This window comes from Mustela nigripes, chromosome 14 (assembly GCF_022355385.1).
Source record: "Mustela nigripes isolate SB6536 chromosome 14, MUSNIG.SB6536, whole genome shotgun sequence".
NCBI classification, from domain to species: Eukaryota; Metazoa; Chordata; class Mammalia; order Carnivora; family Mustelidae; genus Mustela; species Mustela nigripes.
Window position 1 is genome coordinate 59,972,773 of NC_081570.1, and position 72,089 is coordinate 60,044,861.

Here is a 72,089-nt window from a genome sequence, read left to right on the forward strand (position 1 = left end):
TTGGTGGGATTCTTCCCTATGCAGTATAGGGAGTTGAAGCCTTTGAGTTGAAAGGGAGTTTAAGGGATGCTGAGATAACTGAGATTTGCAGGCAGGGTACTAAAAAGCAAAGAGCTTGTGAGAAATGGACTAAGAAGTCAGGAAAATAAAAAGATCCATTATGTACTGGGGCACAACTATAAGAATGATGGCTGAATTCTCACCAGCAATGGTTGAAGCCAGGAGACAAAGAAACTTCATTGTGAAAGTACAGAAGAAAGAGGAGGTGAGAGAGAAAGATAGAGTGATAACCTAGATTTCTGTATCCAATGAAGATACCCTTCATGAATGAGACCCAATTAAGGATATTTTCAAATAAACCCAACAACTAAAAAATATACACTGCTGACAAGTACATATGGGGAATTGAAACCAAGATAGATTATACATTTGGCCTCAGTGTTATATAAGACACACCAAGTCTCAATATATAGCAAAATAAAATTTTATAGAATGTGTTTTGAACATAATTCAATTAGTTAGAAATGAAAGTAATAAGGTATCTTTTAAAAATCCCCAAATATTTTGAAATTAAATGACATATTTCAAAATAACTCATGGGTCAAAGAATAATTTGCAAGAAAAATTAGAAAATAGTCCTAAATTTGGTAACACAATGTATCTCAATTTATGTGATGTAGCTAAAGCAGGGTAGGAAGAGAAATTCATAAATTTAAATACATATACTCAGGAAGTAAAGGTGATCTGGAGCCAAAAAATGAAGAGCAAATTAAAACCACATTAATAGAAGAAAAGGTATAGCAAGGGTAAGATTAGAAATAAATGAAATAGAATATTTAAAAAAATAGAGAAAAATAACAAAGCCCAAAGTTGATTATACAAAAAGATGAATAATGTTGATAGTACTTATCACCAGCAAGATTAGTCAAGACAAAAATAGAGGGAAAAAAAACAAACAAATCTTCCCTTCTGAAATAAGCTTGCAGAAAACAATTCAAATTAAGTGGTACTAACCATGTCCCAGGAATATATGACAATCATATTATACATGCTATGTCTTTGCTCTTCCCAAGAATTCTGTGAGGTATCAATTTTCCATTTTCTGATTGAGAAAAATAAGGTATGGGAAAAAAAAAGAAACTTGCATAAAGTTAACTTTATAAAATGAGAAGTATTCGCTTCTCCATTGCCTGAAAGTTTGTACATCATTGACATTTCTTTAAACATTGGGTGGAATTCACCAATGAAACTAACAGGGAAACAGTACACATATTATATATTCTATTTCAAAATTCTGATGTAGGCATTTGATAACAATTGAACATAATCTTCTGTACATTCAAGATAGCTCCGTTCCCTCATTTAGAGACATTAAGAAGAAAATGTTTTATGAAAATTCTGCTATCTATCATCTCTATTCTGTGATGATGAAGAGGCATCTTTTTCTAAACTCTCTTTGTTTGCTTCTTTCAACAATATGTTTAAGTATATTTATTCTTCCTTGAGATATTGAGGTGCTTGGTTTATGGTAATTCAGGACTCTACTGATTTTGCTTCTGGTAAGGTTTTTTCATTCATGTTTTTATTCCTGTTATGATTAATATAAATGGTCTAGGGTTTTTAGCATATGTGGTTCATGGATTTTCTTACTGTTTTTTCTTCTACTCATCTCTGAGTAGAAGAAGGAACAGTTCTTTCTTAAGTAAATCACAATGCACTTTTACTTTTTTGTTTTTTTCCCTTAATTGTCATCAATCTATTTTGAGCGGAGACAAATACACTACACAGGGAAATAAACTTTTAAGTCCCAGCAATTTTGTATTGATGTATGGGAAACATTAGGATTCCAACTTGTAAAATATCTACTACTGATGAAATTCTTTGGAGTATGTGTATAGTGAACTGATTCCAGAAAAAGTAGAGTCTATAGCTGGCTTCTCATCTCTACACTAATAAGGAAAAGTTGATATATATACATACATACACTTTACTAGATAGATAGATAAATAGATAGATATTCAATTTGTCAGTGTTTTACTTAAACTAGATTGTTACAGACACAATGGCTTTCTTGGTAATTTTCTCTAAGATTCTTAAAATCTCAAAAGCATTAAAAGAAGATTTTAACATTTGTTTCTTCTATGGGGTGGAAAAACCCAAACCTCTATAACTTACATTAGACATAAGTTGTGCCTGTCTAAGACTGCTATTATTGTCTTGATTACTAATAATTTTTTTCCATGAGTTTATGTGGAAGGCATGGTGAACCCGAAATTTCATCAAGGGTGAGAGTATGTAGCCTGTAAGTGCCTTTTCATATTTGATTTCATCTTCAAAATACAACTTAGAGACAAATGTTATTGTTGGAAATTCTATAGCAAAAGAAAGTGTACAGAGAAGTCAGTCCTCTTACTTAAAATCACACAGTTTTCAGGGCAGGTTTGGGGTTCAAAGTCAGGCCTTTTGACTTTGGAGTTTATAATTCTTTCCTTTAAATCACTACTTGTTTGAAGGACTCTGAACAAATGATACTGTATTGTAGTAGACCCAGCAATAACACTTTGTTTCATGCTGTGTCAAATGACTATATTTGTGATATATAAAACAACATGACATACTGTCATATAGTCATTTTAAAATATTTTTAAAGCCACCACAAAATTGCTTTTCATAATTTCCATTGTGAATAATGGCAACAGAGTTAACTCTTGAAGTGTTAAATTATATGTGTACCCATGCTGTGTGTATATTCATGTAAAATCTATTTTATGTAAAATAGATAATACATACATCTAGTACTTTTCAAATGCCATTGTTTTTACTAGATTGAACTGTCATCTGCAAAAACTCTTATTCTACTGCAGTATCACAAACAGCTACACTGTGTTTTCCTGACAAGCTGTATTTTTATTTTATGCTTCATTCTTGAAGCTTCAAAAATTGATACCAATTCTTTTCAAGACAATATGTTCAACACAGTGGGGCAAACATTATTTTTTCTTGTAACATAGAGTAGAAGAATTCCAAGTGATAGAGTTCTAATATAAACTTTATCTCCACTCATAACTCAGAAGCTTGTAGAATAGCTTGATAGTTGTGCATGCTTATTAGATTTCAGTAATAAATTATTATACTGTATATCCAATAATGCACTCATATTTGGGAAGTAAATTCTTTTGTTTATAATTCAAATTGTTATATATTCCATTCCTACTTCAAGTCTCTTGAAGAAATCTTTTTAAATTTTATATACATACATACAGGTATATATAACAAATAAATATAATCTTGGGTAAAGCATGGTTTTATGGAGAATTTACCGACTTTTTTCAACTGTCTACTTTTCACTATCTACCTAGATTAAAAATCATCTATGACTTTATTTTGTTGCTCAGTCTAATCTTATGTAATGCTAATAATCCAAATGCAAACTGAAAAGAAATCTCTGAATAATGAACTTTAAAGGGAAACTACCTGAAATTAGAAATGGGTATTTTTAAAACGTACATTGTTTTTTCATTAACATCTCTATGTACATTAAACAAATGTAGAGTCATTTATATATTTGTAATTATATAAATATATGATATATATATATATATATTTAAGCTATGAGTACTAATATTTATCAAGCAGTTACAATGTGACTGGTGTAAATTCAGATTATGTTGAGCCAGAAACTTACGTAATTTGGAAAACTTTTAATAAAAGAAAAAATAAAACAACAAATACAGACTAAAGTATGAAAGTGAATATCAGACTATGAAAGTAAATCACTACCAGTTAACACAATTTAAAAAACTGAACTATACAAAAGTTGCCTAATTCAGAAAAAAATACATTTAATAAATTATCTCTAAAATTCTATTTTTATGGTTATGTTGAGCATCTCTTCACATAGAATGATTTTATCATGGGATGCCTGCGTGGCTCAGTTGGTCAAGCAACCAACCCTTGATTTTGACCCAAGTCATGGTTTCCAGTGGTGGAATTGAACTTCTGGGTTGGGACTCTCCCCTCAACTCAGCAGGGGTCTGAGTCTCTACTTCTCTCTCTCCCCATGCCTGCACTGCACGTGTGTGTACACACATGATTTCTCTCTGTCTCTCAAATGAATAAATAAATCTTTGGAAAAAACAATGATTTTATCATTTGTTTTTTAAATAGAAAGATAAGCTAGTCACTCTACTATATTGGCGATTTTCATTTTCTTTTTTGACTGATAGTTTGGAAAAGATTTAACCTTATATTTTTTCTGCAGTAATGCCAGGTAATTTTTGGATTGTCAAGTTTGGGAAAACTTTTTTCAAGTTTCTTTCATTTATTATTATAAGATTTTAGAGTATTTTAGGTATTCTTTTGCAGTGACTCATCTTCAATACTTTGAATTGACAGGACTCATTAAACACTTTGTCATCCATGTCTCCTCATTCCAGGCACTTATAATGAATATGTTATCCTTGTCATTGTCAGTATTTTGTGTCAAATCAGTAAAAAAATTAAATCTTCTCCAATGTGAAAAATCTTCATTAATTAGACTACCAATTCAAGACTACATTACTTTATTCAAATGTATCTTCCACTTAATAAATTGCTACTTTCAGAATGATCTAAAAAAAATATTGCTATTCATTTCTCATTGCTTGAATCATTTCTACTGGTTTTATATAACACATGCAGAAATTGTTTTATGGTACAGTCCATTTATAATTTCATATCCTGCTTTATCGAACGTATTTTGAACAGGAGGAAAAAAACCATTTTGACTTAGAATCTAAAAATTGAGTTCTTTGCTTACTATTGTACATGTTCGGTCATTGGAAGAATTATTCACTGATTTGCTTCTGGCTTGTACGTTTCAATTCTCGTTTTTCCTCCATTCACCACATGCTTCTGTTGCAGATGCCAGAGGATATTTTCCATATTGGGACTCAATCTCTGGCCCTCCTTCTTTAGGTCAAAATGCTGGGTTAGATTTCAGAGTGAGCAGTGCCAAGTATTTTCCTGGATACTGCATTTCCACGACTGACATATCTACCATGACTTCTGTAACTAGTAATATCATACTACTACAAGTGCATATCCCATGGAAACCAGACATATTAATTAATAATCTTGACTCTCTTCTATCAAAGTCTCCCAATAGTAGTTGTCACTGTAACACTTACCATAAAAAGAGGGAGTATAACAAATGAGAAGACTGAGTGTGAAATACCATTGATCTTCTTTAACTATAGGGAAATTTTATTTAAAGATTTTTTTCCTCCAAATCATAACCATTAGAATACATTGTAGGGACTCTTTAAGGGACTCGATGTATACTTATTTTCATGATAATATTACCACTGGTGCTAAATATTTCACATAAATTATTCCGTCCAAGAATAATAGTGTTTAAAAGGTATAAACCATTTTACAGAGAACAAAACAAAACAAGAAAGAGTTTATAGCTAGAACCCAGGCAATCTCAGTAAGAGATTTGACCTATTAGCTCTCTCAGGTATTTTTATTTAGAGAGGGGAAAGTGACTTCAGAACATGCCAGTTCTATGATGGGTCTTGCATCTGATCAACTTGCCTAGTGATTGCATTAAGCTTTATTTAGATGTTTATTCTCTCCATTCATACAAAATTGAATGGTATATAAAGCCTAACTTGGCTTTATCCTAGACAATCCTTTTATCACCAACAGGGATAAAAACTAGAAAAGTGACAGACACAAAGCTAATTTAGTGGAAAACAGAATAAATGTCAAGATGCAATTTGGTATATATAGCAATGAAAATAAAGGAATTACAGCTACATGCATGACTATAGATAAAACTGATGAAGGTAATATTAATCATTAAAAACAGGTTGCTGAAGTTTGTACATCATATGATTCCGTTTATACAAAGTTTAAAATATACACTCTGTATTTGTGTGTGTGTGTGCATGTGAAGAAACCTTGAGACAATGAAAATGATAATCACAAAATTCAAGGTCGTGATTACCATAGGTGGTGTGTTTGGGTCAGGGTAGGAAAATCACAGAGATTGCATAAAGGAATCTCCAGGAGGTATTGGTGACATCTGTCTTATTATTCTTTGCAATGCTTTAGAAATATATTTAAAATCTCTTAGCTAGTAAGTATTTAATTGAAACAACCAACACATTTCAATTGGATTTGAAATAAATAGGTAGGTAATGGAATAGTTTCAAGCTGGGAATGAACAAGCCAAAGAACTATAGACAGGAGTAAAAGAATTGGGTGCAATGAGAAGCTTGGAAAAAAAAAAAAAAAGTGTTCAGCCTGGAAATTGTTATTTAGAGGATATCTTCATGTACAAGCACATCTAAATGTAGGTCAGAATCTGAGAATGGACTCATGGAAAAGGCCAAGTGAGGGAAAAACATCAATGGCCAGTGTCCAAGTTGAGTCAAATATCCTCAGTACAGAATGAAATAAGAATGGCTCTAAGATTAGTATGGTTTGAGTGGCAAGTGTTTGAGAGCCATCAGAAGCTCGAGGACTGGTACTGCAATGTTTGGCAGCATTTTAGTCATTTCAGCAGATATGCGTCAAACCATTTACAATAGGCCAGAAATTGTGCTGAGTCCTGTAATAAGATACTGAAAAAACCACTTCTCGGATCATGTGATTTTCAAGCACATGAATTCTCTCACCTCTCTCTTTCTGCCTGCCTCTCCACCTACTTGTGATCTCTGTCTGTCAGGTAAATAAATAAAATCTTTAATAAAACAAAACAAACCAATGAGATCAGATCCACAGTATCAGTGGTCACATCCACTTCTGTGATTCCATAAACTTTTTCCTTTATGACTGTTAAAATAAGAACCCCTTTTATGTTTGTTGATATATCAACTTTTCATCTTTTTCAGTGGTCTGTGAGGTTAATATAGTAATCTAGCGTATTTCCTGGTACATAATGTGCTGATATTTTATTTATACTTTCTTGGTCTACTTTCCATCTTTCTTATTTTTTAAGTTTTTCTTTCAATTCCATTTAGTTATCATACAGTGTAATGTAAGTTTCAGGTGATTCAACACTTCCATACAAGACCTGGTGCTTTCCATCATTGTTGGTCTTGGTCTGTGTCCAGCAAGGCTGACCTCTATGGCCTGTATCAGCAAGCATTCTGCTTCTGGCTTCTGGTTGTATTTGACTAATAAGTGGTTCAGAAGGCAGGAAGATAGCATGAGGAGGGCATTTAATTTCTTAACTTCTTCCAGCTGAGCTACATTGGTCTCTACCAAAGGCTACAGTTCCTGCCAAGCAGTCCTTTCCTATACCTGTGTCCATTGGGTGACAGGAATCACTCCCTCCCCTTCCCGCCACAGGGCTAATGGAGGTAAGAGGTCTTCCCTTTTGCAAGCCCCAAGTTCTTTGCCTATTCTTCTTGGTTATCCATAACTTTGCCCACACTTTGAAACAGTTCCTTAAATAAACTCTCCTCAATTACCTGCTTGAGAATGTTCTCTATTTCTTTTCAGAACCAGGATAAATCCAGAATAAAGTTATTATTTGAATAAAGTTTGCCTTTCAGATTGAATGGGATAGCAGTCCTTATTAATTTGCATTGGTTAACCCACACCTAGGAGAATTATTTCATTCTGGAGATTAATTTCAATAGGAAAGGCATGTAACATAGTGAATAAAAGCATAAACTGTAGAGCTCCTAACTGATACACTGAAAGTATAGACAGAATTTTACTTATTTTTATTTTTATTTCCCTGTATAAAAGGAAAAATATTTTTAGTGACTCTAATTATCCAGTGATAAAATAGCAACCTTCGATATAATGAATGCACACCCTTTCTCTGGAAATATGCAACCAGAGGCCTGATCACCATTGTTAGGGCTGTCTGAGGAATATTCCCACATAGATACAAGGTGAACTTCATGAGTTTTCAAGTCTTTTATTACTTTAGGTTTTTTTTTCTTTTTCTTTTTTAGGGGACCATTTGTATATGTTTATAGAATATATTACTGAAATGTAGGAAAATATTCTTAACCCTAGTGATGGCATAATGTAAATTGAGCCTTTTGAGCATAAAAATCCAATTGCCAGGTTTCAAATTTGCAAGGTTAGGGATACTACAATATCTCATTCTGTGAAAGAATAGAAAATACTGTTTTTATTCTTTCAAAAAAAGAAGTAGACAATCACATTTTACTAAAAGAATATAAAGACCAAGGTACTTAGAACTCTATAGTTAGAGAAGTAATAAAAGAAACCTGATGTTTTTATGTATTTATCCTATTAATAGTGATTTTACAAAATTTGATTTTAATTACATACAGTTTTTTTCCTTTAAAATATGGACTTGTATCCAATTCTTTTAAACTCCATATGCCAAATTCAAGACACATAGCATGCAACATATGTTTTGAACAAGTATATTTCTAACTTAATGATTTAGGAAGGAAACCTGCTTCCCCATGCTGTCAAAAGCAGCATTTTTTTTTTTTTTCTGGCTTTCTGAAGTAAACTTATGCAAGAATCCAGTATCACCTAAGTCACTGAGGCATGCTACCATCAATTTGAAAATCATATTTTACCCAATGGTGCTTTTTCTAAAAAAATGAGAAAATAATGAACTTGCCTAATCTTATGGGGAGAGTCTTAAGAAATGCTATCAGTGAAAGAGATCAGGGTCTGTCTAGTTGGAGTTATGAAACCTATCGCCTCTTAACCATCCCAAGTGTCAAAAACCAAGAGAAAGTAGACAGTTTTACCTCTAGAGATAGGGTGAATTTTCTCTCTGGGTGGTTCTCTTCGCCTTTGTGAAACCCATGTCTGAGATATCTGGAATTGCAACCTTTTTAAACTAAAGCATCTCCTTTCATTATTTAACTCAGAGGCCCTGAAAAGACAGTCTGGTGTGATATGTTCTCTGTGAGTGCTAATTTATGATGGGTGTTCTGATGGAAAGCTGTCAGGTGGCCTTCTTTCTTCCTACTTTGTCTACATTGATTTATTGGGAGGAGGAAGATGCAATTGCAGTGGCACCTTTTTCCATTTAGGCTCCACAGATACAGTGCACACAATTTCCAATGATTAAACAGAATGTAGCTGACAGACTGCTGGCCGGCAGGCTTTCATTACTGAATCATGGAGAGGAGATGACACAATTTTTAATGGCATTGGCTTTTTCTTTCTTGGATATTTAGGTCACCAAGTGAGTACAGTTTTGGCAGCTCCGACCTTATCCCCATTTGAACATATGAAAATCTTCTAATTTGACATCCCAAATGTCACGCCTTGATTGGCAGCATTAGTTTCAGAGTGATGGATGATCAACATGAGAGGTCCATTACAAGGCAAGTGTACTCGAAGAGATGCAGGAAAAGCTTCAAGGACTTGCCCAGCCCTACCTGACGTTTGCTGGGGATACATATTGTGTTTAATTATTTTTCACAGAAGAAAATGGGTCAGACAGATTTTAGCACATAGACAACTAGGGTGGGCTTAACAATAGACCTTTTGTCCACCCTTATCACTCAATCCATTTGTGTTTCTGCCTAAGTGCTTTTAGTTACTGGCAGAGCCAACAAGGGTCTTGGCCTAAGATGAAGAGAGATGGAATTTAGGGGCACGTGTCTATGGCTATTCAATTTGATTTGACTCAAGTTTAGTCAATGCAATATGAACCAAGATCACAGGAACCGAAATCAAGGAAAGTAATCTCTGAGTTCCTGTCGTTGCCTTGACCTCCAATGCTCAGTAAGCCTATACTATGAAACTTTAGATATGTAACTTTAGGGGACTTAGCTTGAAAACTAGAGTGAATATCTTTGACTATTTGTAGCTACTCAAGGATTTTCTCAGGCAACTAGTTACTCACAAAGAGTTTTTAGGCAAGTAGGCTTTATTCTTCTTTACATCAGGGTAGAATATTGAAAGGCAATGGAGAGACATATTAAAATGCATACATTTTAGCAGTTGTAATTCAACAATATGATTCAATTCAGACTTTCAAGGCATCTGCTATGTGTAGATTCTCTGCTAGAATGGAAATAAAGATAATTTAAACTAGATAAAGAGTTGCTTTTTTTTTCTCCCCCAAGGGAGCATTAATAATTGTAGTACAAAAAGAGAATGGTATTAATCCTATACTAAGTATACACCCAACATGCTATGTTATTTCACAGGATAAGAAATTGTTTCCACATATCCACACACCATTCTTTTCTATGAGTATTGCAGAAAATTTCACAGAGGAAATAGAATTTAGCTGAGCCTAGAAAATATAAAATCATGTAGGGACACTAAGGTGATTTTAATCTATGGAAAAGTAGCCAGGTCACAATGACTAACTGAAATGCTCCAACACTAATCGGCACAATGTGCACATACATGCATACAATGCAAATATGGGCTTAGATGAGAAAAGTTTCCTCTCATCAATCCATCTGGAGAGGTCTATAGTTAAGCACCATGGACATTTTCTACAAATGTCTTAGTCATCTAAGAATAAATATATTCTGTAGAAGTAATGTAATTTCAACTCTAGTTTTCAGAAAGGTAAGTAGACATCTGGACAAAATAAATGGACTAATCAGTGCAAAAATAAGATCTGGCTTCATGTTTCTAAGTTATATATAATCAGAACAGGAGAATTAACAGGATTTATGACTTTCAAAATCAACCTCTTTGCTTCTTACATTGAATTAATAAAGAATTTCTTGAAATATGTTAGAATTATATCTGGGAGGAAACAAAACCATATTCAACTGAAGGCATGGTTATAGACCCGTCTCTAATTAAGTAGGAGGACAGAAATTCCAGAGGTGAAGAAGTTGGACTTAGAATCAAACTGATATTTAGGAAAGAGTCCATTACACAATACTGCTGTACCTATTTTCGTTTAGACTGAGCGCTTTTATAGCACAGAGAATAGAATCAAACAGCAGTGCTCAAGGCCCAAACCCTACTCCAAAATGAGGGTGAAGGACTGAGATGAGAATATTAAGGCACAGAACAATGTTACCTGGTATAAGCTCTTAATTAAAAAAAATAAATAAAAAAAGAAAGAAAACCTGTGCTTAAATTTTAGTTAAATGTGTAATAATTTGTGTGGAAGAATAGTAGTTTAGATAGCATTTGTTTTAAACTTGTTACTAAGACTTCCCATACTGAGTAAAACTCTTCAACAATAGATGCATTCACAAGTTTTGGAGAACAAATTTTAGACCCAAATATGGGAAGAATAAGTTGGAAGCAACCTTCTTGAGTTACACACAGAATTTCATTAAGAGAAAGACAGAGACAGAGAAAGGGAGAGAGAGCATGACAAAGAAAAAGACAGAAGGTCAAGGGACATGCAGGGTCCTTGTTAGACTCATACCATAGAGAAGGCTCAGAACATCACACAGACAAGGCCAGGCAGTAATCCACCGACCAGTGTAAGGTAACCATTCTCTAGGACCAGATGAAATTGTCTCCCTTACCATGAGCTTCCTTTGAACCAAATGCCTCATGGAAGGGAAATATATGGGCAGGAGAAAAGTCTCAAATAGGAAAATGGGACTTTTTTTTTTTTAAACTGATATGACTAATAAATGACATATGACTGAGTTTTCCCAGAAGCTGTCAGTTAATATAAAAATTGGGTTCTAGGGTGCATAGGTGGCTCAGTGGCTTAAGTCTCTGCCTTCTGCTCAGGTCATGATCCCAGGGTCTTGGGATCAAGGCCTGCATCAGGCTCTCTGCTCAGCAGGGAGCCTGCTTCCTCCTCTCTCTGCCTGCTTCTCTGCCTACTTGTGATCTCTCTCTCTGTGTCAAATAAATAAATAAAATCTTTAAAAAAATTGAGTTCTATAAAAATAAAGTTTTTTTTTTCCCCTACATGAATTTGTGCAGATTTTCTATAATTTTGATCCCTTTCCTGAGATTTCCTGACCTACATGGGCTGAGGAAGTAAATGCCATTACCCATTAGCACTTCTCCCAGTTGGGGAAACCCAGGTTACCATGCTTTGATTAATGATGACTAAGCCTGGGAGCCTGGGTGGCTCAGTTGGCTAAGCATCTGACACTTGATCTTAGCTCATGTCTTAATCTCAGGGTTGTGAGCTCAAGCCCTGTTTTGGGCTCCACACTGGGTAGGGAGTCTACTTAAAAAAAAAAAAAAAAAAAGGGGGAAAGAAAAAGATGAATGAATCTATAAACATTCACAGGAGCAATTAAACATTTATTCATATCCACTTATATTGCTACCAAATGTTAGATACTGTGTACCTAACATAAGCATTGTTTTTGTATAATGGGTTGATTCTGATTTTTGTTTGTTTTAGCAATTATTTTAGGGTACATTGACTCTTGAACAACTGGGTTTTGAAATGTGTGGGTCCACTTATATGTGGACTTTGTCCAATAAATACAGTACAGTATTGTGAATGTATTTTCTTTTCTTATGATATTATTAACATTCTCTTTGCTCTATCATATTTTATTGTAAGAATACAGTTTATAATATATGCATATAACACAAAAATATGTTCTGAACAACTGTTTTTGTTATTGATAAGGCTTCTGGTCAACAGTAGGCTATTAGTAGTTAAGTTTGGGGAGAGTTAAGTTATATGTAGATTTAAAATTTTTTTAAATTAATTATTTTTATTAACATATACTGTATTATTTGCTCCAGGGGTACAGATCTGTGAATCTTCAGGCTTACACATTTCACAGCACTCACGATATCACATACCCTCCCCAATGTCCACAACCCAACTACCCTCTCCCTAATTCCCTACCCCCAGCAACCCTCAATTTGTTTTGTGAGATTCAGAGTCTCTTATGATTTGTTTCCTTCCTGATCCCATCTTATTTCATTTTTTTTTCCTTCCTTAACCCCCAAATTCCCCGCCCTACCTCTCAAATTCCTCATATCAGAGAGATCATATGATAATTGTCCTTCTCTGATTGACTTATTTCGTTCAGCATAATACCCTCTACTTCCACCCACATCGTTACAAATGGCAAAATTACATTTCTTTGATGGCTGTATAGTATTCCGTTGTGTGTGTGTGGGTATCTCACTCTTAACTACACGGGTCAATACCCAACTCCCACAGTGTTCAAGGGTCAACTGTATTTGTTTTCCACCGATACTGTTTCATTCCTAATTGATTCAACAATATACTTCAACTCAGTCTTTCTAAGCATCTACTATATGCTAGTTCTCTGATAGCATTTAATATGTGCTAGAAATTATGCCAGGTATAAAGGATATATGGGTAAACTCTTCCTTCCTTAAATAAGCTTCCATTCCAAAACAGGTTTCTTTTATAATGGAGATGGCATGAATTATAAGATAGTAGCTATAGAGAGAGGTGGAAAAAGAAAGATTGGGCCTTCCTAAGTCAGGGCAGTGGGCAAAGGTCTTGCCTTTTATTCTCTGCTGCTACTAATCAGATCCTTGGTATTCTTCTCTCAGTTTATGGCTTTTTGCATATATTCCTTGCTCTCAAAACAATTCATCTTGAGCTTGGTTTTATTTTTTTTTTTTAACATTTTATTTATTTATTTGACAGAGAGACACAGAGAGAGAGGCTGAGCAGGGAGCCTGATGTGGGGCTTGATCCCAGGACCCTGGAATCATGACCTGAGCCAGAGGCAGACGCCTAATGACTAAGCCACCAAGTACCTGTAAGTTTGGTCTTCTTGAGCCACATTAACTTCAAAATGTTGGGAGAGTAAAGTACCTATAAGATAATTGAAGATTAGTTACAGATTAACTAATTTAGTATAAATAACAAATTAATTTTAACCAGTATGGTTTTGTTTTTTAATCAGTATCCTGAATTCTAATTTTGGTTCTACTCTCTGCAAGCCAAGTGCAATAGGCAGGTTTCTAAAGATGGCACCTGCTAGATTCCTATCTTTTGGTTATTCAAACAGAAATCTAAGTACTACTATGAAAAGATTTCACAGAGGCAATTATAATCTCAATTCAGTTTACCTTAAAGAAAGGATTACCTTTCTAGGTCTGACCCCACTGGGTTCACCCTTTAAAAGCAGAGCATTTTTCTTGCTGGTGGCAAAAGAGAAAGTCAAAGAGATTTAGGCATGAAAAGAATCCATCGTGCCCTCGTTGGTTTTGAAAATGGTGAGGGCCACATGCCAATGAATGTAGCAATGCTAGCGGCTGAGAGCAGCCCCGAGCTCACAGATAGCAAGGGAACACGCATCTTATTCTACAAAAATGAGGAACTGAATTCTGTCAAACATTTCAATAAACTTGGAAGGGAGTTCTCCAACAAAGTCTTCCGATGAGAGCCAAAGGCCAGCTGATATTTTGAGACCAGAAGGAATTCAACCATAGCCTTCCAGGTTTATGACCTACAGATGTTTGGGCTAATAAACAGATGTTGTTTTAAGACACTAAATTTGTGGTGGTTTGCTATACATCAGTAGAAAATGAATATAACAGGAAACCTTGTTGAAATCAGTTAGAAGTTCTGGGAGTCAGCTTCCTCGTCTACACAATGGAGGCATTTCTAGTATAAAAAAGTAAACCTGGTGATTCACAGACCTGTACCCCTGGGGATAAAAATATATGTTTATAAAAAATAAAAAATTATATTTAAAAAAAAAAGTTTATTGTGAGGGGCACCTGGTTGGTTCAGTGGGTTTAAGCTTCTGCCTTCGGCTCAGGTCGTGATCCCAGGGTCCTGGGACCGAGCCACACATGGGGCTCTCTGCTCGGCAGGGAGCCTGCTTCCCTTCCTCTCTCTCTGCCTGCCTCTCCACCTACTTGTGATCTCTGTCTGTCAGAGATGAATGAATACAATCTTTAAAAAAAAAAAGTTTATTGTGATAGTTGAATATATATGGGAAATGCTTAACAGAGAGTAAAATCCAATGCAGGGGAACCATCATTATTAAAAAACATTAACAGGTCATGAACAGTTGTATTCACACTCTAGTTTTGGATGTAGCTGTTGCTAATTTTTACACTGCATAGTTCTGTATTCCATTCTGTTCCTATTCTGGGGTCCTTTTGTGCAGTCCTTTAAGTTCTCCTGTCTCCCTTAGCCTGTCAGTTTAGAGTTGCTATTACTTTAAGTGCCTAACAAGTATTTACATTAATTACCTTTACACTTTCTTATTTAAAAAATTAATAATGTTTTTGTCCATTGCCATTTGTATTTGTGTAGTTACAGACACAGTCTTGTTATCTTCTTCTTCAACAGACAGGTTAGGCTTATGCAACCGTGGATAAATGAGCTTGCTCGGGAGAACTCCCACATTTATGGAATGGAATGGGCTATTATCTCCTCTTACATATTTACATAGAAATCCACCATGCTCACAAATGACTCCATGGGAACTGACTTTTCTTTACAAGGAGGCATTAGACCCTTTAGGGGCTTCTGGGGTAGGGACAAACACAAACAAAAACAAAAAAAAAGCACTATGTAAGAGGGATGATGATTACCTATTATAGGAAGGAATATATATTCAAATTGGTATCTTGAAAAGATATCTGTGAAAAGCACATTTGGCAACCTTGGGAACATTATTTCTGATAATTATTTCATAAATATTATATTCTACTTATGCCTCACAAAATAGCATACATTCCTTATTGTAAATGTTGAATCAATCTGTTTTAGTATAAAATTGGAAAGTTGTAATACTATGGATAAGGCTGGTTGGATTCAGCCCAAAGTGTTGATCCTGCTCCTTGAAATGAAATGAAATGATTCCCAACATGCATCCCATTCAGGATAGCTAAGTGACTTTATTCTTGTTCAGCAAGTGATTTTATTCATATCTATTATTTCTAGCAATATGAGACTAATTTCACTAATCCAAAAGTATTTTGAAATTGTGTGTGCTGAACATCTATACCACATATGAATAAAATTCTATTTCCAAATCATGCCCTGGAAATCACCCTCTAGGGAATGAAGAGCAAATGTTGGACCATTTGTATTTTCTCTGCTTAAATTAATCTTTTGTCTATAACTTTAAACTGTCTCCAAATGAAAACAAAATATCTGATTGTTTTGGGAATGTTAAATCTTAGCCAAAATATTCATGTGCATTCCCAAATGTCTCTCTATATTTTCAGAAGTTTTGTCTGAGGAGACAGGGACACCCCTTCAAAAACTCTGTGACCTATAGGATGGCTAGACCTTTCAGAGATTGTAAAGTTATACCACAAAGCAGCAGAAACATATCAAGAATTCATAGACAGCTGGTCTGTACTATTTGCCAATTACCGTGTCTGAGATTGCAGTCTGGCCTTCATGTACAGCTTTGCTGTGCCTGATATTATCTTTGATAGTGTGACAGTTTTGAAAAAGTTGGCCTAATAGTCAATTAAATTTCCAACTGTGAGAACTCATTGATTTGAGAAACTTATATCATCAGGTTTTATCTCTGATTTATTTCAGTTTCTCACTGATTGACAATCATTACTTCCATATATTATTAAATTCCCTCTGGGGGGAAAAAATAATTCCCTCTTGTTGCAGACTCAGTTTTCCAATTTGGAGAAGAGTAACTAACCCACAAAACCTGGGACTCAGGATTCTCTTGGTTGGCATTAAAGGAGAATACATGATTATGATGTGAAAAATATGAAGATAAACTAGAATAGAAATATTCCTCTTTGAACACTTAATGCAGCTCAGTGGAAAAAGGATTTAGGACTCATTTTCTCAACACCATGCCACAACATTTCTCTGTGTGGCTGAAACTATGTGGTGATTATTATTTTTTAACCATTGTTTTGTTAGTTTGATTCTATCTGTGTTTTTCTGCTGATGTTTATACAGAAGAAGAAAAGCATATGCAAATATATTCAAAATATCAATTGCTGATGACCCTGAATTTGTGAAAGGCAATACTACATTCAATTATTGCAGCATTTCAGCTGCATTGACTGCTGTGGACCAATGCAGAAGAAATATCAGTGCTAGAGTTCTCCAATTACTGTCCATGTTTCCTACTATGGAGAATGTAAATGGTGGATTAATTATCTCTTTGAGAGAAGAATGCCTTTTATCTCTTTGTGTTGTCTCTTCCTAGCTGAGTGCCTGCTTATATTTTAATTTGAATGAAGGGAGCATCTTTCACAACAGGAAAAATTTCTCATTATATGGGAAAATCAGATATAATAAAAAACCAAAGAGACTCTTGGACAATCAGTGATCCATGTTGAACATATCGGGTGTGTGTGGTTTCATAAATTGCATGCCCACATCATTTCTTTGCTGAATGTTTATCGTCTAGAGTAAAATATTAATTTATTTAAATGACAATAAAACTCTTTTCATAGGCTAGTACTATGTACTATGTACTATAGTACTATGGTAGTATTACTGCTATGTACATAATACATATGCTAGTACTTCTTTTTCCAGGATCATATCAGCCACTTGCTTCTTTCTCTGATTCATTTGTAATATGCTATATCCCAAATGCCTCATTTATTGTGGACTGTCTTCCCCATGCCTTTGTTAATGGTGGTCCTTTGATCTATAGTATCCCTTCTGCCTATCTTTTGCTTATTTCTTCATATGATGATCTTAAACTACTATTTGAAGATCAATCTTAAGTAGTGTAACTCATCTGAAGCCTTCTCTAATCTCTCAAGGCAGGACTTTCAGGGTGACCATATCTTTTCTGCAGACATGCATCATTATGATGATTCTGTATAACATACAATCGTCCATTTTTCTGGTGCATTCATTAGACTAGAGAGTTCCTTCAGGTGAAGAACTATGTTTCATTCATCTCTTGTACTTATCTTTATTAATGTACAAACAAACCCATTCTAACAACAAGACATGAAATCCAAAGGTATAATTGCTTGAATAATACAGGGATTTATTTCTCTTGCATGATATAGTCCAGTTGGCTTTAAGAGCTTTAAATCATTAATAGAGGCAAGATTTTTTTCTCCACTGCTTTATTCTACCCATTCATTGGCTGTGGTTTTCATCTGCCTGGTTGAGGGTGGCTCCTGTCTTCTTTACATTCTGCAGAAAGGGAAAAGAGGCTTTGGTTTTAGAGATGACCTGAAATTGCACACAATATACATATAATAATGCATGCTCACATTTATTGGCTTAAATCCTGTCTCAAGGCCATCCTGTCTCAGCTGCCAAATAGGGTAGAAAATTGTGGTCAGATTGTTAAGTGCCAAAAAAAATCCTGATGTGTGGGTTGGATTTTATTGCTAAAAGGAATATCCAAGATAATGGATACAGGGGAATAATTAACAGTCCCTCCCAATGTACCTTAATAAAGTATGTGGCATATAATAGGAGGTCAATGACTGTTGTTGAGTAGGTAAATGAATGAGTGAGTAAATGGAATTACATATAGAAATTAGCATAAAGGAAACTAATTTTTCTAGATATTTAAGAAATATTAGGAAATGAGATTCCTAGTAAATATACTAGGAAATGAGTTTTGGCACTGTAGTGAATATTTCATCTTACTGTAGGTGTTTAGTGTTTAGCGTTTTGAATACCATCTTAATTAACTTCAGTGAAAACTGGAAGTTTCTCCATAGACAAAGTAAAAATAAGAGATAAAGCAAAGATATAGGGATTTCTAAAATGTAACTGATAACTAATAAATAGTTGCTTCCTCCTTCTGAGAATAAAAATCATTTTAATACCTTAATTATGCATTAACTATGTATATTAGTTATAATTACCTAAGTAGGTACAAATCCATTCTATTATATTACAACAGGAAAATCAAGGTTTTGTCATTCTAGGTAGTCTTTTAAAATATCTCACCTTTCTGTCTTGTGTGGAAGTAAATGCAGGTAATTGAAGACATTTACTCATGAAGTGATTGATTATTAAATAAGAATCAAAACAAATCTACCTGTGATTTACAATATCTGTAAACGCTAGATGGAGCTCTATTACTAATGCCAATACTAATACTAATATATATGTATATGAGTGTGTGTGTTTGAAAACACACACTTAGGAAGGAATCTATTCTACAGATATTTTGAAAATGAAAATGTAAATATGGGACCTGTGTATGATGGCATTGTCAATTAACCACTGTTTCTTGTTAAAGATTATATGAACAGTAGTCCTCTTTTTCCATGCTACTCTCACCCTTTTCAAATTCATGATTGCATATATGTGAACCACAAAATTATACAAGTAAGAAAGATCAACTTTTCTTTAAATCCCTGGATCATTTTGTTCTTCAAAATGATTTGTGTACTTTCAAGACACTGTAGGTGCACTTAAGATGTTTGTAAAACAGAGTAGTACGTAGTAGAAAAGACTTTTCATTCATATGCAAAGAAGCTGATTAAATAGGCAAAATGCCTATATTTGTTACCCAAGACACAATTTAGAACCAGCCACAGAACTCCAGAAAATTCCAGAATAGAAATTTAATGACTCAAGTTGTTTTGTTTTGTTTGTTTTCAAGGAAGAGTAGTTAGCATTTTTTTCTTCTAAAAAATGATGTGAAATGGTTCTGAATAGTCATCTCTCTGGTTTTCTTTTTTGAGTTTTTCTATGGTGATGTTTCACCCACCTAATCAAATAGAAGAATACAGAGGTAATTTTGGTTGTAGACTGAACTGTGGATTAGTTATCCCAAACAGAAAACATTTGCTTGGGTTGTCACCCAGTATCTTGTCTTCCTTTATCATGTTGTAAAATACTCTTGTGAAGTACCTGAGTGTCCAGGTACAGATTACATTTTCCAACCTTTCGTTAGCCTGGAAAACTAAATTGTTTCTGCGGTATATGTATGATGTGTGCAATGTCCGTGCTGTGACCTTAAAGGAAAGTAGTGTGCCCTCACCGTTTCCAGTAATCCTGCCCAATGGCTTTGATGCAGATATCCCAGCTTGAGCAGAGTCCCCAAGTGGCAGAAAGTGATATAATAAGATAGAAGAACTATAGTTCTGACACCATGAATGCACTATACTTAGTTTAGATTGCTTTTGACCAGATGATAACCTGAGGGGAAAATAAAATACTGCTTCCGTTAAGCCACTGTTATTTTGAGTTTCTTTGTTGTAACACTGATCAATGATTATTGTATCAATATTCTAACTACTATATGTTCCTTTGTTTTAGAAAGGATTCCTAGGTGATTTTGTTCTATTTTGGACTAACACTTATTTCAAAATAAAATGGAATCCATTTAGTGCTGATTATTTACTTTTCTAAGCCCATAGAACAAATGAAGAAGGAAAGGACCTCAGAGAACATCTAATTTGATGCCATTTAGAGAGGAAGAAAGTTAATTTAAAAAAATGGACTTTGGCATTTTTTAGTATTTTTTTTTTCTTAACAAGTGAATTAGAGAACAGAATTGGATAACAGAGAGAATGTGGTTCTTTCTCTTCCGTAAGTGGATCTCGAAAACCTTAGTTTTCCTATCTGCACATTGGAAATAGGAACTTTTCCACAAATTATTTGTGGAGATTAAGTGAAATAAGTAAAAAATGTGTTTTAGAGTTTGACAGATCAGAGGCACTGCAAAATGCAAAACATCACAGAGTCATTATGTTCCTCAAAAATTTAAACTATTTCAAAAAAAAAAAAATTCTGCCATTACTATTTCTTGGAACCTGTCTCTGATCATACACAAAAGAAATATCTTTCCAACAGCAGGTTCTGTACCAATTGTAGGCTCAGATCTCTTGAACTGTTTGCTCTTAGGAATAATAACAAAAGTTTTATTGCCTTGGCTTATGCATTAAAATTTTGATTAAGGTTATCCTCAAGAACTGGCTAGTTTAAGAGACCCTGTTCTTTTCAAGTGTAGAATCTTAACACAGTTCTAATAATCCTGTGTTGGAATTCATGGAAACATCTATGTTCTGTTATCTCTTAGTAACCCTGAGTAGATATATCTTCATAAACATGGGTAAACAGAAAAAAGTAAATCAGCTTGAAGCCTGTGTGGGAAAAAAAGTGCTGAGGCACAAGAGTAAAAGATAAAGATTTAGAGACAAATATTTTCATTTGAAATCGATATTTTGCAAGTAACATAACCTTCATATTTTATTAAAAACTCAAGTAAAGAAAAATGGACTCTGTGTGTGTGAAGCAAGATTAACCCACATTCAGGAAACAGGAGGAGAGAAGAATAAACTGCATGGAGAGAAGTTCTAAATAACGACTGAGTCACTAGTTGTGCTGAACAACAAAAACAAACAAAAACCACCTATGGAATCAAGGACAATGAGGATTACTATGTTAATATGAGAAAATAGTACAAACATTTTATAAATAGTAGAAAATAATATCAAATAGTTTACCCTTAAGTAAGGAAGAAGCAAAATTACTTAACTTGTAACCCCCCAAAAGAAAAGGAAAACCCAAAACCCAGTTGACCTAAAGAAAGCCAAGTTGATAGAATAATGAATGCGAGGGTAGTGATAAATTTGTAATCATAAAAATAAAACTGAGATATTAAGCCCAGTTCTGTATTCTAAAGGTGTCTCTCCTTCTAGTTCTTTAAAATGAACAAAGCCCTACAAATCAGATCAAAGGAAAAAATATAAAAACAAAGAAAACAAATGAGTAGAGGCTGTATTAAAGTTAGTGATGGTGACAGTAGTATGAACAATATGTATTTAGAGCAAAATCTTAAGTTATCATGGCTCTCAGCTGATTTAACTGTCCCTCTCTGACCTTCTGGCACCTTCTCAATCCTTTTCCCTCACCCTTGTCCATCCATGTAGATGTTCTAGCTGTTCCTTAAACAAGTCAATCATTTTCAGCCTCAGGGCCTTTGCATTTTGTTTGCTCTGTCTGGATCTTTCTGCCCATACATGTCAAGCAGACGAACTTTCTTTGTCGTGGTGTCTGTTCATGTTTTATCGTCTCATAAGGCCTCCTTTAACAGCTTAATATAAAACAAGCTACCTATATTCCTGTAGCTGTTTTCTTTAAAAAAAACTTTTTCTTCATAATACTTTTTGCATACCATGTTACAAATTTGCCTGTTTTTGCTGCCCCCTCCTTAAAATGTAAGAAACTGTCAGTCGTTTACTGTTTTAGTAAATGTTTCTTATTATTGACTATATTAATAAATGGGATAATTGTATACTTAGCTAACATGGTTGTTTCACCAAAATAGTTATCTCAAAAATATAAATTATTATAATAGAGTCTATAAGAAATAGCACACCCAAATGTATTAAATTTAAAGAAGCAGAACAGAAAATTCAAGACAGAACTTATAAGGATTAAATGAGCTAAGTAAAGTGTTTGCTGTAGAGTTCGACAAGTCATTGGCACTGAACAAATGCTGAGCATCATGGAATCATCATGATTTTCATCCTTGGGTATTGGGGGCTCCTCATACCCACCTTGCTCCATCCAGGAAGGAATTCACTTATCACCTAGCTTTACAGGATAACTTCTATAAATACCTAGCATTTTAATCCTAACTACCTGACACCCGAATAGTTTGCTTGTCTCCCCAGCAATAGCCTTTATCTCATGCTATCTTAGTAAAATGGAAAAAAACTGATGAGGAGGTCTTTATTATATCGAGCATTGCCTGGCCCCATCGTCCCTCTCTGTGGGAGGAAAAGATTGGGAGGCTTTGGCTTCTGTTGCTGAAATATGAATTGTATATTTTCCCTTTAAAAATTTACTCCTTAACTCACAACTACAAAATTGTGGACACAGGCCATGTTCCATGACACATGGTAGCCTTAATGTCATGTGGTACTTGTCTTCCCCTACCTTAAATGACAATATGCTTTTTACCATAAAAATTGTATGGATTTAAAGTTATGTTACTTCATAATCAATTTTAGAAAATTGGCCATGTAGAAAATGAATATACAGAAATTAATGCTATTTCATACTAGAAAAAGTCAGAATAAAAATGCTTACTAGATTGCCTCTTTAAAAACTAATGACATCTGAGTGTATGGCAGAATAAAAGGAATGCAAATCTTGCTTATTTTTAAATTCTATTAGATTTAATTATTTTTTAAAAATCATTCTCACAACAGACATTTTATTCTTGACAGTGCTTGAGGCATTTTCCTATAGTCCAGAAATCAATAAAGAGAGCAACTTCTCTACTTCTGTTTGTTTTGTTTACATGTGTGAGTGTGTGTGTGAGAGTGTGTGTGTGTGTGTGTGTGTGTGTGTGTGTGTTTGTGTGTGTGTGTGGTGTGTTTTAACTTAAAGAAGCAGAGATAAATCTTGCTGCCTAGTAAGCTGTAGAAAAAAGTGTGGTCTAACCAAAGGAATGTGTTATTTAAATCTCTCTTGCAAGTTTCCTTAGACCAGTTTTAGCTGTAACATGTCTGTTGGCAGAAACCTTAGCACTATATGATTTTGAGTTTCAGATGATGAATTCTCAAGATTCACTGAACAAATTATTTGCGACTTTTTATATACTAGATGCTTTACTAAGCTTCATTACATATGTTTTCCTGTTTAATGATATGTGCAATGGACCTTGAGAACTTTGAGGGGAGTCCAAGGAGGGAATGCAAATAACAGGATGTCCTATGGCTAATTAACAGTATTTCTCCCTGGTTCTTTCCTCAGCACATACTTATTTAGTGCTTACTATGTTGCAGACGTGTAGAATACAGGGAGCAACTCTGGGAATGGAGAATGTATGCAGACTGATCCTCAGCCTGGTTTACTGATACCATTGATTTGCATAGCATTCTTTCTAATTAACGGGTTATTAAATGTTTTTCCATATTATCCTTACCATTGAGATCATTTAAATTAACTTTGAAGTTCAGTAAGGTGACAAATACAGCAGAAGTTTGACTTCATGTATTCCATATTTAAAGTTTTCAGCTTTAACATATTTAATATATCTTGGTGTAGTAAGTCAATTAACCATTGAAGAAACATTTGGTAATGGGTTATTTTCTATAAACAATACTTGCAGCATTCCAAGAATACTGGTGCTACTAATTTCTTGAAACTGGTACACTACAATTGATATTATCCCTACATTGTTTACTAGCAATAAATTAATCCTCAGATGACTTCCCAATATATACCTAAAACAAAACCCAAACTCCTAGCCACGGCCTCTCAGACTCAGTATAACCCAATCTCTGCTTACTGCTTCTGACTCATCCATCTTTATACTTCCTGCTGTTCTATTACTCTCAAGCTATAGTCTGCCCATCTCAGAATTTTTGTACATGCTGTTACAATACTTTGGAATGCTGTTCTTCCAACTCTTTACATCATTAAGTTTTAAATTAGGTGTCAGCTCCTCAGGGAGACTTCTTTCCAATATCCTAAATATGATAGTATCTCCCCTTCCCCAAAGTCAGCACTTATTTTATCTTTTTCACTGAACCCAGAAGTTGCCTCTCTTTGGGTATATTTATTAATTTGTTTATAAGATTATTGTCTATCTCTTTATCATGGAGCTTATATTTCTCTAGGCAAGTGATTTTACCTGTCCCATTCACTGAGAGTAGTTAGCATATATTACACTTATGTGTAAATGGACTTGCTAATATTTATTGAACATTTATTATTTGATAGGCAGGTACTGAGATACATACTTCACATGAACTCTGTCATGTAATTTTCTTAACCGCCTCATTATTGTGTTAACATTACTAATACCAACCTCGTTTTTCCAATGGAAAAAAACTGAGGCTTAGAAATGTTAATAAATGCCCAAGGTCACAAATCTAGTACAGCCTGGAGCCAAGATGGTCTGACTGCTACATTTAGCCTTTCTCTAATATTCTATTTGCATGAAACTGCATTCATAAAAGTTTCAGCCTGGTTGGGCATGAAAGAGATAAAGAGAGAATATCTACTAGTATATATTTGTAGGGATTTAAGGGGGTTTTTGCTATAAATTTTATAATATGACAATTTCATTCAATTTAATTCTCTAATATTAAATGAATGTCAATCATATCTCCTTTCTGCAAAATCAGTTATTAATTTGCAGAAATATTTCAAGAGAGTTGAAGGTAAAGAAAGGTATGAGGTATTGTTATTTTTCTAATATTTATTATTTAGAACATTCTTCATATTTTGAAGATGAATTCCAGTCATTAATTATTCCCTGTCATGTTGCCTTGGTTACAATTACTCATAGTAACTGAAGCTGTCAGATAATACAGGCAGAGCATGAAGAGTACTGGGTCAGATTAACACTGAGTTACACAGAATGAAAGTCTCGTCATCTTCCAATTTAAAGCTCTCTAAATTATCCTACAATGGCCTTATTAGAAACATATGGCATAAATAAAATACATGTTTGGGTAATTTCCTTATTAAAAGACATTCACTTCCAGTTGGTGCCCCTTATTCTAAACTAGAACATCTTACCTTTCATAAATAATCTCATACAGCCACACATTCAGAAATTTTGTACTTTACATTCATTTACAATAGACTTCAATTAGTGTGTTCCTGCTTAGTAAGTAAATATTTGGATCATAAAGTGTAAGTGACAAAGATGCTACCTAATTTCACCATAAGTAACCTGGATATGCAGTGCCAGCAAATTTCTCCTAACTTGGAGAATAATTGCCCAAAGATGTGGATTGAAAGCATTTTAAAATCCCCGAAGTCTATCAAAAAATTATGCTTGTACACCCGGAAGGAAATGAAATTAAAGGAAAACCCATGATAATACTGTTCATTTTTATGTACGCTGAGAAGCTTTAACTTTTATTATTTTCCCCCTCAAGTCCTATTATACCAAATAAATATAAGATAGCTGGTTTGCAAGTGTTGGGTCAGTCTCCAATCACCAGCAATATAAAGGAACAACATTCCATCTCCATTATTTTCTGTTGGAATTATTGTTACTTTATAGCTAGGATGTGTTTCTTTTTGTGCCACTGATTATCTCCCATTTAGTAATAGTAGTGCTGGCACCACTGACCTCATAGGGTTGTTGTAAAAATGACAACTCGGGCTTGAGGACTAGATTATACATCAGTGGGAATTGATAGTACATACACAATGTGAGAATATTATCTGAAAACATGCTTCAGAAAAAATATGCTTAGATGACAGGATAGACAGATTTTAAGACCATAGAACTCAATCATGGTTCCTGATCAAAAATGATAGAGAAGATATTTGATATGGCTATGCAACCATACAGCATGGGAAAATAAGGGAGACAAGATGATAACCTCTTATTTCAAAGGCAAAATCCAGGTGTCTGGATAAGAAACAGCCTGGAGATAGAATGTTGATCTGGCTGTGTTTCATTCTGATAGTGTGCTTTGGTTGTTAGCATGAGCAGTCTTATTCAAAGTTCATGCAACCTGTTTCATGTAAATGTTTTACTGAAAATATGAAGTCATTGATGAAAAATATACATTTCCTTAAAATCAAGAGTCGTGACAAAAATATTTAAAATGCCAGCAAAATGAGAAGAAGGAGATTATGGAACAAAGTGTTCTAGTGCATCCTTAAACTGAATAAAAGAGTTATTGTCTGTCGATAATTCATGTAGAAACTTTGAGGATGAAGACTGGAAATAGAATAAAATTTTGCCAGGGGAAGGTCAACTATCAGCTCTTTGGGTCTAGACATGCAGTTATAGCAGCTGCATCAATCATAGGCACCATATGCTGGAAGTTGTAGTCTTTTTGTGTCTATCTCCTCTCATATTCTAAACTGAAAGCAACTCTAGAATCAGGACCATAAGAGGCTCAACTGCTTATTAGATAGAGCTTATCCTTCATGCATTCTGGAATCTATATATCCTTCTTCTGTTTCTCCAACTTTCACCTTCTCATGCCCTCAGAATACCTTTCCCCCCATTTTCTGGAAGCTCAGCCCCAAATACTTCAGAGTATAATTACTTTAGGGGTGCTCATGGGGGCTCCTTTCTATGCCTTAAAGAAATTTTAGGTCCCAGGGCAATGGTTCTCCTTTGTTCCTCATCTAATTTTTTTTTTAAGGTGCTTTTTTTTCCCTCCCACATTTGCTTTGTATTCTGTACCAAATTATCTCATTTTTTTTTTATGTCATATGAGATAGATACTTCTTATTCCTCATCTCACATAAGTAAAATAAAACTCAGAAAAATGTAATTCTTAGCCCTAAATCCCAAACCTGGACTAGACTACGGATCCTATAATGTCAAATCAATGAGAATTTCTATGGTACATGAGCATTTTTTATTTTGAGAATGATAATTCTATTTTTAAATCATTCTGAAAGGCAAATCATTCCCAAGGACGATAGAGAGGATACTTAATTTATTGCACGTTCTTAAATTATTCCAAATTTTGTTTTAACTGTATTTAACACTCATACTGAATATTTTAGATTTGACAAATTACCTTATACTATTTCATTATTTATTTTTCATACTATTTCCTTTGGGTGAAACTGTTATAGTATTGTTCCCTTTCCAACAGTATACATGATTTAACGAATTCTTTTTTATGTCCATTCTTAGGATATGGTATAAAACAGTTTGTCTCCTTCTTTTCACACCCAACAACATTTAAAGAAGATTAATTTGCATTAAATTACTTTGGAGAACAATGTTTCTTTATGCTAAGATCTTATTAATTTTCATGAAATATCTAGCTATGTCTAAGTGGGTAGCCAGAGACAAGGATAAAATAAGATATAAAACAAAGAATTCCTAAAAATTCTATCTAGTAGGGAGCATATTCTCTGTATTTTTTTTTCTTTTTCTTTCTTTTTTTTTTTTCAAATTCTGAAAATGAATTTGTATAACAATTGTAAATCAAGAGCATTTTTTTTTTAAGATTTTATTTATTTATTTGACAGAGAGACAGCAAGAGACAAAACATAAGCAAAAGGATTGGGAGAGGGAGAAGCAGGCTTCCCACTGACCAGGGAGCCCAATTCAGTGCTTGAACTCAGGACCTGGGATCATGACCTGAGCTAAAGGCAGACTCTTAACAACTAAGTCACCCAGGAGCCCTGAGAGCATTTCATTTCAATATTAATAAGTACATAAAAAAAGATGACTAAATGTTCCTTAAAATGCCATTATAAAGGGTCTGCTTTGATCAATTCAAGAAAGAAGGAAAGTGGAAAGAAAAGTTTTTATCTGACAAATAAGAATATTCAATCATTTTGGCCTTAGCTAACTTAAATGACTTTTTTTTTCAAATAAAACAGATTATTTTAGAGATGTTAAAAAGAAGAAACAGGCAGGACTTCTGGCCATGGCCAAATGAGGAGGTTGGCAAATCTTTCAAAAAAGCAACTACAGTACTGGGTATAAGTGAGAAAAAACAGATATTCCCATCCTCTGTAAGCTGATCGTAGGCAATTTATGAGAAGCATTTATTTTTGAAAAACTGCCTAATTGGGGGTTTTAATAGTGAAAGTCTGTGGTGTTTTTACCTGTGGTTCTTCCTCACAGCTGAGTCTATGTATTTTTTATTATAATTTTTTTATTTTTTATAAACATATATTTTTATCCCCAGGGGTACAGGTCTGTGAATCACCAGGTTTACACACTTCACAGCACTCACCAAAGCACATACCCTCCCCAATGTCCATAATCCCACCCCCTTCTCCCAAACCCCCTCCCCCCAGCAACCCTCAGTTTGTTTTGTGAGATCAAGAGTCACTTATGGTTTGTCTCCCTCCCAATCCCATCTTGTTTCATTTATTCTTCTCCTACCCACTTAAGCCCCCATGTTGCATCACCACTTCCTCATATCAGGGAGATCATATGATAGTTGTCTTTCCCTGAGTCTATGTATTTTAAAATCAATTATTTTACCAAGACAGGACAAGCTGAGAGGACAGACTGTTTGTTACGGTTGTTAGGAAGGTCTCAATCTACTGGGAGAGAAGAACAATGGCTATAACCAGTGACCCTGTGACGAAATAGATAATCTTTGTGGTGTGTGAGTAGTGATGGCTAATGGTTTTGTTTGCTTGAGGTTGTGGTCATGCTTGGTTGAGGCTGCATGCATCCACAGTGGAGACCACAGAGAACCCAAGATGTCTACATGCTCCTGGTCAACCCCAAGTCTGTGTTCATGCACAGAGGATACTAGAAAATGATCAATAGAAAGGAAAAGGTGATATGTTAACTAACTAGAACTTAAATAAAACCTTGAACAAACAAAACAAAAACAATAACAACAAAAGAAAATGTGGCATCAGATTGAAAAAACAAAACAAAACAAAACAAAAAAAACAACAACACCAAAAACCAAAACTGCCAAGTTTGGATGTGCATCCTAAACCACAAACAGATATATTGAAAGCTTGTTAGCTCGATGTTGTTGAGCACAATTTTTCTCTATTTATTAGTAACCACTGTATTATTCAGAAATAGAGGTGACTCCTAGGAATCCTGCTTTAAACACAAAGCAAAACTTAAGAACTAAACGAAGCTTAGTTCTTAGAGACTATAAATTGTTCAGCACACTAATTTCACAGATTCAGTACCAGCAAGTTCCTAATCCATACCCCCCCACCATTGAAACAAGAAAACAAAAAATTACACAGTTTTTAAAAGTAAAAACAGTAACACATGGATGGAGGTAGAGAGTATAATGTTAATTGAAATAAATGAGTCAAAGAAAGACAAATACTGTATGATTTCACTCATATGTGGAATTTAAGAAACAAAAGAGCAAGAGGGAAAAAACAGAGATAGAGCTAGAAAGACACAAGCCAAAAAAGAGACTTAAATGTAGAGAACAAACTGAGTGTTAGCAAAGGGGAGCTCAGCTGGGTGGTGAAATAGGTGATAGGAATTAAGGAGGGCACTTGTCATGACGAGCACTGGGTGATGGAAGGAAATGTTGAATCACTATAATGTATACCTGAAACTAATACAACATTGTATATTAATTATGCTGGAATAAAATAAAATACTATTGAAAAAATAGTAAATACATAAATTTACTGGGGTAAAAAAGAATCCAGATATGCTTCCATTTATTATTTATAAAAAAAAAATAAGAGACATGTAAAAAAAACCAGGAAGAATAACTGGGAGAAACGTTCATTAGATGTTGAGTTTAGCAGTTACATATGTCGGAATAGCTACTGAAATAAGGTCAAAGAACTAAAAGAAATCATGTCTAAAGAGTTAAAGGAAATTATAATGAAAGTGAACCAAGAAATAGGCTCAAAATAGGGACATAAAAATTATTAAAAAGAACCAAATGAAAATATGGTGTTAAAGAAATACAATTGAGGGGCACCTGGGCAGCTCAGTCAGTTAAGTGTCTGCCTTCGGCTCAGGTCATGATTGCAGGGTCCTGGGATTGAGTCCCATGTAGGTTTCCCTACTCAGCAGGGAGTCTGCTTCTCTCTCTTCCTCTCCCTCTACCCTCTGGAATAAAGGAAGAAAACCACATGATCATCTCAATAGACAGAAGAAGCACTTATCAAAATCAAATATACTGCTGTGATAAAAACTGGCAATGAGTTAGGAATAGGAGACTTTGTCAACTTGATAAAAGTCCTTCATGAAAAAACCACAGTTAACATCCTGCTAAATGATAAAAGACTGAATACCTTCCCCTTAAAATCAAGAGCAAGGTAATAATACCCAATCTTACCACTTACTCAACAAAGCACTGGTAGTTCTAGCCAATAAAGTAATCTCTCCCTCCCCTTTTCAAAAACAAAGTGATTGATATTGAGAAATAGAACTATTTTTATTCACTTACATCATATTTGCTTATGGAGAAAACACCAAATAACTATTTTTAAAGGCATTTAGCAAAGTCACAGGATAGAAAAATTAAAATCACCTAAATCACAAAAAGAAGAAATAGGACTAGAAATAGGTACCCACAGAGTACTAGGTTCTTGATCACTCTCTTCCATGTCAATTAAAAAAGCAGTGACTTCTGACAACGAGGTACAAACACCAGAGCTCAGTTAGAAAGCAGTATGGTTATAGCTGCTGAGACAAGGTGATTTCAAAGCTGAAATAAATGGTATTAGTAATGGGTACCTATCCAGTCAAGCTATGGGTATTTTGAAAACATCAGAAGTTGATTTGGTTGAACATCCAGCTAGTAGTCAAAATTGAAAGTCAATGCAAAATCTTGGTTATTGGTGTGAAATAGTCTCTTTCTCTGTGTCCCTAATTCCTTTCTTCCCTCTAATCCAACCTTAGCTGCTTTAAGAAAAAGATAATTAAGGGTGAAGCCAAAAATCCTTCTTTTCCCAAAAGGGAACACAGGGACCATAGCCATACATGTTCATCTGAGTAAACTGAGGAATTTGGGGGAGGCCAGGGACTCTGTTGGATGTAGGCAAACAGGCCATCATCCTATGTGGCAAGAATGGTTGAATTCAATGATAAAGTTTGGACAAATCACCTGTAGGGGAAAAGAAACAAATATGATTTTGTGGGCAGAGTCTTTTGGGCCAACTTAATGTACTGTTGTTATGGTTTCCAGTGCTGAACATTTTTAATTTAATTTTTTCAGTGTTCCAAGATTCGTTGTTTATACACCACAACCAGTACTCTATGCAATCTGTGCCCTCCTTAATACCCACCACCAGGCTCACCTAACCCCCATCCCCTCCAAAACCCTCAGTTTGTCTCTCAGAATCCATAGTCTCTCATGGTTCATCTCCGCATCCGATTTCTCCCAACTCCCTTCTCCTTTCCTTTCCCATTGCTGAAAATTCATATTGTTTTAGTTTATACCCTTTTAATGTGAATGTTTACAAAGTGCCAGAGGGCATAACCCTGGTATGGGCAGGCAGTGGCATATAGAACAGTATCAGCACCATTGGGACATCACAAGTGTAATGACCCTTTGAGCTTTAGGTCTCTGTGTCAGATGATTTTGCTTATTGGAGCCTATAACAAAGGGAAGCTGACCCAGAGACACCATTTAACAGATCAGCTTTTTGACATGGCTACCAGTTCTATATCTTTTGAATTAGCTTTCTATTCAAAAGATATAGCTTTCCTCCTGGGTTCTGTTCAAAACAGAATGCTTAACCTATGGAGGTCTTGTGATTCTCTGCTCTGATATTTCCAACTGGAGCTGGGTCAGTTCAGACTCAATGACTAACGAGACAGAAAGTACCAAAAAAGACTCTCAGCCAAATGGAAATCCAAGAATACAATTGACCTCTGGTAGCACCTCAGCTTTACATGACAAAGTAGTAGTTAGGTATTGGTGGGAATTTTCCAGGCATCCTGCTGTTTGAAACTGAACTGCCACTCAATGAGACTGGTCCTGTTTCACTAATGATTTGGCTAAACTGAAAACAAATTGTGTCTGTTAAATTGCTGTTGATGGGGCACCTGGGCGGCTCAGTGGGTTAAGCGTCTGCCTTGGACTCAGGTCATGATCTCAGGGTCCTGGGATTGAGCCCTGCATTGGGCTCTCTGCTTGGCAGGGAGCCTGCTTCCCCCCCCCTCTTTTTTTTAAATATATTATTTATTTATTTGACAGAGATCACAAGTAGGCAGAGAAGCAGGCAGAGAGAGAAGGGAGATCATGACCTGAGCTGAAGGCAGAGGCTCAACCACCGAGCCACCCAGGCGCCCCCCCCCCCCCACTCTCTTTTCCTGTCTCTCTGCCTATTTGTGATCTCTCTCTCTCTGTCAAATAAATTTTAAAAATCTTAAAAAAATAAATTGCTGTTGATGTTCAATTTCAGTACCAGCTATTCAGAATCAAAAAATGCAAGTGACCACCTCACTTAGTATGCAGAACTCGTTAGTTTTCATAACTTTGGGCAATACTTCCCTTAATGAAGGTTATTATATTTTCTTGGCTCATGGACTGTTGCTTGCATCCTGCTTTGTTTTCAACTTGGACAGCTATAGACAGGAGGATTAAAGACAGATCAAAATGTCTGGGTCACTAATACAGTTGTGCCTAGGAAGTATCCATTTCCTGATGATACTAAGCAGAGTCAAACTGCTGATAGAGTTTATGCCACCCATAAAGTCACCATTGTTATCCAGAGCCATTATCCTACAGAAAAGTGGAAATATATGAACCATTATAGACTGGGCACAAAATAAAGGGCTCTGTTTCTGATATAAGGGCTACCATTGCATGCTGGATTTGTGAGCCTCTGCAAAATTGGACTGATTCCACCTGACATACGTTTCCAGGACTCCCAGGAAAAACTGTGGACACCAAGGCTTGGTTTAACTTTCTTGGTTGGCAACACTTTACACATGTTGTTAGACAACTTTGCTAGGAGAATTAAGTGTATGTTCATGAAAGACCATAAGAAAGGGACATTTGAAAGCTTGTGCTTGGTTTCATTAAATGGGCTTTTTCCCTTTTCTGAGTTTAAATTCCCTTTTCTGATTTAATATCTTTTCATTGTAATAAGCCATAACTTTGAATATAACAGTTTTTCTGAACCCTGTGAGTCATTCTAGTAAATCATTGAGCATAAGAGTAGTTTGGGGGTCCCCTCATATAGTCTTTCATCTTCTGATTTCTCTAACCATGACTTGATTGAAATTCCTCTTAACTTTACTGAGAAGGTTGGGGGATGGCCACAGGTCTTGTACCTCCTTATAAAATACCTTTAGATGTCTTCTACACCCACTCCTATATCCATCACTCAGTCATTTCATGGAGCAAAGGAATGCCCTTTGACTTGTGGTATGGGTGAAACGGGGCAGATTGAACAACTGCACTTAGTCCCTTCAAACAAGAATTTAACTCGATTATTTCAACTGTCAACTGTAAGGACTAACATATAGCCAAGAGTATACATTGGAAGTAATGTCAACCTGTGCCCACAGACTGATGAAGTTCACACAAGGAGGGCTTCAACAACTGTAAACAACACTTTTTTGGGAGAGACATGTGTGCCCCTTGAACTCTACTTTTTGCGTAGATGTCAGGCATCAATTTGCACTCCTCCCCAAAACACAGTAACTTTTACCTTAGAGGTGGTCCTAAGTTCCCTTCAATTATTTAAGGAAACAATATCAGTAGATCATGCAATCTTTAGATAATTGTAAAGATCTCCCCAGAGGCAAAACAGACTGACTGACTATGCAGACCTTGTGGTCATGTACTTCTACAAAGAGACCCATTCAATTAGGAAAAGTTATCTAAATTGGTTTCTGACTTCAGTTTATGAGAATAGTAATACCACCTCAGCTCTAGAAAGCATTCAGATTTGACTCAGCCCACTGAATAGGACTCTTATGAATGATAAAATTGCTTTCCATTTCCTCCCTTCAAGATAAAGCAGACTCTGCACATTGACTACTAATTCCTGTTTACCTGGATTAATTTTTGGATCAAGGGTAGTATCAATGTAAAATCTTAAGGAAAAGTCACCTGGCTTTTGAAGGTAGGCTATGATGAGTTAAGAAAGCTGTTAAGCTGGCTTATTTTGGGTCCCTAGGCCAAGGATGAGGTCAATACTGCTGGTTAACCTCATCTTGCTGATCATTGTCCTGTTGATTATAAAATTAATTAATTGCTATACAAGAAAAATTGAACAGATAGAGTCCCAAGCCTCTGTTGCCCAGATTAATCAGAGTGGCCAGCAGAATGGAATAATTGTGGAAAATTTCATCAGAAGCCAAGAGAGTGTAGAAACAAAGGATGGATATTATTAAGAGACAATTCTCTATGGTTTCCTATTTTCTGTGCATCTTGAAAGTCAGGTCCTAACTGCTCTTTGTTCTGAATGTCTTTTCAATGATGTTTATAAAGTTAAGACAGAGATAGTGTTTCCCACTGAGACAGGGCTGGGAGTGCGAAGAAGACATGATTGCTGACCATTTTCAAAGAACTGGTTCCCAAAGCAAATGCAGACATCCTTCTGTGTCCATCTATGTCATTCCTCTAGAGCAAGGGGAAATGGAACAAATAAGCTGTTTATGCTGCCTTTTATATCATGAGTACTAAAGACTTTTATCTTGGACCCAAGATTCTTGTGTCATCTACCAGCAGCTATGAATATGTGACTGGCTAATTTGTTAGCTTATAAACAGGATAAAATATCACAGTGACAACTTTCAGAATAAGAATAATTTTGCTTGGGCTTCTCCAAAATATACCTTCCTCAGCTATCATCAACAAACAAACAAACAAACAAAAAACAGCAACCCAAAAGCATGCTTTCATACCTTCTGGGAAGCTATTTTGTTAAATATGAAAGAACATAGAGTGTAGAATCAGAACCACCTAAAAAGAAAAGCCAGGTTTGCTGCTTGTAAAAGCACAATAACATCCATAACAAGGGGTATTGTGATGATGAAATGTTATGGTGTTAATAATCAAGCTCTTATTCAGCACCTGGTCTGCTGAAATCAATCGATGCTTTTTTTTTTTTTTTTTTTTTTTCCGTCCTCTAAGAGTTCTTAAAGATTTGGACACTAAATTGAAAGCATATAAAGAAAAGAGTGCAAATAAAAATATTTTATAGTATCCATATAAAAATCATATACTTTAATAAAGAAACTGAAAATACCCAGGATAAAAAAGTAGAGGAAAATCAACTATAATTCCTTAGATAGAACAAATACTTATTGTTGATAAATTAATATATCTTTTATTTAGTTCCAAAGAGCATATTTTAGAAGATAAAATATATACAATTTTGTATTCTAAAAAAGGCACATTTTAACAGTGGTTTTGATGAGTTTATTTTTAAGAAAGAAAATATATTAATATCACAAATTAGAAAGCTTGGCTGTCTAATTTTTGTTAAATCCACAAGTTAGGAACACAAATGAGACTTTCATAGGCTTTTCTTTAGCCCAACCATCTGGACATTTGCTGTATTTTGATTAAAAGCAAAAAACCCATTTGACAAAAACCTATATAGTACAGTTAAAATTCAGGCCTCTAAAGAGAGAACACCATAGTAAAATAATATTTAAAAAGTCTAGAAAAAAATCATTCTTGCATCAAAAAATTCTATTAATTATAGTAATTATCTATGATTGAAACTTTTAAAACATCTGCAGTGAAACGAATGGCTATGCTTAAACATGCTCATTTCATTTTTCAATCACTTAAATGTAACTATTGTTAAGGAATTAGTTGGAAGTCATTAAGAAAGTAACTTTTAAAAAACCAATTCTGGCATATGACAGAGACAAAATTTAAGGAAAATGTGCTCAAACATTATGATCTCACTCATTACATATGAATTAGTATAAAAATGAAGAAAATCCAACTGACAATTGACTTCAATGATATGTCTTTACTTAGGTATTAAGATCATTAATTCTACTAACTAATTAAAATATGTAATAATGCAATTGCAATGAATGCTGATTCAATAAAGAGAGAGACCTTTTATTGATTTAACAAGCATTTTGGCAAGTATCTACCATATGCATGGTATGTGGTTGTCATCACAGGTACAGAGAAAATGTGGCAGTGCTTCCCATTCTAATGACCTATTTGAATCCTGATGTGTCTAGAATTAGAAATCCTGGGGTGCCTGGGTGGCTCAATCAGTTCAGTGCCCAGTTTTTGATGTTGGCCCAGGTCATGATCTCAGGGTTGTGATACTGACTTCTGCCTCTGGCTCCACACTGAGAGCAGAGCCTGCTTAAGACTCACTCTCTCGCTCACCCTCTGCCTCTCCCCCACTTCCCTCTCTTTCTCTCTTCCATTCTCTGAGAAGAAAAGAAGAAAAAAAAAGGAAATGAAATCCCTTCAAAACTGCAAGTATATATTTTTGAAAACACTTTTTTAATTGAAAACATCTTTAAAAATAGATTATCACATAAAATGTACTTTTTGTGAAAATATAATTGAAAGCTTGAAAAATTTCCAATATAGTAATATAGTAATAAATTAAAAGAATGAACAAAACAGTATATATAATCTCAATTTGTAAAATAAAGAGTATTAAATTATATATTTAGATGGAAAAGGTGCAGATAATCTTTGTGCTTTTTGGATTTTCCAAAATTTCAGCAATGGACAAGTGTTTATTTTATCATCTAAAGCAGTTATATCTAACAGAAAAGTTGGGGCCCCTGGCTGACTCAGTTGGAAGAGTGTATGACTGTTGATCTTAGGGTCATAAGTTTGAGCCCCAAGAGAGATTACTTAAATAAATAAAACTGTAAAAATTAATAAATAAAAGGAAAAAGTCATGTATGTCTTATATCCCATTCTCTGGATACTTATCATGTTGAATACAAAATTAATGCTAATATATGATTACAATTAAGGCAGTAAGATTCAAATTAGAGGACCTGTGTTTTGGTCTAAGTCCATTCATCAGCTCTTTGATCTTGAGCATAAGGTTTGGGGCCTATGTTCCTTTACTTATCTTTGATGGATTTGGACTGGGTGAGCGCTATAACCTTCTTCATGTCTGAAAGATAATTATTTTTCTTAAAGTAGCTAGAAGTTGTATAGTGCCAGATTCTTTTTAAAATATATATGTAGGGGTGCCTGGGTGGCTCAGTGGGTTAAAGCCTCTGCCCTCGGCTCAGGTCATGATCCCAGGGTCCTGGGATCGAGCCCCGGATTGGGCTCTCTGCTTGGTGGTGAGCCTGCTTCCCCCCTCTCTCTCTGCCTGCCTCTCTGCCTACTTATGACCTCTCTCTGTCAAATAAATAAATAAAATCTTTAGAAAAAAAGTATATATGCATACTTTCTACACATTTACTTAATCTTAATGATTCTTATATGTCAGAGTCACCACTATTTTCCCCATTCTAGAGATAATCGAAATTCAAGCTTAAACATAAAGAAGATAAATTTTAGAATCGATAGTCTGGCTTTAGGATCTATAATCTTAACTCCTATCTCATAATGCTTGAACTTTTAATATCTCTTCTTCATTAGTATATTGATTAAAATACTTATATTTCCAATAATAATTGGTTAGGGTTCTTCAGAGAAACAGAATATACATGTCTGTCTATCTACCTATCTATCTATCTAGAGATAGTTGATAGATTTTAAGGAATTGATTCACTGTTAGGGAGGCTTGAAAATCCAAAATCTGTAGTACAAGTCTGAAGGATGTCACACTAGAGATCCAGGAAAGACAATGTAGCAATTGAAGTCTGTAGGTTGTTTGCTGATACAATTTCCTCTTGCTCAGGGGAAGTCAGTCTTTTGTTTTCTTCAGACCTTCAACTGATTCTGTGAGGCCCAACTGCACTATGGAGGGCAGTCTGTTTTGCTGAAAATTCCACTGATTTAAATATTACTTTCATCCAAAAACACCCTCACAGAATCACTCAGAATAATATTTTACCACATATCTGGGGTCTGTGGCCCAGCCAAAGTGAGATATGAAATTAATCATCACAATGAGTAAGCACTAGTTACTTACGATCACCATGGTCCCTGATATTTAGATATCGCAGTAGAGATATACTGGTCCCCTTAAACAGGTGTTACATATCACTTTTTCAACCTCTAGGACTTACACTTACTACAATAGCTTCATACGCTCTCTTGCTTATATAAACTTACAAAATGGGTTTAGGTCAAGGTATACTCAGTTTGCTAATAAATTTATTCCTAAAGATCTGTGCATACATTAAATGCTATCACATAATTCCCCATGTAAAGTTGGACAATATTTCTCTGTATTTCACACTGATTTCCAGTTGGATGTGGCTCTCAGACTTTCAATCTTAAGTTTTGTGTATTTCCATTTATTTTCATTTATGTATCCTAAATAGTGAATAAATCTGGGCATCTGGGTTGCTCAGTGGGTTAAAGATGCAACTCTTGGTTTGGGCTCAGGTCATGATCTCAGGGTTGTGAGATTGAACACTGTGTCAGGCTCCATAATTGTTGTGGAGTCTGCTTGAGATTCTCTCTCTCTCTTTGCCTCTCTCTCTGCTCCCACTCACAAGTTCTCTCTCTCTCAAAAAAAAAAAAAAAAAAAAAAAAAAAAGAATACTAAAGCCCCTCACCAATTTCACTGAGATCTGTAACAGTGATTTGCTTTGGTAAATGGAAAGATATGAGTAAAATATCCAACCTAGTAGTTATTTGTTTAATGGCTGACATGAAATGTTTCATAGATGAAACAAAAGTGAGAATTTTTGTTTTTTTAGCCTAAGCTTTCATAAGATACTTAGTATTTTAAATTATTAGTGTTCTGATATATATTTGTCTTGATCTAGTGATTCCTTCACTCATTGAGAAAACTACCTATTGAGAGGGTACCCTGTGTCAAGAACTGTTCTGGCTGCTGAGATTACCAATAGTAGCAAAAAAGAGATTTCCCTCCTCCCATAAAAATCAGTGCCTTGATAAAGCTTATATATAAGTTAGTCATGAAGAATAAATACCTATGTAAACGGTATAGAATATTTTTAACAATTGCTATAGAAAAATAAAGCAGAAAAGAGACAAGAAAAACATGGAGTAAAGGTACAGGTGTAAGTAGAATGGGCTCAAAGAAGGACTCATGGAGAAAGTGGTGAAAGGTGCAAACAAAAGGGTCCTAATGCAGAAGTGTCCCTTGCAGTTTCTTAGGAAATTCCGGTTGGCCTATGAGGCTGTTGAGCTGTATAAGTAAAGATGGAGAATAGTAGGAAATGAGGTCAGAAGGGCACTAGAGCATTGGGTTTGAGTTTGAGGAGCAAATTGCTCCTTGTTGAAGACATTGGTTTTTACTATGAGCAATAGGAGATAGTACTGGCAAATTTTGAACAGAGGATTGATGTTAAGTGACTATAATTTTACTAATCTCACTTGGCCCAGAAGGAAATGTGTTAGGAGAATAAGGAAATAAACTCAGGACCAGGCAAAGCATGATGGTGGCTCAGACAAGGGTGGGTGAAGTGGGTGAAGAGAATAAACTCATTTGGGACTAGACTGAGATGGAGACTTATCGTGTTCGCTAAGAGAGAGGGAGAAATCAAGAATTGCGATAACCCATACAAGTGGAAGCAAAGCAAGAGTGTGAACAGAATAAATTTCAGATTTTTTTTCTTTTAACCAACACTTTTAAACACAATGGTAAAGTGAATAAAAATATGTAACTTCTCCTTCCATGCTTCACGCAGCTTGTAGGGACAAGCAGTCAAAGTTCCTGAATCAATAATTGTTTTGATTATACCGTTCCAGAGAAACAACGTATAAAAACATATTCCAGTGCAATTTCTCTGTAATCTGTTCCTCCTGTCCCATCAAGTGTGACAGTGTATTATATATCGACAGAAAACATCAATATGGATGATGTTAGACAGTGGGAGGAAAGCATTTTGGTGTGTTGGTTTTGTCTTCATAATAAGCATTGATCTGTGTTGCAGCTTACCGGTTGTCGGCAGCTCACAGTTAATTTGCCCGTATCTACATTGGTATGAGTGGTACTATGGTGAATGTCACATGGGATCTGCAATTCATAGGAACAGCTCCGCAGCCTAATGATTTTTGTCAATTGTGAATTAATTATTAATCTGATTTGTCTTGTTTGTTCATATTTCTGCAAATGTTAGTGAATCAGGGTCTGTTCAAACTTTCAGTTATATTGGCATTTGATAATCATAACCTTTTTTTAGTTTGCTTACTTTCCTCTTGCCTGATTAAATCCATTATTCTGGTACTTTCATGGCCTTGGGACTGCCATTTTCTCAATTTTATAATTATTTATTCAAAATGAACTGTCTGCTTAGTGGTTTTTATATTTTACACTCCTGTTTATTTGGGACTTCTAGCATTCTTTTTAAATAGTATGAAGCCAAAAAAAAAAAAAAAAAAAAAAGGATGAAGCCTTTTATCCTATTTTTCAGGTCACCAAATCATAGTAGCAACTAAGGAAGGGGCTTTGGAAGTTGAATTCACTGTTAATTAGTTAAAAACTTAGGCAAGTCACTATAAAGAGTGTTAAGGTCTTCATCTATGTATATTTAATTAAATATACTTCACAGTCTTAACATGAGCATTTAACCAGAATGAATATATATATATATATATATATATATATATATATATATAAAATCACATCCATATATATATCTGGAATATACATTCCGGTTAAATGTTTGTGTGTGTGTGTGTATGTTTTCTTTTTTCCTTAGTTTCTGCCAATTGCTTTTTCATTGTGCCTATTATGCTTGGAATGGGAAACAGACCATATTCCCTTTAAGTCAAGTTATTTCCCTTCAGAGATGACTAAGGGCATGACTGTCCATTTATACACAGCCTGTTATCAAATTATTAACTGAATTGGTGGAAAATCAACAGAATTCACTAATTGGCATACAAATGACTGTTAGAAATCATTATTACACTATTCACCTGAGGCACACATCTTCTATAGAGAGAACCTATAAGGAAAGTTGTACATTAACATGATCTGCATCCTCTGGTTAAAAGCTAAGGACCCTTATGCTCTGTTGGCTTTGTTTTTTCATAGTATATTAGCCGAGTTTGAAAGCACCTAGAAGTCTAGAAGGCAGAGAGGGCCATGTTAAATTCCAACTTAACTGAAGAACAAACTGGGCTTGCAGAGGTTATTCACACAGCCTGGCTTTCTAGTTCATTCGTGTGGATGTGACAAGCAGAAAATTAGACACCTGGCAGCTACAAGGGTTTTGTTTTTTGTTTTTAGATACATGGCCAAGATTACTTTGTGAGTGCCAAATTGCTACCTTAATTTAAAGGCAGAAAAACACATTAGATTTTTACCACCTAGAAAATCATGTTATGTCCTTGCTTAAAAATATCTTCTTCAACAAAGAGAGGGGAAAATTTATTATTATTATTATTATTTTTCAAAATTACCCTCAACCCATTTTGTAGGACTTGGATCTTGAGAAATGTCTGATAATACCTAAACTGCCATAATGGGTTCTGGGTTTTGAAATGTTAATTTTATTGCTGGAAGCCTATTAGGACAGAGTGTAACTGAATGCCATAGAGCCTGGTGGTGATAAGCAAAAGTCAAAGGTCTGTTTTTGTTTTGTTTTGTTTTTCATTTTGCTTTCAGTGTGGTTTTATGTGGCTTTCCCATTAGACGCAATCCTCAGACTTAACACAAGGTAGAAAAGAAAGCAGTTATAAGGTAGATCAAAACTCTATACAAGTTAGACCTAACTCTAACATCCACTTGAAAGACAACATAAAACACAGTGCGTTTGAGCTAAACAAAATCCAAGAGGCAAACATGACACGTATTTTTGCCCCAAGGTGATCGTTTAGAATTTAATGGTAAAATATCTGATTATAAAGAAAAAGAAAACTGGTGACAAAGACTCTGAGAAATGTGTCTTATTGCTTTATAACAAAGACATTTCTAAAAAAAAATGAGCTTTGAACCCAAATTCTGAAAGAAGGTTTTTTTTTCCCCCTGTCCTTTTGGTTACATTTTTATTTGTTTATGCTGAACAATTGTAACATGAATTTGGTTAAACAAGGGCAAATATGCTGGGCAAAAGTATTCGGGGCTTTTGAGTGCTTCCTAATTTGCACTATTGTTCCCTGTTCATCTATTTGCTTATGTAATGTTATGCAAAATTTGTCCTCGCAGCCCCTTTTCCAGGCCACACTCCTGTTCTATTCAACATTCGCATTCCATTGTATCTATTGCCTCAGAGTTGTTAACTCTGCCACTTTCCCCTGGTCTAGTGCTTAAGCCAATTGTATCGATTTAGGGAGTATGTAACAGCTTTGGCTCCTACACAAGTCATTTTCCCAAACTTCCATTTCCTCTCTAAATTTCTTCCAGTGTAAATCAAATACAGGATTTGGTGTACTCTTGTACAAGTGATAGCTCTCCCTTAAAGCCCCTGTTGGCATCCTTTACATAAAGATTTCTCTTTTGATTTCTTTTCTAAGATTCTAGTTTTTATCATGTTAATTATCTCAGGCTCCTTTCAAAATTGGAGATCTTCCAGAAATCTAGTAGACTGGGAAAGAACCTGTTACTTACTTTTTTTCCTGTTGCCTACATAAAAGCAAATTACCTTAGCATGTTATTCAGGATCCTTCCTGCTCTGTCCCAAATCTCACTTTCAAATTTCATTGTCTTCCCCTTCCCAGGACATCGCAAAGCTGTTCCCTTCCATATTACTATATGCTATTGCAAAACTTTTTTTTTTTTTTTTCCTTAAGCTCTTTCCTCTGGTGGGTATTCCTTTCCTACTGTTTCTTACCCAGCACACTTCTACTTATCTTTTGAAAGTTTAATCTTAGTGTTATCTCCTCGATGAGGCTGTTTCTTCCTCTATCAAGTCTTGTACTTACATTTAAAAATAATTATTACTCTCCCAAAAATATCATAGCATGTTGAAGAGCTCTCAGAGAGGCCTTAGGATTCAGAAGATGGTTGAATCATTCCGAATGAGGTTATTCCAGAATACACTGAAAATGTAGCATGGAGAAATTTGAACGTACTACCACCCCCAGCAATACAAGACATGGCCGGAGAGAAGAGAACAGAATGTACCTTCCCCAAAACGCATGAGCGACTTTACATCTCAAAAAAAGAAGTTGAGTTTCAGAGATTAATTTCCAATACAAAGTCTCCTTTGCATGGGTAGTGAAGGAAATGGGTTTTATTATACTCTCTGAACATTCTTATAATATTATGGCTTCTTGTCAGGAGTTGAAGAAAATGACTTTGGCAAGAAGCTGTATAGATTGTTGACAAGGAAGTTTCCTGAGTCATTACAAGATATGGAGCAGGGGATATACTTACGGAAGAAATACCCACCTGCATAAGTATATTGTTTATGACTGTGTTTTGTTCAGTTATGAAAATCTTGTTTCAAATTAACTAGATAACAAAGATCAAAGAAGAGTCAGCATCATATGGGGCTCTTCTCCTTAATGAAAAAACCGAGTGCAACTTTTATTTAATCAGGGGTAAGAGTGATGCTCTCTTGTCATTTCCCCTCTTCTTCTGAAGAACAGACTCAAGTATTAGATGACTGAGGAGAAAAAAATCTGGAACTAGGCAAAAGGGACAAAGGTAGAGTCTCACACAATTTGTTATAAAAGGAAGAAGGGCTGACTTCAGAAAAGGTGGAGAAGTACTGTTTTAATAGAAATTGTAGGGAAGAGGGTAATATCTGCTGCTTAATACTGGGCCATATCTTGGTTGGATTAGCGAGGAGAAAGATTAGGGAAGATGGGGCCAAAAAGTCAGCTATGGGCCATTGCACCCAAAGACAAATTATCTTAGAAAGCTTGCTCAAAAATCAGACTTTATCAGGCAATGCTTAAATTCTTCAGAATTGGTCATAATCAGAATTGGTCATAATCTCTCTTGTGGAGTGGAACTGAGCGTGCAAATGGGACCAACTTTTGGAAAATGAGGAAGATGGAGATAGGATAATTGGGATGGAAGCTAAGAGTCACTCCTTCCATCAACACATACAGAGGAGCTTTGAGAACTAATAAGTGAGTGGACTAAAAATATTGATGGGCAGATTTAGATTCAGCAAATAATTTTAGGAAAAGCTCGTAGGCTTATTTCACCACCAGTATGCCTGTCTAAAACATAACGAGAAAGAAGGAAGCTATTAGTATCTAATTCCATAAGATAACATTTACACCCAAATCACTTTTTTATTTTGTCACAAAAGAATTGAACAAAGAGGAAGAATTCCTTTCTTGTGAAAAATGTCTTTCTTCTGGAAAAATTGATACAGGAACAATAAATGAACTATCTATGATGATATTGGGTGACTCCTGACACCTGAGGAGAGTCTCTGCTATCTTAAATTCTAAGTTAATTTTTCTTTTTTTCTAAAAGACTCAAAAATTTTCTCATTTGTTTATGACCTTAAATGCATATGGAAGTCTGCTTTTGAAAATCTTATTTATAATTTGTATGTTCACCTAGCCAATGAGCTTTTTAAATGATAGGATCAGTTTTCCTTTGTTTGTTTGTTTTTTTTTTTTTTTCTATTTTCATGTTATTTTCTTTTTCTGCCCAGCTAATCTCTGCAAACTCCTGATATGGCCAAATTCACCCTATCTATTTAGTTTATTAACTTTCCTTTCTCTTGTACTGGATTGTGACCTCTAGAGACCAGAATTTATAACTTTTTTTTTCCCATTTGCATGATCCTAACATCTATTATAAAACTCCATATTTATTATTTGATAAATGACTCCTTTAACTCATTTTATATAAAATTCTGGGAACTAGGATGACCCTTCTCATACAAAACTTTGGGGAATAGGTTTTTCTAATCATCTATGTCTGTGTAATAAATTATATAGCACTTAGCAGCTTAAAGCAACACCATGATTTTGAGGGTCAGGAATTCACACAGGCATTCCTGAATCATCATCTGAGTGACTGGTAGGCCTCCATTGCTGGTGCCCATCTGGTGGCTGGGATGGTCTCACCTGGGTTCCCTCCATCTCAATGCAAACTCAAGGCCTCTTCAGCAATTCAGACCTTTTCTATGATGGCTAAGGATTCCCAAGAAGCAAGAGAAAGGCTGATGTGACAGCATCTTTGAAGTAGAGGTTCAGCTCTATATAGCTTTACTTTAGTCATATTCCATTGGTGGAGTACTCACAAATAAGACCAGATTCAAGAGAAAGAAAATAGATGGCATAACAATGGGAGTAGTATAAAGAATTTATGATTGTTTTCAATCTGCTGTATGTGAGAAGAGAAAGAAACATGGTATATATTTAACCTTACTTTCTGTGCCTGCATTAGATCTTTGTGGAAGCCTGAATAGGAAACTCTTTTTTTAAGAAAGGCAAAATATTTGTTCATTTTATGGTTCAAGCAAATTTGGCATATATTTCTCTGGCCTCAATTACTTTAATTGCTTAAGGTCCTTCAGTATGCAAGTTAATCTGAATTTATTTATTTTTTTTACAATGCCTCTATCATTGCCTTTTATGCTTTCACACTGAATGCTGTCAGCTCAAAGAAACCTAGTTAGGTCCATAGTCGTTCATTAACTACATCAATACTTTTCCGAATAGAAATGAGGAAAACAAAGGTCAAGGCCTCTAGAATTCACCTCCTGTATGCCACTGCTCTTTGTCCATTGCACTTCTAGATGTTCTTTATCTCGATTGTACATTATTCTTTCATGTCTTTGCTCATAACCTTGTCAAGTGAAGTGCTAGTATTTCCCTTACATTTCTGTTAATTTAATTTTATTCTAGTTTTAATATTTTTATAATTGAAATCAAATATATTTCAACATGGTGCAGAGTAGTAACAATAAACTGGATATAAAGCAAATTTAAACTTTGTAACTTGGCACACAAGAACTTTGCCAATTTGTTTCCAAATTATCTCACACTCTTTCCCTGAGTAAACACCCTAGTCAGTCCCTGTGATATGCCTCAAATACTCTTTGCCTTTTCCCAGATCTTTGCCTTGGTTGATGCCATTTCTTTGACTCCATTGATGGGACTCCAGTTATCTTTTGAGGCCCTTCCTCAAATGTCACTATTTTAATGAAATTCTGAATCTCACAACTGAAATTATTCCTTCCTTCTAAGGATTCCCAACCCCCACCCCCAGGCATTCCTAAACAGCTTTCTCTCTACTTCTTAATGTGGTTCTTATGTTATAATGTTGTCATACTGATATTTATAAAGCAGTTTTCTTTACAAAAATAAAATGCTCCAGATGAGCAGAATTTGTGTGATTTGCACAAGGTTAAAAACTTAAAAACTCTGTGGAGGTTGGAATTAATAAATAGATGGATGAATCAAGGACTCAATAGTAGGGTAATTTTAATAGTTGTCTCTTAGTTGAAAATACATGAACTATATTGATAAAGCAATTTTTTGGGGGAAAAAAATCTAGGAGAAGGTCCTGCAGAGAACTCAGATATTTTATTAGGTAGAATCACTGCTTATGTTCTCCAAAGGAGAGAAGAGTCTTTTATCAGACACTAATAAAATACTTCTCCTTGTACATTGAAAGTTCAAACATAAAAAAGAAAAAGGATGTCAAATAACATTTGGTATAGTTGTGTGTTCTTATGGTGTATGCAAAAATGTCCTTGTATGTAATTATCAGTATTTAAAAACATTTAATCATTAATTTAAATCATCAAACAATAAATTAAGAAAATTAACAGTTTTATTTTGTCTTATAAATTTAAAAAACTTCAGCATTAACAATGTTTCTATAATTTGCAAATATAATCAACAATGGGCAGATTTTATTAGAGATGAGGTACAAAGTGTTTTGTTTAAATGTTTTAAATATTTGTTGTCCCTAAATTAAGATATGGCAATGGTATTTTATATACTTTGGAAAACATAGGCCTTTAACTTAATAAGAATGTCCTTTTTTTATTGTATTTTTGAACAACTGATACTAAATGCAACTAGAATAAGTAGCCCAAAACGTTGGTGTGGATTGTGTTGAAATTTCACAAAAAATTTTGTTTGCATTGATCTTCCAGTGACACTAGTTATTCATTCATGTGTGACTAACTAAAGCATTTTACTGATGGTCCTAAGAAAGTACAAAATTTAAAGTTTTTGCATGGCTAGAATAGGTATGGATAACTTTAAGACATTATTAAAAGTCTTTTAAAAGTCTTTAACATTTACAGAAATGTCTCACTTTGTGCCAGTACAACCCATTTTCACTCTGTCACTGGTTCAAATGGTTTTAGTCCCATGCTGAATGTCTCTTTAGGAAGGCCCCTGGTCTCTCAAAGGCAGTATACATAATGAAAAGGAAATTTAAATGACTTTTTTTCCAGAAGTGAGGAACAATTTAGTAGTCTCTAGTAAATGAATATCAATGGATAGCTTGGTAGTCATATGAAACTTGTTCAAATTAGGTCGACTTCTAACTCTGCAGTTTCCCCTGTAAAAGATGCTCACATTTGTTTTTAGAACTTTTTTCCGTTAAAACATTAAAAATTCTCAATCTTATATTGCCTATTTTAATCTTTATATTGACTAGTTTGTAAATGTTCCTAATTCATTGCTATACCTAGACAATTGTTGAAGAATCAGGTTTGGGGAATGTTTAAGGAATAAAAATAATAATATTCATGATACCATGGATAATAATACCAAAAACCTAACTAGGTTAATGCCTAATTAATTAATAACTAATAACTACATATATGGAATGTTGACTCTCTATTGATTGCTATAGTGATCATTTCACATACATTATCTCATTCTATATTGGTGATCATATGGGAAGATAGTTTTTATTTTCCCTTCTCAGTAGATAAAGAAACAGAGGCTTAAGGAAGCTGAGCATCTGCTGAGCTGCTAAGCATCAAATGCCAATTAAATGGAGAAATGGGATTCAGACTCAGGCCTCACGGACTAAGTCACATGCACATGTCCGGCATACATATAACCCACTCATTCATTCATTCATTCATTCATTCGCTTAGTCATTAAAAGTCAGAATTTCTAATATGTAGCAGGCTGAAAAGAAAACAATAAAAAGACAAGGTTCATGCTTAAGTTTAATTTAGGTCAACAAAATCTTATCAGTACTTACTAGGCTAGTTATTGTGTGAGACACTGGTGATAATTATTTAACTAATTAGAAAATGTGTTAAATTCAATAAAGTAATATACATAGGGCACTTTAAGGGAACAGAGGAGAGATAGGAGATGAAAGACAATGACAGTGTGGTTATTGAGTTGGGTTTTAAAGGATATTGGAAAAGCCAAAGATGGGAGAGATTTCTAAATGGAGTGAGAGTATATACAAAGATACAGAGACGAGAATGCATGCATATAAACACTGCATATGACTTAATGCAGAATTTGAGATGAAGCTGGAAAAAACCTTTCCTCATGTTTTCCCATTTTATATGACAGTCTTTCAAATCCTGTTTTGTCCAAACTGCAAATTTTTACCTATTAGAAGCTGAAGAGCTTAAGGCTTATTATTTTACACTCTAGAGTCCCACTAACTGGGTTCAAATACCACTATCACCATTAATGAGTTGAGTGATCTAGAGCCAGGCTTGTCATTATTGTTCATATGATGGATGAATGATACATTCATTCATGTGTTCTTATGATGTCGTTTTTGCATTAAAGTAATTAATAAATGTTATTATATGTTTTTTAGAACTGCAGCATCTGCATGAAGTCTAACTATCCCTATAGAATTAATTGTTCATTTCTTTATATGTCACTTCCACATACATATAGTAGATACAAATTAAAAGAGTTGAATGAAAGAATGATGGTTTTTTCAGTGTGTAAGTACTGAATAATTCTAGGTACATACTTTTCCCATACAATTGAAATCAACATGTGATCTGGTTATCCCTTTAACATTGTAGAAACTGTACAACATATCTCATATAATTTCACACATACACATTCACATAAATAGAGTGAAACAGTTAGCAAAATTATCTTTTGAACTTCTACAAAGGAGGTGGGAATTGTAACCCAGGTAGTTCTTTTACTTTGTTTGGAAAAACAAAGTGACTTGATTATAAGTCACATAAAATGCTTTTCATAAAAAATAGAAAATATCAGACTTAGTGCATGAAATACTTTCCTATGGAAATGCTTTTTATAATCAAAAGTAAGAAAGTATTATCGTTCAACTAACAGATGCAAAGTTATACAGAGGAAACAATTTCGAACTGGTCAAAATCTCATTAAAATTGTATGAGGAGAATTATGTATGCCCCATTTACAATTTTTCTTTATAGCAGAATATCAAGTAATCCATGATTTGAGAGCAAACTTTAGTTTTACCCTAGACCTACTTGACCTTGTAAGTGTTTCTTGATTTTAAAGGATGACATTTAATTAAAGCTGCCTTGCTGAAGTACAGTAATTATTGGTGCAGATAAAAAAGATTTACAGAAACCCAAGCCAGTGGATTGGTAAGAGCAACACAGATTTTTCTTAACATCATGATGTATCATTTGCAAATTGTGATATACTATCTAGCTTTGTATCATTTAAAAGCACATCAAGTTTGCTGGTTGAATTAGCACACGAGATTGTAGAAGAGGCATTTCAATTAAACCAAAGTCAAACAGACTTCAAGAATTTTCTACCTTTATTTGTAATGCTGTGCATAAAATTATTCAAGCATTACAATGAAGAATGAGAACTCATGGAGTATAAAATCGGACAAAAGTCTCTCCCCTTAATTGATGGTATCTTTCCTTCTTCATAGTTTGCTGCTCTTCAATGAATGACATTTAGTAATATGTATGAGCAATTGCTAAGTTTACTGCTCATTACCTCTTTAAAAATCCAAGGAAGTAGTAAGCACACTTTGATCTTTTTATGAGAAAACAATTTTCATTATAAAGATTAAAACAAAATAAGTGATTTTTATTTCTAGTTTAATAACTCAGCTTCTGATTCTTTGTGATATCAAAATACTATGATTACTCAATTATATTTGTGCAGATTGTCAAAAAATAAAAAAAAAGTACGCAGAAGGCAATCTTTTCCTTTTATACAAAAAATTATTTTATAATCCTTCAAAATAATACTTTAGTAAAAAGAGGTATCCTAATAAAATTATGTCTGACTTATTTTCCCAGAAATGTATGAGAAATATTCTTTATACCTATATTCATAATTAAAGATATCATGGGAAAATAATGTAAAAATATCAACTCTGTAAGTTCAGTGTGTGAAATCTAAGAATATTTCCATTTTCCAGCTTGATATTCTCTTAACATTGCATGCAAAATTATCATAAAACATTTTTGATTTGTGTATAAGCTATAATTTTGATGGCTAATATTATTAAAGAGAAAAGTTTTAACATTTTTTCTTCTTTTTTTTTTTTTAAAGATTTTGTTTTTATTTATTTGACAGACAGAGATCACAGGTAGGCAGAGAGGCAGGCAGAGAGAGAAAGAGAGAGAGGAGGAAGCAGGCTCACTGCTGAGCAGACAGCCCGATGCAGAGCTCGATCCCAGGACGCTGGGATCATGACCTGAGCCGAAGGCAGAGGCTTTAACCCGCTGAGCCACCCAGGCACCCCAAAAGTTTTAACATTTTTTTAAAAGATTTTATGTATTTATTTGACAGACAGAGATCACAGTAGGCAGAGAGGCAGGCAGAGAGAGAGAGAGGGGGAAGCAGGCTCCCTGCTGAGTAGAGAGCCTGACGCGGGGCTTGATTCCAGAACCCTGGGATCATGACCTGAGCCAAAGGCAGAGGCTTTAACCCACCAAGCCACCCCGGTGCCCCAGTTTTAACATTTTTTTAAACAATTTTACTCTCACTGATGTTCTTTGATCACTATTCACATTGGTGTCTCTTAACAGATTCTACTTATTAGCATAGTACTTCATACTCATTTATTTTTGAGCCCAAGATAACAGGTATTTAGCATATTGTATTTTGATTCAATACCAAGTATTATGAATTCCTGGTCCTTGAGATATTTTATAGATGTTTCCAGAACTACCCTGATGACTAAAATTATAAATGGGTTTAAAATAAGTTTAGCTAATTATACCTTTTCTAATTTCAATAACGATGACATCTATCAGTTTGCCTACATAGACCCTAGGTTATAATTATCATTCAGTTTGATTTCTATAATCTCTAAATCAGATAGAAGAAAAGCATATATTATTAGATGAGGCATTATGGTTTGGGCAGATATCACATTATGGTGTTAATCTCTTTCAGGATCAGCTATTGATTTTATTTCATGATTCTGGAAGGCATAACATTTCTTCCGAGAAAGGTGACAGTGAATATTAAAGTAGCCTTTATTTTATGAGTGCAACATGACGATAATAAAGATCATATCATAAGGCAATAATGAACAATAATAAAACTAGCTACTTTGAGGTCCAAATTAAAAGTAACAAAGGAAGACAGGATCCACAATTTAGGGAAAAATCTACCTCTTTTCTTACACATTTGTAGTGAAGGACAGTTGAAAATGGAAAGTTGCACAATAAGGACTGCATAGTATTGAAGTTGATCCTTACCACTCTTGTGGTAAAATATAAGACACAATAGTAAATGTTTCTTCTAGAAAATTCCTTGACAAACATTGATTTAATGACTACTGAGTGCCAAGGAATGAGGATCATTCCATTACTCTTCTTCAAATCTTTTAACCACATTTACATCCCAAACCTTTGGCAACAGTATTGCCCCTTTTTTATTCTGCCAAGAAGAAAAAGAAGTAATGCATAGGAGACAAAACTTAATTACCTTTAACATTTTAAAATCATGTTTATCTTTCTTCTTTTTGTTTTGAATTAATAATTTATTATAATCTTTCAACTAAAAAAACCACATTTTTCCTGGAAGAGGAAATTAAGATTCAAAGAGATTACAAGATGTAATTAATATCATAAGGAAAGATTTTCATATTCCATCTTTTTTCATAAAGGATTTCTCATAATTCAACTTTAGTTGAACATACGAGAAAGGTGATGGGACATTAGGTTAAGGGGTAATCAGAGGAGAAGCAAAATGTTCTAGAAGAGAAGAGTTGTGCAAACACTTTGGTAAACTAAGAACAAAAAAATAATTGAGAAGGAAAAGAAAGAAAATGCAGCACAAAGAGGTGATAGGGCCTGGTCATGAAGGGAGAAGAAGATAAGTTGAAAGAAACTCCTTTGAGTGAAGATGTTTTCCTTGGAAATACCAGTACAGATGAGGAAAAAATGAGGAGTCAGAGAGACATATTCAACCAGAAAAAGAAAATTGAGAGCACGTGCAATGAAAAGATGATCATATTACATATAATTAAAAGGTGAATTCTTGGTATTTAACTCCTAGGAGGTGTATAGATTAATCTTCCAGAAACTTCAGCTACTTAGTGCATAAAGACAGTTCATTTGGGGAATTCCTGATGGCTCAGTCAGTTAAGCCTCTACCTTTGGCTCAGGTCATCATTTCCAGGGTCCTGGGACTGAACCTCTGCACTGGGCTCTTTGCTCAGTGGGGTGTCTACTACTTCCTCTGCCTCTTGTGCTCTCTCTCTCAAATAATTAAATTTTAAAAAATCTTTAAAAATGATAATTCATTTAGTTGTTTCTCTTATATTGTGTGTTTAAATTAGAAAGTACAAATTCTATTCCAGTTTCTAGACCCCACAAAGCAGATTCCATTTACCATTGGGGAAGTCCTGGGGAAGAAAGTGAATTGGAGAATTACATGAGTCCATCATTGATATACACTGTTGATGGATTTAGTGTTTCTATAAAATGAGAAGATTTCTAGAATTGAGGATACTAAATTTACTTCCTATAATTAAATGGAGACAATAAGGATAGGAGTCTATCTTTTATCAGACATATCTGAATATATTGACAATGAATCAAAAAGAACCAGTACAGGTTACAAAACATTAGTAATTGTGAGAAAGATTCTTCCTGGCCATTTGTCAATTTCTTAAAACTGTTATACAGGGCTTAACCTTTCAAAATTCTGAAAAATCCCAAGAAGTAGTCCCTCAAAGACTCTATGACAAGGATCACATGTAAATATAGATATGAAAGACAGTAGTTAATTTAAAAAAATGAGTACTGATAAAAACAAACAAACAAAAACAGTAACAAAACCAAACCCAAAAAAACCCCTTAAAAATAAAAAAAGAAATGAGTTCTGTACTTTTTAGTCTGGGTAAGAAAGCCTCTTGAGGAACAGGTGGGCCAGAGGTGGGGAAGATAGAACCTAGCATACAGAGTTGAGTTTTGTCTTTTTGTTCCAGTGAATGATATTTCAAGCTATAGGATCTCAATAATGGTTCCTTTCCTCTGATGTTCCTAGTAGGGGGTAGATGAAGGTGAGATATACCATGATATAAACTGTGGGTAGGGTATGTTTGATAAAGCAGAGACCAGGGAGCATAGACTGCTCCAGCATCAACCTCAGAGCATATGACAGGTAAAGGAGAAACAGTAATGCCAGGCTTTCAAGGAGGTAGGAGATGAGTCTTTTATACAGGCAGGCACCAGAAGGAGGACGTAGCAGTAGGAGTCAAAAGCTAGATAAGTAAAGTTATTGCAGGCATTGGAACCCTGACTCTTTGCTGAACCCCCACTGTTTCTGAATAAGTGAAGTTGACCTAACAAAGACATTGTATCTTCTTGTTACAACATGGAGCACAGCTGGTAGGAATTGCTTGATTTATTTGGGCTGGTGAAAGAGCTAGAGTACTAGAGTTTTATCATCATATCTTAAAATATTTTACTATTTAGATGACAATGATTTCCAAAAGTAGGTCCTGATCTGACACATCGCGTGCATATTAGGGAGTGCAGATACTTGAATTGCAACTCCTTTTTAGTTCCATTCCAAGCACAGCAAATCTTCAGAAACATTTTCAAATGGAAATACAAAAGCAACTCAGATTAGTTTTTAATCAAGTCACTTCCTTCTGAGGAAGGTAATACAGATATGGTGGAAACAAACAAACAAATAAAACAAAAAACAAAAACAAAATGAAACAAAACAACCCAAGTCTTTTAAAATTGTCTTCTGAGAGGAGTTCTGGTTCTGACAAGAAAGTTCCGTGATCTTCAGCTAGCTACCTCTCTGACCTACGGAAAATTTTCTAACATATAAAATGAGACTAAAATGCAATTTTAGTGTTTAGCTGCTGACAGATTTAAAGTGTTATCTCCTCCCCTTGAGCTTTTCCTCAAAGCTGAAGAAGCTGTGGGGCGGTGGTGGAGGAAGCCTTTGGTCAGGGCAGGAAAGTCAAGCCATGCAGGATCTATAATCTAAGCCCCAAATCTAAGTGCCATTAAAACCCCAAATTCATTCTTTCCTTGCTTCTCAGGCCATTTTCAGACCTGCATGAGCCCCACACTGCTATCTCCTAAAAAGTTCCAGCTTGTAAGCAATAAATATTTTCACATCCCCTTAGTGTGCATATGTGTGTAGCATCTTCAGTCACAACATCTAAACCAGATTTTGGGTTGGGAGACCCCAAGGTGTGACCCTGACAGGGAAATTCAATAAAACCCTACCATAATGTAATAACTGAGGTCCAAGAATTCTACCAAGTAAATTGCAGGCTTTTATTAATCCGGATTAATGACAAATGGTATATTTTTTTTTCATTCAGTCTTCATTACAGTATAAAGCATAAAATAAAGATAGTGAAATTTCCATGTATGTAATTGATGATATACTGAGAAAGCTTCAACTGATCATGAAACCATGAATTCTAAATCAATCTTTCCCTTTCCAACGGAAGACAAGAACATTAGCCCTCTTCTTTTTGAAAACATGGGCTGAGCTGAGGTGGGGAGCCAATTGAGTATATTTTCATTATCTCATGGAATATGTCTTTGGAAGTTTTCTTACCACCTATCTTCTAAGGATGCTGTGAAGATTAAAGAAGCAGTGTCTGATCAAGATAGCATGTCAGTAAAGTATATTTCTTCATGTCTCCTCTTACGTCAATACTCATAAAATGTAGGCAATCCTGAACCCACAAACTCATAAATCTGGCTTTAGTGAGTGAAGGAATGGATAGCCAGATGATTTCTATTACTTTTAAGAATAATTTCTAAATAACATATATTACATAAACTTTCACTTATAGCAGCTGTAACTCTATGATAATATTATTCCATGGAGGGAATAAAGAATTTAGATTTTGCCAACTCTTTTAGGCTTGAGAGAATAGGGCTAATAAAAGTTCTTTATTTTCTGTATTATTATAATACAGCATCTCCCTGGGGAAGGAAATACGAATTCATAAAAATCTACGCTGTGACTTTCTGAATGGCAGTTAGACAACTGCAGTTAGCAGTCCTTGTATATGGCCAAAATCATGAGAGTTGTCATAATGGAGAAAAACTCCAATACCATTTGTTGAGGAGCAAAATAGTTGCTCGTCTTTCATTTTTGTAAAACCCATATAAATTATGAATATGTGGTATATAGCGAGCACTAGGACCAGTGATGTTTAATGATTCAACCATTCACATGGATGGTTTGGGGACAGAAATACTGCTGACCTAATTTATGAAGACTAACTCATTTCACAAACATATAGTAAGCACTTCCTATATGCTGTCTACTGTGAGGAGACCTGGTTGATAAGTTAAAAATGGAAGTACATGTGGAGTTTAGACTCAACCCTTAAGCAATTGAAAATTTAGAAGTAGGGGATATTTGCTGAAAATTACATCTATTACTATATGTAAAATAATAGAGATAAGTGTGTTTTTAAAAAGCTTTGGCAAACAAGAACAAGCAAATTGGATTTTAAGGATATAAACTAGGTAACTAAATACTTGAATTAGGTACTAGAAAATAGAAATTTGAAAGCATAGACAGAAAAGGAAAATATAGGCATGGCATCAGGGAATTGATGACATGAGAATTGCTGGTATGGAATGAGGGAGAGCTAAAAAAGAGATGTTGGTTACTCATAGGCTTTATTGCTAGAAAAAGTGATGTGCACTACAAAAAGAAGAGTGATGATGAGTTCAACTGTGCAATTGTGAGTTTTAAGCACTGAATCCGTGTTTGTCAAGTAAAATTTAAAATATGAATCTAGGGCGCCTGGGTGGCTCAGTGGGTTAAGCTGCTGCCTTCGGCTCAGGTCATGATCTCAGGATCCTGGGATCGAGTCCCGCATCAGGCTCTCTGCTCAGCAGGGAGCCTGCTTCTCTCTCTCTCTCTCTGCCTGCCTCTCCATCTACTTGTGATTTCTCTGTCAAATAAATAAATAAAATCTTTAAAAAAAAATAAAATATGAATCTAGAGATAAAATAAATTTGTGAACTATCATGATCTGGGCTCATAGATAAACTGAGATTATATAATTCTCTTAGAGGAAAATATAGGTGAAGAAGAATATATTTTGAGAGGCATCTGTGGTAGAGTGTGGGATACAAAGAAAGATATCACGTAGGAATCAAAAGCAAGAAGGCAAAGAGTTGGGAGAATGGATGCCATCGACACTAAGTTAAAAGAAACAAGTGGTGGTATATCTAAGAGGAATTGTGTTCTAATTGCAGTTTAATTAAATTCTCAGAAGGAATAAGGAATATTATTCCTTTGGATTCTGAAAGCATTTCATGACTTCGTTTAGACTATAGGTATTCATTTAGTTGTTCACTTAGCAAATACTTATTAGTGTTTTGCTCTTCTGTGCATGGGGGATACAGGATAAAGATTACACAATCTGCCAGTCTTGGATTTACAGAAGCTAAACTAAGTCTACCTGGGGTGGAGAAATTGGGGGAAAGTTTAATATAGTAGAAATATGAGGCCTTGGCAGCTGAGAAGGGGAGGAAAAGACATTTTGGGATCTAGAATGGCATAAGCCAAAAACCAGAGTGATAAAATTGTGTAATTTTCCAAGCATGTTGGCTTTTGTGGGAGTATTGGAGTCATAATTATAGGTATACAGATGAACAGGAGCAAGATATGAAACTGCTGATGGCAAATTGTGAAAAACCTTTTATATAATATCACAGAGATTACTGATATAGTCAGTACCAGAAAACCTTGAAGATTTTTATTTATTTATGTATTTGTTTGTTTGTTTGTTTATAGAGAGAGGGAGAGAATCATAAATGTGTTCCCTGTCCAGCACAGGGCTCGATCTCACAGCTGTGAGATCATGTCAGATCTCACAGCTCTGAGATCACATCATGAGCCAAAATTAAGAGCCTAACACTTAACCAACTGAGCCATCCACAGAACCGAACCTTGAGAATTTTAATATGTGGAGAATTTAATATGTGGAGGGATTACAGACAGGTATACACTATAGAAAGATAAATGGCAATATCAGGAGAATGTATATGAAGCAGGGATTCAGAGGGGAGAATGGTTTGAAGGTTATTGTAAAGATTTAGAAAAGAGACAGTTATCATCTATTGTTAATACTTAGTATAAGAAGGAGCAAGACTTTTTTAATTATAAAAGTAAGTTGTATTTCTTGAAGGACATTTGAAGTATGATATGGAGACTTCTCAATTTTTTGATGATATAATGAAAGCCATAAGTACTGTTTTGTACATTTCTTGCCAATGTGTACACATGTGTGTGTAATGTACGTGTGTACATACATATGCAAGATATATAAGTATATAAAAACATTTGCAACAAATATAAGTAGAGAGAGAAAAAGTGTTTGGATGGCTCAGCTGGTTAAGCAGCTGCCTTTGGCTCAGGTCATGATTCTAGGGTTCTGGGATCAAGTCCCGCATTGGTCTCCCTGCTCAGCGGAGAGTCTGCTTCTCACCCTCCCTCTGCCTGCTCCTTTGCCTACTCGTGCTCTCTCTCTGTCTAATAAATAAATGAAATCTTAAAATAAAAATTATATTTAAAAAAATAGATCAAGAAATGCAAAATTGTCTCAGGTACTTAGTTTCACTTTATGTCATAAGCACTTCCCCATGTATCACCATAGTCTTCAAAACACTAGGCATGATTCTGTAGTATTAAACATCACTGGAGTATATCATAATGTACCTAACCATTGTTTGAAATACAGATTTTTTCCAATGTTTCACTATTGTGCAATATTGAGCATCTTGATTTACATTGATGCTCTGCAGAAATGTTATAATAATTTTTTTTTCTGTATATGAGATCCTTGTCATTCTACCCTCACCAATTGGCAGTAACTTTTAAAATGAAAAATGAGGGGTGCCTGGGTGGCTCAGTGGGTTAAAGCCTCTGCCTTCGGCTCAGGTCATGATCCCAGGGTCCTGGGATCGAGCCCCGCATCGGGCTCTCTGCTCAGTGGGGAGTCTGCTTCCTCCTCTCTCTCTCTGCCTGCCTCTCTGCCTACTTGTAATCTCTGCCTGTCAAATAAATAAATAAAATCTTTAAAAAAAATAAAATAAAATGAAAAATGAAATGAATGAAAGTGGTATCTTATTAATGATCATATATAGGTACACTTTTATTTCAGGTTCATTTGGTACTTATATATCAACCTGAATGAATTACTTGTTCACATGGAGATAAATTATTTGTGTTATTATTGCTTGTGTATTACACTGACTTGATAAATTCAGCAGATATAGAATTCTAGAGAATTTCCCAAGATATACTGATCAAATAAACTTTTTTCTGTCCTTGGTATGTTCCAGGAACAGTTTATACTGCATGGGCATTTAATATTTTGAGGTACAGCATCAACATCCTCTTCATCTATAAACAGTCCTTAATTTTGCTTTTGAAATATCATTACTCTGACCTCAGATCATGTTTTGGGTGAAGCTGGCCTCATTTCTTCTGGGCACCAGAGTTGGAGCATGTGACTAGGAAAAAGCCAATCAGCATATTCCATCTTTCTTGTTGTGATTCTTTCTTTAGGGAGGGGCACCAATTCAAGTAATGTCAGTCAAAGTTAATGATGACTAATTTTCTATAAGGAAATCAAACTCTCATCCACGTGGTTTAATTGATGTAAAGCTGAAGGAATCTGGGGCAACTAAGTAGTTAGTGTTGTGGGCTAGGGTTGTTAACATTGGCCTTGGAGTGATAATAATAACACTGACTATGAAAACAGTTATAATAGCTAACCTTTAATAAGAGTTTACAATGCACCATCCTGTCCAGATGTGGTTTTTTCCTTTGAAGTTTGTGAATTTTATTTTGTAACTTTATTATTATTTATAATAATAAAGCAGTGTTAGGCTTACAACAAAACTAGGAAGACACATAGATTACTCTAATACCCCTACTCCCCCAAGTCATAGCCTTCGTCATTATATCACTCACCAGAATGGCACTTTTTGTTTAAATCAAGAAAGAACCTAAATTAACATTATAATCACCCAAATTCCAAATCACTCTTGGTGTTGTGCATTCTGAGGTTGCACACTTGTATAATAACGTTTATCCATCATTATTGAATGATATACATTATTTTCACTGTTAGACAAATCCTGTGTGCTCTGCCTATTCCTCTCTCTTGCCTTTTACCCCTAAAACTGGCCTTCTGTTGCTAGACATCTCTCTGGCCTTTTACCACTGATCTTTTTTGTTATCTCCAGAGTTGTGCCTTTTCAGGAATGCCATGTTTTTGCAATATTAAAGTATTTAGCCATTTCAGATTGGCTTCTTCCACTTAGTAATATGAATTTCAGTTTCTTCCATGTCTTTTCATGGCTTGATGGCTCATTCTTCTTTAGCAGTCACTAATGTTCTATTTTCTGGATGTACCACAATGTATTTATCCATTCATTTGCTAAAGGACATCTGGTTTCTTCCAAGATTTTTTGAATTATAAATAAAGCTGCTATAAACATCTGTGTGCGGGGTTTTATGTGGATATAAGTTTTCGAGTGAATGCCAACGAGAACAATTACTGAGTCTTACCACACGCTAAGAGAATGCTTGCTTTTGTAAGAAACTGCTAAATGGCCTTCCAAAGTGGCTGAACCCTCTTACATTCCTAGCATTCTCTTTTTCCACATCCTCATGCATGTGGTGTTCTCAGTGTTCCAGATTTTGGCTATTCTAATAGCTGCACAGTGGTATCTTGTTGTTTTAATTGCATTCCCCTGATGATATATGACATGAAAGATTTTTTCATATGCTATTTGCAGGCTGCATATATTCTTTGTTCAGGTGTCTTTTATGGCCTTTAGCTCATTTTAAAATCAGTTCCTTTTTCTTATTGTTCGATTTTAAGAGTTTGTTGTATATTTTGAAGGGATGGTCCTTAATCAGATATGTATTTTGCAAATATTTTCTCCCATTCTGTGGCTTATATTTTCCTCTTGACAGGGTCTTTTACAGAACAGTTTATAAATTTTTTATTGAAGTATAACTAACATACAATGTTATATTAGTTTCAGGCATGCAATGCATTTTTTTAGGCATAGAACATACTGATTCAACAAGTCTATACGTTAGTGTTCACCCTGGTAAGTATAGTCACCATATGTTACCAAAAACTGTTATTATATTGACTATATTCCCTATGCTGTATTTTTATCCATGACTTATTCTATGACTGGAAGTTCACCTTTTAATCCCCTTTATTTCACCCATATCCCCTCTTACCTCCCCTCTAAGGATTTGTACCTCCTTTAAATTTAATGAAGCCCAGTTTATCAATTAGTTTTTTTATGGACTGTATCTTGGTGTTATATCTAAAAAAAGCCAAATCCAAAGGCATCTTTGTTTTCTCCTATATATTTTCTAGGAGTTTATAGTTTTGTGTTTTACTTTTAGGGACATTTCAATTAATTCCTGTAAAGAATGTAAGCTCTGTATATGCTAAATATCTCATATGTGAATTACTACAGTTAGTGTACTGATGAAGAGATAGAGCTTGGGGAGGTGATCACTTCATACAGATCATGCTATTAATAATGGGACAGAATAGGCATCAGGAAGCTTGATATCACAGGGCATGCTTTTAATTATCATGCTACACTACTGCAAAATAGTGATCTGATTAGAGATAGGTTTTAATATATTATATGTAGAATTTAGAAGTTTGTTGGATATGGAAGGTAAGCAGAGGGAGGAATCAAAGAGCCAAAGATGACTCTGACATTTTTGAGTTAAAATTTCTGTGTGTATGTTTCATTCACAAAAATTGAACAAGACTATTTTGTAAGTAGTATGATATTTAAAGTCATGGGTTTGCATAAGATTATGTACAGAAAGATGGTAGAGACAAAAAGAAGAGCCAACATTTCATTCCAAAAAAGAATTTTTTTGTATATGCTAGAGGAGGGGAAAAAAAGAGAAAGGATCTCAGGAGAAGCCAGAGAGGTGGGAGAATAAAGCCAGGAGAGTGTGAGAGCAGCTCAAGGAGACTTGATAACAGTTGATTGTCACTGAGATGTTCAGGAAAATGAGGAATTGCAAATGGTTTATTTGGAAACAGAGGTGGTCTCTGTGCTGCTGAGTGCTTGTTACTACTGGAGTGATAAATGTTTGTCTTTTCATGAAGACATTTTTCTGGCAGTTAAACAGACCAAGAATCTTTGTATTTTGTGTTTGCTCTGTCTGAAATGCACTAGCCTAAGAACTTTGCAGAATATACTTGTTATTAGTTGGTGCTTATCTTGAGCCATACATCTCCAAAGAGTATATTATCTTTTTATCCTAAAATGGTATTTTATTTTTAAACTCTTTTAAATATTGTATTTATCATTTATCTTTTTTTCTTCATCTTCCATCAATAGAATAAACTTCATGGAAATTAGGAGCCAGTGTATTTGTTCAGCATGCATCCCTAGCACCTATAATATTACCTACATTGAATGACATTCTATAAATTATATTAAATGGATGAATGAAGTAGTAAAAGGATCAGTTACTGCCAGAGATTTGGGGTGATGGAGGGAAAGGGAAGAACAGGTGAAACACGGGGTACTTTTAAAGCAGAGAAAGTATTCTGTATAATGAGTGACATTATACATTTGAAAAAACTTAGAATATACTACAGAGTAAATCCTAATCAAAATTATGGACTTGGGGGTAATAATAATATATTTATATTGGTTAATCAGTTCTAAATATGTACCACGTCAATTCAAGATGTTAATAGAGGAAACTGAAGGGGTGGATATATGGGAATTCTGTGAACCTAATAGTGATCTAAAATTAAAGGCTACAAATGTAAACAAAACAAAAAACCACAAAAACCTGTGATTTTCCTATCATCAGATCTTGTGTTCATTCAAAATGTCTTCTACACCTTTCCTATAGTATTTAAAATACAAATCTTATAGTTTTCACTTAAAATCCTCATAACCCTCAAAATAAGCACAATTAGGTTATTGAAAGGTAAAAAATCTGCTGTGCCAGATGTAGTAAATACTATCATAAACAAGACAAGTATGTTCTTATTCTCCTATATTTTTAATTTTCATGGAAATTACACATTCTAGTTTTGGTGTCAGAGTACTTCTCTTTGTTTTATTGTTCATATACTTGTATTACATCACAATGCTTTTAGATTTTGGAGAAGTTAGTCTACCTGTGTCTTAGTTTTCTGTCTATTGAGTATTTTAGAGTGAACAAATACATATCTTAATAATTAACATTAATATTAAATATATTTAATGTATGTTATTTAAACATAATTCAAACTAAGTAGATCTGAAATAAAAATATAATTTATAAGCTGTATTTTATAAATTTAAAATATTTATAACAATAAAATATGTTGAAATTTAACATTAAAATAAATTGCAATCTTTTTGAAACTATTATCACTACTATGCTATTAATCTGTGCAGTGTACTCTTTTATACTTAACTAATCATTCATGTGCTTCCCAAATAGGTTTGTAGGCTCAGCTAGGAGTAGGATGCACACACAACACTGATATCTTTTGATTTGTCCTCACCATAAGTAGTCTCCTAAGATTTTTTAATTTTAAAGTAACTATCACTCTCCTCTGAATTCTTAACTTTAGCTAGTTGAGCACTAGCACTACAACATTGAGCAAGTACAGATTTCATGGAGCTTACCCTTTTGCGAAGGGCAGGAAATAGACATTAGGTAAAAACCTCTGAAAGTTTAAAATTGAAGTTGTGATAGAGCTCTGAAAAAGAAATGTGTATTACTAAGGAACTGTGTGATAGGGAGATTTTAACTGAGGAGCTTATCCAAGAAAACATTCTTGTGGCAAAGACAAACAAATATTAAGGAGGAATAGTCATAAATTAGGCAAAACAGGAAGTAAAGGAGTTCAAGAGAGAAAGAACTGAATTCCAGGATTAACCAAAATGAGGCGGGTACCGAAAGAAGTCCTCATGACTGGGACAGAATGCGCACAGAACACAGTGTGAAGTCAAGTTGGAGACTGACAAGATATAGACTGGGCAGGTCTTCTTGTTATGGGATTTAACCTCTTATTTTCTTAAATAAAAGAAAATTAAAAAAAAATAGTTTCTTAGGAGTAATGAGAAGCCACAGAAGGAATTTCAGCACATGGGTGTCATATTAACATTGTGCTTTCATAAGATCAGTCTGATTGCAATATGAAAAAATGATTTCAAGGATCCCAGAGTGTGAGTTGCCCTAGGAGACTACTAGAGTAGTTCTAGATAAATGCAGATGGAACGATCTATCTTGACTCACTCTCCTCTGAATTGAAGTCTTTTCGAAACTGAACCAGATAGTTCACCCTTAATGATATTCTCCTTGCCATTAGAAAATGATGGGAAGAGTTTACCAGAAGGACAATTGTTTCTCACGGTAGGCTCTATCTCTTTTAACATCCCACTTCAGAACAGATACTGCAGTCATGTGATAAATACCTTGTTAGTGACAAAAACAAGTTACGATCATATGAATTCTCATATCTCATCTGCTCCTACTCTATTTTTGAATATGTCTAATTTGTTTCGTAATGATCTCTTACACAGATCTCCTATGTACTGTTGCTACCATCATGGCTGTATTTAAAGAATGTTTGGAAGGAATATCTACAGATTGCATACCCCAAATAGGCAAAATTGAAATAGTAAGCAGGCCCTGATAAATTCAAGGATGGTAACGTATTTAAGATCGACTGCAAAACCTATCTAGGGGCCTATAATCCATAGATCGGATCCTGAGGGCAGGAAAACCAGAATGGTGGCTTCACAGTATCTTTGCTGGTGGTAAGAACACTTCTTGATTGAGTATGTTGAGTATAATGTATTTAATTTTTTCTGGTGATATTCCAAATTCCAGATGAAGAAAATTATATTACAAACACATGAAAGTGTCTCGTATCCCTTTAAGTGCAACTTTAAACCATGTTACCCAACCAGTATTTCTTAACTGATCTTTTTTCTCTGTGGCCTCATCTACCATCTTACTTAATTATTGTTCTGCCATCATTTTGACTTGGTTTCAACTTTCTCTGTATAGTCCTATTTAGAGAAGCCTTTCTTTATATATAAATAATAAGTGATATTATTTTCCTTGGAGGCAATATATTCTCTTGGTCCTTTCTCTCCCTGTCTACCCAGAATCTAAATTAATTGATTAACTGATTAATTCATTTATCTGTTCATTCATTTTGCTTGTGTCTTGATCTTTAAAGTTTTGACATTTAAGATCAGAGGTTTTCAACCTTTGTTTGAAGGCATTATATGATTAAATTTCTAATCTATCTGGTTGTATATATTATGAGTATTTTGTTCTATATGAAACAACAGGGAATTTGTTTCAACATTCTGATACTGGATTCATCTTCAATATTATGATACACCCTTTTTTTGATAAACTGTTTTTTCTGTAATTCAGGTTTAATGGTAAAATAACTAATGTGCATTTATCTGATAAATAGATTTAACTGAATGCTATTAATTTTTTAAGAAGATTTTATCATTCTTGAAATTTTTAGAAAAATAAAAATTTTGAAATATATCTCATTCTAGTTTATATGCAATCATATGTCAGAAATCATAATCTTTCAGGCTAGCTTGGTTTTCTTCTTTAAAGATCAAATATATTTAGGACATTTATCTCTATCCAAAGGACCATTTTTCTTAGGAATCTACTGATGTCAAATGTGCATGTGTTTCACAGGCATAAGAGCATAAATGTCTTCAAACTGACCACTAGAACTTGATCTCTGATTTTGTTTGGTTACTCAGAAAATTAAAGTCTTCCAAACCATTTTTATTAAAAAAAAAAAAAAGAGAGAGTATTAGGTTAGTAGTCATTCTGTCTACTTCATGATGACAACAAAAATATGAAAGCCTCTAAACTTTATTTAAAATCAAAGCAATGCTATTCTCCTCCCTTCTTGGTTGACTATAGTTTAAAAAAAAGAAAGTGAAAAGAAAAAAGTAGGTTTTCCATATGTTACCTATGGAACCCATTTGGCATTAGTTTCCTCAGGATGCAGCAAACATTTGCATCTCTCTTAGAAATACTTTTAAGGGTTATTCAGGAAATTCTCTCCTTAAGAGTCTCTCTCATCTCCACTTCCTTTGACATGTATGCATATCTCCACGAGCTGACCATTCCAGATTCCTCCCTCATTTCTTAAGCATTTGGGATTTCTATCCCAACATCTTTCTGCGGAGGTCCACTTGCCCCTCCATTTGTCCCTCTTTGCAGGAGCTAAACCAACTCTGGCCAAATTTCTCTTATGTAGAGCACAGGAAATATGCCCCCTTGATCTGCCATCAGTAGGAGTGTGTTATTTTCAATTATACCCTGCTTTTCATTTAGCTGCCCAGCAGGCAGCTTCGGCTACAGCCTTTTGCCCTTTAAAAGTCTCACTGGTGAGACTGACCCTCATCCAGCATGTCACTAGACTGCTGGGAATACAATCGAGCTTGCTGAGTTATTTCTTTGAAGTTCCTTTCACTAAGATTAAGGTCATAAGACAGCTATTCTACCCCAATCTCCCTTGGGAGATGGGACTCACAGAAGAGCTCTTGTCAAAGAAATACTTTAATTCCCAACTTACCTCTTGGCTTTTCCAAATTCTCTGACAGGCTGGAGATGGTTGGTCAGATAACAGCAGTAAAACTGTTATGTTCTTGCCCATCTCCTTGGCAAGTTGATATGTCTTGAAACATAAAATAAAATATATTCTGAGACAGAGATAAGGTAATATTGAGATGGAGAACCTCATTTTATACATTGTGTGTGTGTGTGTGTGTGTATAAATTCAGCACTTCCTAATGTGCAGGGTATATAAAAACAGTCTTTTGTATCACACACACACACACACACACACACACACACACACAGAGTAAATGTTAAATCATATGTGAGGACATTAATACCGAAGTGATGTATTGTTTCCAGTGGTATCCTGTGTTTACAAAACTGGAAAACTCTATCTCTTGCTAGTACCTTCCAGTACCAAGGATAAGCAAAGGAGTCTGGGTTGGCCTTGTTGGGGACATAGTATGACAGAAAAATACTGAAAATGGATAAATGGAGTGTACCTAGAAAATAACAACACACTTGGGTTCAAGTTCCAACTCCTATTCTTAGTGTAAGATAAAAGGAATTCACTTTAATTCCTTGTGGAAAAAATCACAAACTCTTTAGTATTTTCTCAAAAGTAAGTTAGTAATATCTACACAATTGTGGAGATTAAACAAAATAATAAAGTAAAAGTTCTACAGAATACAAAATGCAGCCTTTATGTACATTAGACTAAGACATTTTAGGATGCCTTCATAAAGGGAAACATGACATGTTAGTCTGGTAACAATGTATAGAATGGATTGGAGTAGGTGCAGATTAGAGGCAAGTAAATCAGTTAGGAAGCCATTACCATATTTCTCTTGTATAATAACACTGATAAATAAATAGATAGGGATTAAAAAGAAAAAATTCCATTAACAAAGTGCAGAGTGGGAAATGGAATAGAGCTCAGAATGTATACATAAATTGGTATTCCCAGAGTGCTTGCAGTGTGTTTACAGCTATAGATGAGCCACAACAAAGGGAGTGAGTAGTCATAGTCATCCTCTTGGCACTCACCATTGTCAGATATATTTACAGCTTCTTCCTAGAAACTATAGTCTGGATGTGAATATCTATCTGAGATGTGGCTGCGAGAATGTGCTTGATCCATGCTCAGGGTAAACTGGAAGTATTGAGGAGTTAGTGCAGCCAGTAGTAGCCCACAGCCAATGTTAAGGGAGGAATTAGTAGATCAAGAGCTGGTCCTCCTTATCCCGTTAGCAGGATAATTCAGAAATGTGTCCTAGACAGTCTTCCTGCATCTCCAGTGGTCATGTGCCAGGTTGCCATGGAAATAACCCGTTCATTTAATGAAGCCAGAACTGGCTTCCTTCCTTTCCTGTCTCAATTCTTCATTCTCCTACCTTCTTTGTTTTTTTTTTTTATTTACTCATTTATTTTTAATTGAAGTACAGTTGACATACAATGTCATATTAGTTTTCAGTGTCCAACATAGTGATCTGAAATTTATATACATTATGAAACACTCATAATTATAGCTACCATCTGTCACTATACAGAGTTATTACAATGGTATTGGCTGTACAGCTGACCCTTGGACAAAAAGGGTTTGCATGGGTCCACTTAATATGCAGATTTTTTAAAATACAGAACTATATATATATGTTTTTTCTTTCTTATGATTTTTTTTCTACCAGTGCTTTCTAAGATTAATTTTCAAATAAACTACTTGCACTCCTTATTTCAGGGATTACCTAAGGCAAGGAAAGCATGAAGGATGACATAGAATTGTATTGACCTTAACATGTCCTTATAATGTATTTATGGATTATGGAGTAAGAGTAACTTGTAGTTCCTTCTATTATATTTAGATATTTACCCATCCCAGTAGATTTTATTCTCATGGCACAAAACATTTATAATACTCACCTGTGATTTCTTTAGCATGTAGAATACTGTACTGGCCAGAAAGATGCACAATAAATGTTTTCAAAAGGACAAGTCAATAAAGAACTAAACGTCCTCTTTAATACAAATACTGCTCTTGCTTGCTGTGATCAACTGATAACCTTTGCATTCAAGCCCTTCTCACATGATTTTCCTGCCAGGTGCATCTATTTTATTTAGGAATTGGACTTCATACTTGCTTTTGAATCTAGGCAATCTAATTATAATGAATATACAGCAAGTCAACATAATAAAACACACAACTGTCCACAGTTAGGTTGACAGCAGATTCATCATAGCCCTTTTTCTGTGGCCTTTATCGTGTCTATTGACAAAATCATAAGTTACATGCCAGACTTTCAAATGTAAAGCCACACCGTTTCCTAATACTGAGTAAACCATTGTTGTGTTAGGCCTTTCAGATTGATGCTTCATTCCACAGCCATTGGTTTACTGCTCTGGGCACACAGTTTCAGGAATACAGCCTGATTCCAACAGGAAAACAAGGCTTACTGTTTTGAATGAAGCTGGAATTCTCTTCTCTGTTGAGGACACTAATGTAAAGATAAAACAGATTTAGAACCCAAAACTGGCAGAAAGTATTCCCTGCAGAGTTACTCAGTACTGTGCCATATGCAGCAATCTCTCAATTCATGTGTTCGCCTTGCTTAATTGAGAACTGGCTAACAAAGTGGCAACAATCCAGTTCATTGCTATGAAGGAAAGAAACACCATGCACACAGGTATAGAACCCTAAGACATTCTTTAGGAGACTGTTTCACCTGTGAACAATAAAACTGTGCTTATATATTTAGGAAAATATAAATTAGGAGAGGAAGAAACATAAAGTTGAACATGACATGTAAGTTTTATTTAATAGGCTATAAAACATAGCATATGTGTGAAATAATTATTTCTAATCACCTCACTGCAAAGAAAGAACAATATTCATTTATAGGCTGTTTTATGGTTAGATGATACTTTATTTTTAAGCTGGCGCATGTATTAATTGACAGTTTAACTTTGCAGTGGATTGGAAAAAATACTGCTTTTCTGTCAGAGCAAACTTATGGCGTTGGATGACCTCCATAATGTGTACTGGACCAATTCTCATCGTAGGAGAACCTTCGGAAGTTTCCAGGATTGGCTGGCCTTGGCGGCTCCCTTCCTGACAGGAGGAGAAACACAGGATAGCCCCTAGGCCAAGAGCTGAATAGTTCAAGTGTAGTGTCTGACCTGCTATTTTCATAGTCTCACAAGAGTACCACGCTCATCTGAAGTCAGAGCGGTGGGCACACTCCTGCATTCCCGGCCAGAGTCATTAAGGAACTATTCAGGTCTCTCTGCAGCTGGCTCAGAGCATGTGGGATTTTTCCTAGACTCTTTTCGTAAGTGCAACTGGCTGAAAAGTGAATTTTCTCTTGCCGGCTGCATCCAAACAGAGCAAGTGGAGTGGAAAAGGTGAGAAATCGCCCAGTTGTCTGTAAAAACTTGGAGTTATTATCAGAGCTTAAACCCATAATTGACTTCTCTTGTCTATACTTTCTTAAAAGCCCTAACCTATCATACTTAGGGCAAAAGCTTTTATCCTGACAGAAGAACATGAAAGGAGCGAAGTGTTCACAGAGGATAGGGAAAAAGACAAAATTCTTGTCTTTCGAAGGAACAAATTCTCTGCTAAGGAATAGATTCTTCATTTTAGAAAACTATGCCATCTTTCCATCTCTCTCATTTTGAAGGTGCAGAATCTGAGGCTGGGAGATTTTTTAATGTCCAGCATTAGATATGCCCAATGTCATCCAGCTGGCAAATGTTGGGGTTTGGTTTCATTTAAATCTGCATTACAGGGAAACCTTTCCCAAGGAATTGTTTATGTCGACTTCATGAAAAAGAAGTTGAGAATTAGATTTGGCTGGTGTAGTTTTGTTATATTATAGTCCTAGAGTTACATCATTTTTGAATGGAATCTTCAAAGATATGTATCATAACTTCCTCATTGCAAAAATAAGAAATACATAGCCCTACATTATTTAGTGATTTTCAAGGTAATAAGAAAACCAGAGTTAGACATTCCTGATTCTCAAACAAGCTTTCTGCCCTATTCTGTCCAACACAAAAAAGTAGTTGGTTCACATGGTATGTACTTTTCCCTCACTTTGGCTGCAAGATTTAGGAAAATTTTAGGAAAGTATGGAAAACATTAAGAAGTAGGGAGGAGGGACTCCTGGGTGGCTCAGTTAGTTAAGCAGCTGCCTTCAGCTCAGGTCATGATCCCAGCGTCCTGGGATCGAGTCCCATATCGGGCTCCTTGCTAGGCAGGGAACCTGCTTCTCCCTCTGTCTCTGCCTGCCTCTCTGCCTACTTGTGATCTCTCTCTCTCTCTCTCTCTCTGACAAATAAATTAAAAAAATTAAAAAAAAAAGAAGTAGGGATGAATTTCTACATATAATCCATATTGTGTGGAAGCTGAATGGTAATTAGAGAGGAATGGAGTCTGTAGGCTTCCATGGAAGCATGTGACAATCTAATAAAAGAACTTAGTCCTAGGTTTTATCTCCATGAATATTAGATAAGAGAGACACGTATTAGACCCAGTGAGAAAGAATTGTAATACAGTGAGACTCTTAGACTAAAGATTAGTATATTGCCTAAGTTCTTGCTGTCCCACCTAAATAATTATAATATCTATTCAACCCTGAATATTTCAAGAAATCCAGATGGGTAGAGAAAGCAAGTTTCTAGATCCAGCCTGAGAAAAATCTAGCATCAGATCCATTCACTTCTGCCTTTTATTTTAAATGTAGAGGGATCATGCAATTTATCAACCAAATCACGATATGCTTTGTCAGCTAAAGGGTTTGCTCATGTTAGTTCTTGGGGACAACATCTGTAAATGAGAACCAAAATCTGGGAAATCTGTGATCTGTGATAACCCTATACAAATGCTGTGTAGTGTGGTTGTTGAACATTTGGTAGAAGATGCTGGTCCGCTGCTAGGACAAAGTCTTCAGTGTATTTTGTTGTTGGAGTAATAAGTGAAGGTCATTCTTTTACCTCATTGATAGTCTGATTACTAACCTCACTTTTTTTTTTTTTTTCCAATTCAGTTATTTTAGTTTCTTTCAAAACTACTTGTAAGGTTGTGAGCATCCATATAAAGTCTGTATTTGCATTCATATCTTTGTTTGCAACCTCATAGCAATAACATCAATGAGCGTGCTTCTCTCTGGGAGACACACACTAGGTACTCTTCTAAAAACCATGTGTCGAATTACCCTTTCTTTTTCCCCTCTCTTCACTGTGGTTTGCTCACTGTAGAAGAGCACCGATCTCCAGTGTGATTGTTAAATATGACAGACTGCATCTTTCCTATATCTTTTCCGAATGATAGATAGTATTGTCAGTGACTTTGTCAATTCAGCTTCCTCAAGGAGGCTATACTTTCTGATTCTGGAATGATTTACTTGTTTTTGTTTTGTTTTGTTTCTTTAAGGGAATCACACAAGTGAATCCAAGAACTCTTACCAGTTTTAGACATTTTCAAGGTGGTTTTCTGATGCATAGCTCACCAAAGAAATACATTCACAAATACACACGCAAATGTATATACATATAAAATGCACAGGGATGTAGTGATACACACATGCTAGAAATAAATTTGTTTTTCTGTAGAATATCCTTTTATTATGGCAAATTGTAATATTATTAATCATCAGTTGTTCTGTATTTTAGTTTTGAGCATTCTTATTTATTTGCCTTCAGAGGCAGTCTGCACAGAATATCATCACTTGACTATAATATGTATTTTCCCAATATTTAAGTTGGAGGTCAATCTATGTGCACTGAGAGACGGCAGAATAGTTGGTAAAATGTTTAAGATCTTTTTGCAGTTTATCTGTTGCCTGATATGCAGAATCTTATCTAAGAAATCAGTGAACAGCAATTTCTCTGGGAATAAAGAAAGTAACACTTGATATGCTGAC